Here is a 65338-nt window from a genome sequence, read left to right as displayed (position 1 = left end):
TCTGTTGCTGACAGTGACTTTGTGTTTCTTCGCGTGCTTCATGTTCTCCACAATACGCTCGCTTTCCACCTCCGACACCTGCCGATACAGCATAGCCCACGGGAGTGGCTTTCCCATTTGTTAAAGCGGCTGTGTCAGATACATTGTTAGCAATCAAGCAAACAAAATACAATAATTACGTAGTTTTAGCGTCCGTACGGTAGGGAGAGGATTTCGTCTAGCTACTCACTATGGGCTTACGAGTGCTGCGCGTAGAGACGGTGGCTGGTCTTGACGTTTCCTACCGCAGATTTTGATTGGATGCGTGTCGGCCAATCTCCGGAGGTTTGTAATTGGCCACTGGTTGGCTAAAATTTAGTTTGTTTGATTACCTGACATTTGGTGGATTGATTGATCTTCTAGTGGATTTGTCAATTCAGCTATGGATTAGTATAGTGTGTTATTTACTGGGCTCACAGATCTGTGGATTAATACTATCTCTGTGGATTGACCTCATAGTACTGTGGACATTTTACGCGTCCTCCTGTGTACTGTGTGTTTCCACTTTGTATGGTATGTTTTTAATTGGAAATTGTACAGTCCATGTTTTAATGGCCGTGTATTATACATGTGAGTTCCCGCAAATGATACCGACAATTTCCATAATTATTTATTTTATTTTTGGAGCTGCAGATTGAAACCTACGCATGGAGGTGGCGAGCTCTCATTTCCACCTGCACGTCTCCAACAGTAGTAGGAACCAGTATGCAGAGACGTGGAGGGGGGGGCACAATCGACAATTCCGACCCGTAAACGACAGAAAGGTCCTGGCAGGAGTGAAGCCGCGCGTCTGCGAGCTATCGAAAAGCTCGGAGAAGATGTAGTGACGCAGATAAGAACGGATTGAGATTCCTGGGAAACAAAATACGGTGGGAGGGAGTGGGAACAGTCTGAAGGTGTAGTTTCGAACCTCCTGCAACAAAACTTATCTGAGCGTGAAATAAAGCCAATAATTCCTGTTGGCGGCAGCCAAATTGCACGACTTCGAAAGACAATAAAATCTGGAGTTGAAGTTCTGCACACTCGTCGACCACCTAAGAAACCGTCGCATGCATTTGATCCGGAGGTTTGGATTGAAAGCTCACTGTTTGACATGGATTTTAGAGGACGGCTTTCCTTGCCCTCATCGTCGCCCACGTCAGTATTTTACTGAGCCTAAGGTGACCTGGAAGCTGCTACACGAACGCTATTGTGATGAAGTAACGCGAGCTGACCCAGATATACGTACCATGAGCTATGAGAGGAGTTACTCAGTACGTTCATTTTTTTATCCTGGTGAACGCTTGACGCGCACTAAGGAGGACGTGTGTGATTGCTGTGTTCGTCTGGACATCATCTTGCAACAGACAGACATAACAGAGGATGAGAAAAACAGCGTCATTTTGGAGAAACGTACCCATCTTGATGAAGCTATTGCACAGAGGCGTTTTGTTTCGACGTTTGTAAAAGGATTTGCTGTATTGCATGCCCCGGACCAAAATTTGCCTACGACGATCATTCCTGACACTGTCGACGCGGACGACAGCGATTTAAGTGATGGCCGAGTATCTAGGGATGAACTACCGCAATTAAACCAACACCCGCGTGTACAGATACAAGCCGAAGACTATGGAAGTGGAATTTCTACGCCTCACTATGGTAGCTCTCGTCCTTCAGCGGACTACTTCAATAGTAACTTAATTATCCAGAATTTTGTCGTCGCTGACATTACCAGCAACCGCAATCATGTTTACTTTTATGATGAACGTGCCCAAGGCAAGAATGCAGATGCCCTCTGTAGTTTGAGACTGCTTACCACTTATCAACGCTGCAAACTAATGCAATAAATGGCTTGCCCCAGTCTGAAATTTGCCTCAGCATACTCGACAACTGCGTTGGCCAAAATAAGTCGAAGGTTGTCATGGTGTTTTTTGCTATGCTGTCTGTGGTATTCCCATACCAGAAAGTGGTATTGTGTTTTTTTTACTTCCTGGACATTCACACAACATTGCAGACAGAGTGATTTCCTGGTGCCGCCGGGCTGTGCGCAAAACCAATTTGTACACACCGTCTGATCTTGTCAGTGAAGATAACAAGGTTAAGAGTGTGGAAGGTGTTTTTCTAGACCACACCGACCCTATGCGCCCGTTTTACACAGGATGGGGCATTTGCCGGCGTAATATTTTACTGATCCTCCTGCAGGTTACACATCAAACTACTTGTTTGAAATTGACGAATGAATATGTACTGCACGCAAGACAGTCAACACACCTGATGAAGATTCTGCTACCTTCTCAATGGTTAAGCAGAGCACCCTTACCTCGATTCGAAAAGCGTTTTTGGCTGAGCTATTCGGCCCGGGTATTACAACTATCTGGGAAGCATCCACTAAACGCGTACAGCTTCCACGTCACGAGACACAGGTGCTGTCTGATAAAAAGATCAAATCCCTCTCCGCTAAGTATTTCTCAATACCCAAGCAACACCTTCACTACTATCCTTAGGTGCCGGAGTCCATAATAAATGCCGCAGTGCACCAAGAGGACGAAGCATCCCCACATCCGCTCCTACATCGGCCAAGCGAGCACCTGGCCGTCCATAGAAAAAGAAGCCCCAGATGAAGGCGAGCCAACCGTTGATCCTCCAGCTCTTTTCCAAACCAATCAAGCCGACAGGAGGTTAGAAATTGGTACATTTATGATCAGTATGACAAACATCCATGTTGGATACCGGTTGTTTTGGGAGTACCGGGGCCCACCGGGACCCCGGGTTCCCGCCTATGCGTTCATGTTTTAGCCATGTTTGTAATTTATAAATTTTATTACCGTTTTTAAGCAAGAACAAATTTTGACTGAGCTTGAAAAGGAGATTTGTCAACAGTAATATTTCGATTAGAGTTTAGCTTAAGAGGAACCTTCTAGCTGCCACAAGTGCTCAACCAAATCGTTGCGCAATTTATAATGCTGTTCGGTGCTTTGAATTGTTTTGGTCCGAGAGGACATAGCCAGCAAAATCATTCCCATTTTCACAAGATGCAGTAACCTGCGATGATCCTTCGTAGTCGTTTGGTAAGTTGTCAGCGCTCATCTTCAACGATCATATTGGTGAGTATGATACATGCTGTTACGATTTTAGTTAAATCGTCCGGACTCCAGAATCGTGCTGGTCCTTTTATTATTGCCCACCTCGATTGCAACACTCCAAAGCCGCGCTCGACATCTTTTCTGGCAGCTTCCTGCAATCTAGCGAAGTGTTTTTCCTTTTTATCTCTAAGGACAGCAATGGTCTGCACAAGTACAGCCCACGCTGAGTCAAGTATTAGCCACTAGACGCCGTTCGGAAAACGATATGCTTGCAAGCATATCACGTACCATCTACCAGGTAGTATCCCATGTCGTATGAGTCTTGCGTTTGCAAGATCCGAAAAGAGGTTGGAACGGTCTAGCACGCTGATGTCATTATGCGATCCAGGCATGCCAAAAAATGCGTGCCAGAACCACAGATCACGAGACACCACAGCTTCCAGCACGATGGTAGACTTCTCCTCTTTCCCAGTGTACTGTCCTGCCCATGCCGTCGGACAGCTCTTCCATTCCCAGTGCATACAATCAAGGCTCCCCAACATGCCAACGAAACCGCATTCTCCATGCATTTCTAGTAGCCGCGATATACCTTCACTGGTTGGCGCTCGCAAATATTCGTCTCCATACACAGCAATTACAGCAGAGCAAAAGCGCAGCAAACTTTTGATGGCTGTACTTTCACCGATCTTGATATACTCATCCACAGCGTCTGCGGGCATGCCATACGCGAGCTGACGAATGGCAGCAGTGCACTTTTGTAGCGCTGACAGACCGAGTTTTCCCTTGCATCAGGTCTTTGCTGGAAATAGTCATCGTTCTCTGCCACTGCACGGACGAGGCGAAGATAAAGAGACCGGCGCATCCTAAAGCGACGCCGAAATGTGCGTGCACTGTACACGGGGCTGTCCGAAAAGTAGTCCCGAACGAGGCGCTCGTGGGCTTCAGCTTCCCCACGATCGACGTTTGGAAGGCGACCAGCCGACGAACCGCGCCGAGACGAAGGCGAAAACGCTTGAGCAGTACACGTAGTGTAGGCAGCAAGAAGACGTGCAATTTCATCGTCGCCGTCGCCGTCAAACTGATGGAAAAGCTTCAGCGCGGTGCTGTCGGTTTCCATCTCCTAAATCGTTGGATGCGATTTAGTTTTAGTCACCAGCACCGGTGGAGCGCTGTACTGGCTTTGGCACCGTTGTGGTGTCGAAAGCTCAAATCTGCGACTACAGTAATCGCTCTCCATTCCGGTAGAGCGATTGTTGTACTTTGCGTTTAATTTTACTCACCACCGGTGGAGATGCTCTTAGTATGTAAACAGCTTACAAATTTATTTTATTTTTACAGACAAGGTGGACAAATCCAGAGCACATGTATTAATACTGTATTATGAAAAGGCTCGTGTTAGAGTCAATAACCAGTTTGCATAGCCGGTCCATTGATCACCAACCAAGATGACCAATCACCACTAACCGGTTAGTTTTTCGTTAGTGGTTCGTAATTTAATCCTGCTAAGTACGTATTAAAAACCTTAGGTACGAAATAAAAATATTAAGTACGATCTGATTTCTCTACGAATGAGCTGATTGTAGAGATTTTAGTGTGACGTTGTACGAATGTTGACTGAGTGTGGAGGCGACTTAGCGAAAATTTGTGTCTGCCATCGCTCATGAAATCCAAAGCAGCCGTGGCCACAAAGCGCAACTATGGGTATTCTGCAATCTATTGTTATTTTATCCTGTCAAGTATGCCTGTCGTCGGCGGCTTTCGTCTCAACGTGGGATCGGGTTACGCAGATTCAGAGTGCCATGACTTAGCGTTTCGCGATTCCGGATCAACAAAGTAAAACGGCAATGTATTTTGTGCAGTTATGAATCGTTCATGGTTACCCCAGGGTTTCTGCAGAACACTCCCTTGCTAGACAGAAAAAAATAGCGAAAGCGTAGATACTCGACTTGTTCGCTGGAAACCTTGGGAACTGGGATACCCCGCACAGCACACTCAAAGAACAAGAGAGTTAAGGGACCGCAACTATTTATATCTTCTTGTCGTGGGGCGCGTTGATGGATCGGATCAAGGGTCTCAGTGTATCCTCCAAAATACTTGTCCAAAATTTTGCTGATTTCCTTGTAGTTTGTCATCGTCTGCGCCGGGTCAAACATCGTTGCTTTCCTCTTCTCGTAATCCAGGACAGCACCAGCCCAGTGCGATTCCAGATACATAGGAATGAGAACTAACCGGTTGGTAGTCTGACATGGCGAGTTGGCAATAACTTGTTGCTTCATGACTTCATTATGCACTCTCGCATACAATGGATTCACCCCTCCAATACGACTTCTTCCGCTTTTGTCTTGGTCTTGATCGATAAGATGGCTCATAACAATTTTGAAGCACGAGTCATCCAGCCACTCAGATCTCCGAAAAAATGCTAGTTCATGTACTTGCACTTGTCCGAACCGTGTACTGACCAACTTTGTTACACTGATCGATTCTAGACGTGCTGCGCAAGCTTTCAAATCAACGGTGGTGCAGTTGTTTAGCGGGCCAGGTAGCGAAATTCGAGTGAACTTTGAAACTCTGATCCATTCTGCAAGATCATGACCAGCAACCAGCTTCGGATATTCATCATGCCACATGAGCATCGCTTTCAGATCTTCCTCCGCAAAAGTACTCATCTTCGAAATAGATACCCCTATTCTGCCCGCATGATGATCGCTTGGCAACGACTTTCGGTAGATCTTGAATCCTGCCATACACTTAGCAACATATTCTTCGGGAAGACAATCGTGACTTTGCGGTGAGTCTTCTGCTTTCTCGCGAGGAGCACGATCGAAGTCGCCTTTCCAAGCCGGGTGGGGTCTTCTGGCGTGATGCTGTTCAGGACTGGTAAAGCATCTGCCACGTTGCCGTTGTGCTCTAGCGTCTTCCGAACAAGCGATAAGTCCTTTACAGGGACGAGTCTTCCTTGAACTAGTTCGTTTGCCTCGGCGCTTGCCTCACGCATACGAAGTCGTTTAGCTTCACGTACTTGTTTTCGACGCACCTTTGGCCTTCCCCTTGCTTTTCACTGCCTTGCTGACGATAAATTTTCCTGTAAGTACTTCACTGCTGGAGCTATCTCTGCTGCTCGCATCATCGCTTTCATCCGTTGCTGTTGTACGCCGCTTCCGAAGGACCAATTGGTTGGGAAATTTTACCAACTGGTTGTCATCTTTCACCAACTCGTTGGGGTCTTTCACTAACTGATTGGGATTGGAATCAGACTCGCTCAAAGGTGAGTTGTGTTTCTCCAACTGGCTGGGGTCTTTTACTAACTGGTTGGGGTCCGTATTAGACTCGCCCCTCGAACCCGAATCCGAGTTAGTCCTCGCACAGAGATCTTCTTTGGGTTTCGCTGCTGCCTTGGTGGCGAGGTCGCGCTTCTTCTTTGCTTTGACGGGACCTTTATTGGTCAGGTGGTGCTTCTTCTTCGCTTTGACGACGGCTTTGGTGGCGAGGTTGCGATTCATGTCAGCAATTAACTCAGCCCCTTCCACATCGACTGGCTTGGCGACACACGGAATGGCTTCAATACTACCATCTCCAACAATTTCACCGGCATCCGAACCATCAACACTATCCAACTCCAATACACGATCGCTGTTTTCTGGTGCTTGTGTCGCCCTTCGTGTTGATGGACAATTAGAATCGTCCGAGTTCTTGAAGTCCGACCCATTTTCACTATTAGAAACATCCGAATAAGTGAAGTCTGGTCTATTTTCACCAGCTTGACAATTCAACTTCGCAGGTGAATTTTGATCAGATCCCGAAATGTTCGGTACATAGCCCTGCTTAACATATTCTCCAAACTCTCGCAACGCTTCAGCCATCTTTAGGTAAGTGGGCGTTCCTTGGGAGCACATCGCCTCCACGACACTGCCAGCAATATCCATGCCAGTCTTCCACTTCGTAGACCCATTCAAAACTGCATGTTCCACAGACCTCATATGCGAAGTTTGTAATCGAAGTGCAGCACAAGAAATATCACCGCCTGACTCGTCTTCTTCGGGCCGGTTTGCTTCGGACTGTAACAACCATCGTGTATGAATATAGTTCACAGGGATCACCTTCTTTTTGTCCATCGATGACCGTACAAACATTGCGTGATGGCACGGAAGCAACATAGTTCGCATGAAAAAGCAGGAGCATGTATATGTCTGCATGCAAAACACAAAGTATCATGAGACAACATCTACTAACCAAAAATATGCTACCACGCTGACTTACCGAAACATCAACAGTATATTCACAATCGCTTGTGAGCGACTTCAGACAGGCGATTGAATGTTGCAGCCACTTACCTTCGTACGAAACACTGCCACTCTTGAACAGCTCGTATTCCTTTCTAACCAACTCAAACGCGTGTGGGCTCACCAATGCTGACAACCGAAGCAGCATCTCATCTGCGCCATGATAATGTCGTGAGCCTAGAACATTAAAACGCGACGCATACTCCAATTCCGCTGTAGACTGAAGAAAAAACAGCGTTTCCACGCATTCGTCCAGCTCCATCTCTGGTCGCAGAATCTCTTTTAGCGCCCCCCATGCTGACTCAAGTCTGCATCATAGCAACAAGCGAGCGATTAGTCTAATAGCAAAAGCATCACGGCGAATGTACAACATTCTTACTGGTTGTTAGTATGATTGCCAAGATGAGCGACATCACCACGCTCGTATATGCTCCACATTTCTTTACAGGAATGCCAGTTTCGAACGAAATATTGGAGCAGAGGGTGCTTCGGCTCAGGTAGCTCTGGTAGCTCTCCTACTTCATCGAATCCGTCCAAAATGTAGTACATGTACCTGAAGCCGCGATCATACTCCTCTTTAGCTCGATCCTTCACCATCATGTCGAGCGAGTCTTCGACACGATCCACATCCACGCCATGGCGGCCGCCGTAGATAGCGCTCGACATCTCAGCACGAAGACATTTCTTCAGATGAAAATGGCAAATCAATACACGAGCTAACGGGAATTCATTTTGTAGAAGCGTGATCTCTCCGAAGTCCTTGTCGACCATGAAAGCGCGAATCTGGTCCCACGAAGGATTATTTTCCTTGAATGCATTGATAGCATCCTTCATGCACGCATGACTCTCGTTTTCGACCAATGCATGTTGAACATATTGACCCTATCATGAAAGAACCACGACGCAAGATGTGTTAATCACTAACCAAAGCATAGCAATTGTTATAGTCACTAATGAATCCCCAACTACACCAACTGATCACTAACCATTTGGCAAAGTCACGAATTGATCACCAACTAATCGGGACAGAATGCAGTACTTACGTGGCCAAAAGTATCTTCGATCATGAAGCTAAAGAGCTTGTACTTCGCAGCGTTGGTTCCGTGGGTCGAATCCAGCAGCACCACTTCCGGAAAAGCGTCAAAGAATCGTCCCATTTGCCGTGTCTGCATTGTAATTGTCTACGTTGTCTTCCTATCATCAACGAAGATGGAGACAGTGTTCCCCCGAACAGAGCAAAATTTCCGCAGCACCGCCTCAAGCCTGTCTTCAACCGTGGTAGCGCCACGACGTTTTGCCTTTAACCTGCGGACCAAATTGTGCACGTCCCGGAGCGTCACTCGTTTGCCTGTCCAACTCATGTCATTAGAACCACTGACAGCAAGATAAAGATATGCACTTCGCTAATCAAACCTGTTGTTTCCTGAAGATACTTGAGAATCTTTTTGGGCTTGGAGCCCGCTTTGACAAGCTCGTCGACGAAGTCCAGAATGCCGGGTTCTGTTACACGCCGAGTTGCCGGGTAGTTTTGGTAGACCTCACGCCGAAGTCTGTGGTTGTGTGTTCTGATGTGTGTGCTCACATGCACCCGCCACGTGCCAGTTGTTGGGCAAAGCGTGACGGTCGCGGAAAGGTTGACGATACAATTTGTGCTGTGGTGGATGTGCCCAGTCCGCTGTCCCTCCCCGCGAGCATTCTTCTCCCATCCATGCGTGCATACCAGCTTCTTATAGTAATCGCCAAACGCGTCCGGGATCAACTCCCTTTCCTTCCACCTTTTCTTCTTCTTGATCTTTTCGTTCCTCGCCGACGCCTTCATGCACGATCGAATTCGATAGAGCTGGGCAGTACGTGCTTCATACTCTCTCAGGTTCGCGAAAAACTCGTCCCACGTGTCGTGCCACTTTGCAAAACGTGGCGCGATTTCCTGGATCTCCTGCTCGTCGCTGTCGGATGAATCGACAGCAAAAATGGCCCTGCTAGCCCCACCTTCTTGTTCCTTTTCCGATTCTGAGTCGCTCATCATTTCTGCCGGTGTGTATTCAAGTTAGAAACACAATACAGGGGTCAGTGGGTCACAGCAGAGATAGTACCTGTCGGCGCCGCGCAGAAGCGTTCCGGAGTGAGAGGAGGAGGGGGGGCTCAAGGGGGAGGCAGGATTACGAAATGAAAGGTTGAGCAGACGCGCGCAATTTTAGAGAAACGAAAGTAGAGATTTCCGTATTTTACCGGAAAATAAGATACGAAGCCCAAGTGGAGGTAATTTCATCGTGTCCTGTCTCTACATTTTTGGTTAGGGACTGTAGTTACTCCCTTATGAAAAAGAGAGTGGCTACGTGCACAGTAAATAAAGGGCAGAAAATCACAGTAATAAAAAGGGAGCTATCACGCATCACCTAAACGCACCAACTGGAGGCAGCGACAATCATTCTGCGGGATGAGTGGTAGATAAATTTCCCCCTCAGTCGCGAAAAGAGCCCCCGTGCCAACGCCTGTACTGCATCAATCTTCGCGATGCCCCAGCGCGAAGCTCGCAGGACGCACGAGAGGTCCCGCGCCGCTATTACCGGAAGCGAAAGTGAGAGCGAGGCCTCCTACGAGAAGACGCCACGGCGAAAGCGAGGAAAAGCACGGAGTGCTCGCTCAAAGGCGAAGAGGAGGAGGCGATATGTCTCAAGCAGGGACCGCGCACTGTCTTCAGACGATTCTTCAGATTCGGAGCAGCCCAGCCAACGTCGCGATGCAACTCGGAGTCAAGCGGATGTCGATCCAGTCGATGAGGACGCGTACGAGGACAACAACTCAAGCAGCGGGAGAGATTCCGACGAAGATGGCGGAGGAGTAACAGCACGTGATGAGTTGGTTTCGGTCCCCCCGCTCGATAGGCGATCGTTTGACACTTGGGAGTTACTGGAAGCTTATATCAAGGCCTACAGCAAGCGCACCTACCAGGTTGGGCACCCGTTTTAGACTTCTTTCCAACTTCAAACTGTGCAAATTTTCTTATTTTGTTTTACATATCATTTTGTGCATGCAGGTATATTCTGTGCGATTTGCAGCTCCTGCAAGTACACGCAACGCCAAAATCAAAGAATTCAACTCGTATTGTGATGAAATCCTGCCGAACTGAAGTTCTACAATAAAACGTACGTGTGTACGCATTCGGGGTCACCGAGGACGGGGAGAAGTCGTCGCGGCGGGCGTCCTAACCAATATTTAAGGCGCATTGGATGCAAAGCTCAGGTTTAATTATCTAGACATGCTGCATGAAGAGCTCACTTTCACAATACTTGCTATTATTTGTATACTGCAGATTAATGCTTGTGTTCGTCTGTCTGGTGACTGGGCAGTCTGTATCACCAAACAAGTAACGACCCACAATCACGACGTTGATCCAGTCGCTTACCAGACATACCACGAAGTGAGACAAGTTTCAGACGACGAAGTCGTGGATGGCGTGCGCGTGCTTCATCGTGGAGAAGCTAACCGGAAACGTATCCTTGAATACATCGTCGAGAATTCTTCGGTGCAGCCAGAGATGAAGGACGTACACAACCTTCTGGCTAGGCTCAAGCGGGAAAGCTACGATTTCCGACCATGGAAGAACGCATAAATAGCATCCTTGAGGACTTTACGTCCGAAAAGGGAAATTTGGCACGGGTGTACACGAACCAAGCGGTAGATGTTGGGTTTTATTAGTCAATCATGGCATAACTTACTAACATTGTTGTGATGTATTACTAGGGAGTTGTGGAGTGTATTTCACTCCGGTCGAGTCATATGCGGACTATGTTCGAGAGCTTTCCAGAAGTCCTATTGATCGATGCAACGCATGACACGAATAGCTCAAACTACAAGCTATTTAGCTTTATGATTCACGACGCTCTTGACAAGGGTCAACCTGTACAGGTTGGTGTTCGGTGCAAATTCTAGTTTGTGCAACAATTTGTAACCAGTTTGAAACTGTGTACGTTTCTGTGACTGTACAGCATTGTCTCGTTGAAAACGAGGGGAAAGAAACCTTGCGCACTGCGTGTGAGCAGTTTAAAGAAGGCTGCCCCTCTTTTGATTCTGTCGCCGTCATTATCATTGATAAAGATTTCACAGAGCTCGCAGTACTAAAAGAACAGTTTCCAAAAGCGCGAGTTTTGCTCTGCCACTTTCATGTGGTACAGTATCTACAAGAGGAGGTTGCTAAGGAGAGGTTCAACTTTGGGTCGTGGACGAAGAATGAAATGAAAAGACTGATACAACTACTAGTGAGCGCTCCAACGGAGGCTGGTTTCGATAAGGTGTTGGCAGCCATGAAGATGCTGTTACGTTTGGAAGAGAAGCAGCAGTTGTGGTTTTCGTATTTTGACGACAACTGGACAACCTGTAAGGAACGGTGGAGCTCGATATATCGCGGCAACATCCCGCACTTGGGGAGCCAAACCAATAACAGGTGAGCCGTGAGCTGATGTTACTACAAATTAATCACTCACTCGTATGTTAATTTTTTTCGTTTGATTAGGCTAGAATCAAGTTGGCAGAAGCTGAAATCGCTAGTTAATCGCTCTACTACTCTAGATGAATGAGTGGTTGCTATTTTATTTTGGCAGACCGTCAACGAGCGCTCATGGGCGCGGAGCATTAATCGCATTGGTATCGCTGTGAGCTCGGACTATGATGAGGAACTAAATATGCTGTTGAATTTGGTATCCCGACATGCAGTTGAATTAGTCAAGCAGCAGTACGAGTTTGCGATTCTACCAAGTACCAGTACTATCCAGTGGGGCCATACATTATGATGCAGTATGACGATGAAAACAAAACCAATGACATTCTGGAAGAGTACATGATTAGTACTGAAGCGTGGACATGCTCGTGCATCTTTCGAATGACGCATTTGTTACCATGCCGCCACATCATCTATTATCGGAAAGAAACCGACTGCGATCGCTTGTTGCCAAAGAGTATTATTCACCCTCGATGGTTACTCAAGAACTACCGTAAACTGAAGAGCAAAGTGACACTTGTTGAGGACGTTGAGGAAGCTTTCGAGATTCGCGACATCAAGACCCCCTCAACAACTCGTACCAAGAGCCAGAACGAGACGTTTAGAGAGCTGCAAGTCATCGGAAAGCAAATTGCTGAAATTGGTTGTCAGTGGGGTACCACAGCTCACGCTACCTTGACGGCTTCCATGGTCCAGGTCTTAGAAGCGGTGAAGGCTGGCAATTGTCCGTTACTTCGACAGCCCGAATCGGAACATCCCCGAAGTACATCACCAATTTACCAGAGCCCGACAGTGACTCACAAGCCAGTACTGTCTTACATCCTGAGCGTGGTACACATGCTAATAATGATGCACAGTCTGAGACTGGAAACCAATCTGAGATTGATCGCGCCATTAACACTGATGAACTGAGCTTTGAGGGGATCAGCGTTGACGACAATCATGACATGCAACTATCACCGACTGGCGCCGCTCTTCTATCCTTCATGGAAGGCGTCGATGCGGACCACTTGCATCCAACTCAGCTCGCTCAAGACACCTTTTCCACTATTTCCCAGAATGGTGTCCAGTCTCAGACTGTAATCCCATCAGTAAATGTGCACGAGAGTCAGACTGGGCAGACTCATTTTGAGCGCCGTGAAGGCAACGAGGTGTTAAATGAACGCGAGGAGGAAAGCGAGGAATCAGAGGAGGAGACGCGTGCTTCAACCATGCCACTGTGGAGAATTTCGACAACTGTAAGAAAGTCAGGGCGCCCGAAGATTACACAAGCTGCCAGAAGAAAGGAAAACCGCGAAGCAATGCGAGGAACTACTCAACGTGTGAATGCTATTGCTAACGGTGAAACCCCTTCTGTAGCTCTTCTTCTTAAAGCGGTTGCGGTTAAGGCTCCATACAGCAAATACGCTGCTAGCCTACGTGCGTTGACTATTTTGCAGACGAAGAAGCCCAAGGTTACCGTGTGGGAGAAGAGAAACAAGCCCCCAACAGCAGAGGAGCGCATAATGACGGTGCTGCCGCTAAGAGTGCTAGATACGTGTATTACACAGGTCGCGCTGTTTCAGAATCGTTGGTTTAGCGATAATGAAAAGCAAATTCATGAGTATGGTGTCTCTGTTTCTGTGGGGCGAACGGTGTATAACGTTTCGACGCTAAAGTCGATGCGTTGTTGGCACACCGCATTGAACAAAATGGATGGTGTGGATGAAGCCATTAAATGGATCGATTCACTTGACTTAGATGCATGGAAGCCAGATAGTTCGGTCTGGACAAAAGATCTTCTTGTTAAGGAAGCGGTGAAAAAGCGACTCAAAGACGTGGGTATGCTTAGTGAAGACGCTGCGCTGACAACGCTATGTGGTAGGAAGTGGTTGGAATGTGATTGTATTTATCGTACAATAAGGACTATATCAGTACGGAATGAAGCTACGGCACAAGTGTTTGCACTACCAGCCTACGTGGTTAGATTTCCGGTATATGATGTGGAGTCGATCAAGAACAATGATGTGTGGGGGAAAGTGGAGGCTGCTTTGAGGGAGACAACGACACCAACAAAGAGTCTGTACTTCTTCTCTACAATTGTTTTCGGCCAAAACCACTGGTGTGCTGTTTTGGTTAATGTCCGGACAGGTCAAGCGATTATCTATGATCCTCAAGAAACGGCTGATCGCGTCAATCAATTGAAGGTGTACTTAAAGGAGGAGATCCTGTCGCGGCTGCCAGCTTTACCCTCTCCTAAGCGCTTCCGGTTTGAAGCGTTTGAATGGATTCCCCAACTCGACAACTACAACTGCGGCGTTTACATTCTTCTGTTTTTGGAGGCACGTCTTGGTGACGAACGGCCACACGGTGTCGAAGGAAACACCAGACCAGCAATGCAGTTCTTTTGTTACAGATACCTCTGCCACAATCTCCTCGCGATTCATGATTCTGCTGCTGCTGGAGGTGCAACTAGTGATGCCTCAGGATAGTCAGGGTAGAGCTCTGGTAGCATTCATATAATATATAACTCTTTGATATGACTCCAAGATTTGGCTCGAATTGTGTTTCTTCTTGAACTTAGCGAAAAAACGCGTGCTCTCGAAAGGAAGACATTCACTCTCTTTTCACCCACTTTTTCGCTTCAAGTCGGCGTTGTTCTGCTCACAAAACTGATCTGCATATGGCTATTACAAATAAGACTTTCCCATCGTTGCAGTGTTTATATCTCGAGACTGTGTAGATACTGTGCATGAACTTGCACAGTGTGCACATTATTTTCAAAATAATGTGCACATAGTCCCTGTCTTATGAAAAATCCTCTTTCAGATCGCGATGATTTACTCTCCATTTGGCTTTGCCAGATTCGACAGAGATTCAGCATGCATGGCAACGAGCGGCACGGCATTCCTCGGCGAGTATGTCGTGACACCGGAAACCCACTAATCAATTTTCGCTGTGCTAGTCACTCGATCAATTTTCAACGAGATGATTAAGTTACTTTCGGTTGCGGTGCTACTATCCATAGCCGTCGCTGCTGCATCGGCTCAAACACTGGAGAGCGAGATCACAGCAACGTCGACTCCAGTGCCTGCAGTTGTTTCGCGGAACCTCGAAACTGATACGGATTCTCTCGACAGCGACGATGACGAATCCGAAGATGAAAACGAAGATGACGACGAAAGTGACGAGGTAGACGTAGGCGAAGACGACTTATCTGAATCTCTTGCGTGGGGTCTGATGGACATGAGCGTGTCGGCCAACATCAGCACCTTGCAGTCCATTTTCACTAACTGGGTTGGCTCAGCACACGGTGCTGGGGTGGACACGGCGTGTTATCGAGAAACCCATATTGCAAAGGTGTGTCCTCTCGGTTTCGAGTACAAGCTCGGCACGTGTTGGGCCGAGTGTCCTCTAGAATATCCCGTCGAGTGCGGAATGCAATGCATTCGACAAAACGATGACTGCACGCTTGAAATGCTGTCCAAGTTCTCTTCAGTAGCTCAGGCAGCGCTTTCGGTTGCCACTTTCGGGGCATATGAAGCATTCTCAAAAATGGCAAAAGGAGTCCAGACTGCGTTCCGATGCGGTAAGGAGATTGCCAACTTGGTCAAGGCCCTATCGAAGTACGCGCGAACGGTTCTCGTTAGCGACCCGCAGACCACGACAGAAGAACTGACGACAATACTTTACCAGACCGATAATGTGGTCTTCGACTTACCGATCACTATCATGTCGTGTCTCGGGTTGAAAGTCTCGGCGGAACTCAAGTTTACGGATCGCGTTACGAATACTATCGAGCTGTTCGTGAAAGAGGTTGTGACTCACCGAGAAGCCATCACCTCCGGTTGGCATATATTTACGAGTTTCATGAAGAACATTTCTCTGGATGACGCTTTCGACAGTCTTGACGAAACGACCATTACTTCACTGCAGTCAGCGTTGGCCTCCGATTCGACTTGTGGAGACGACATGAAGCACCTTACGGATCGAGTGTGGATGACCGTGGCGTATCTACGCAAACAGAACCCAAGGGTCTCTGAAGACGAGATCCGAGTGATCTTAAGCAAGTCAAACCTCATGCACCACGAGATCCCTCTCGCTACGAATAATTGTATGAAGCAATTCATTGAGGAATCCGACGAGGCCACAGCATACACCACGCGTGACACTTTACGCAAGACCTTCGGGGGCATTGTTGACGACCTTATTAGTTCCGGAACGAGCGATAACGGCACATATCTCTCTGCAGAAGAATACTCTTACACTATCAGCAACAAGGTTCTGATGCTCGCAGCAGTTTGGGATCCGTCCAATGTCGCTACCGCAGTTTCGGAATTCTTTCAAAGTATCTGCGGTCCTACGGAGTTTATTGGTGAAGTGGACGATGGCTCTGCGTCTGATGCGCTGGGTCTGCGAACAGTGGGCAAAGCCTTTAATAACAGTGCTGGAACTTGGACCAAAAAGGGCGATGGCTCCGTCACTGTCGTCTTTCATAGCGAAGACACAGAAGATGTGAAGGTGAACGTCATGTCGGGTGGTAATCAGATCGACAAGGTTAAAGTTAAAGCGGGCACCAATGTGACTTGGGTCTCCAATACAACGGTGCTAGGAGGCAAGACGCTGTACTTGGATCGATGGCGCGATGGATTCTTGGGAATTCCAGGCACAGGAGGTGGATCTCTGTTACTTTGGATCCCCCGATCGGATCAAGGTGGAAAGTTAATGCTCACTTCAAAGCTCAACGTTAGTTAGTTGGTTAGGTAGAAGAATGTAAGATTCGATGATATAAATTGTAGAATCAAACCCAAGTGGAAATCAAAAGTAACAATTCTAGAAATGGTCACCAAAAGTAATTAAGAAACTACTGTAGTAACAGGTTTCTGCTATATTTGCTGCACTTTCGAGTCACGATGGCAGCGAGTACAACCAGCCTTCGTGCTGGTCGCATGTCACTGGCCTTAACTTCGACGATTCCGTGCAACGACGTCCCCTTCTTGTCTCCACAAAGAATCCCTCCTGCAGTTCTACAAGAGGATCCGTGTTCATGGTACAAGCCGCCAGCTCGACGACTACAAGACGCACTTCAAGAATGCGCAGATATCGATCAAGAGCTGAAAGTTCTAGAGACTTCAGGCCACAGTCGCGTTGGGTCCTTTGCAAAACCTTTCGCTATGAAGCCAAAAACCGCGACGAAGCTACAAAATAGCAGAGGGAATGAGGAGCTCAAAGATCTAGGTGACGACGACGAAGATACTTCGTCCGACCCATTCATCGATCAGTTCTACGACGAACAAGGACGGACATTGTCCGAACAATTATTATGTGGTCGAATGCGAGTTTTGGCACTGGTAAAGTTGATCCACGGACAACATAGTATTAGTAAAGCTCATGCTGAACTTGAATTGGGCGAGACTTACGCTAGAATGAATCTCTGGAAGCAGGCCGAGCTGCATGCTTCGTGTACTGCTAGTCTTCTCCGCGAAATCGAGATCTCGTCACAAAAGGAGAAAGGAGCAACTGGAAGACAGAAAGAAAGGGGAAACTTGCTACGACTAGCTCTGGAGTTCTGCTACGAAGCTCAATGTGACGAAACAGCTCGAGGTCGCGTATCTGCTGACGACTTACAGACGCTATTGAGCAAACACGGAGACGCTGGTAGTCGCAATCAACTTCTAGCTGCCGTTTTCGAACGCGATATGTTGGAGAAGGCGTTTGCGTCGAATCAAACTCTTCATTGGCAGAAGCTGCTGCTGCGACTCGAAGAGATCAGCGAGGAAATGCATCAACATCTCACGTTTGTGTCTGCACGATTGCCTCCTGGTGTAGCGCAGATGCTGATTGCTTTATTCGTATCTCTCGACACAGCAGAAGACGGTATCGTGCCATTCCACACGTTTCTCGATCGTCTGCAGACAGCAAATACGGACTTGAGTAACCGGAAATCCTCTGCTGTGTCGTATATCCGAGGTCTCTGTGCTACGCTACAACGTGTACTCAATCGAGTGTGCTACCACTCGCTCACATGGACAGAGATCCTAACGCTCGGAGCGCACAGCAATCTTCAACTTCCTCTAAACGACGATGACTCGAAATTCGACGACAGTCCACCAGCGCTTCTAGGACGAGTCAAACTGCTCTTAAGTCGCGTGTATCTTCGACGAGGGCAGCTCGAAGAAGCCGTGCGATATGTCGAAGCGGCAGTAATTGCACGAGAGAAACTCGACGCTGACTGCAGCGATCTGGTGCAATTCTATCTCGTAGCCGCTGAAGCGCAAGCGAGACGTGGACGACAACTCCGCGTTCTCGGACAACAAGCACGTCGCGATCGTGCCGAAACGTGGCTTCAGTCGACCGAAGGCTCACGGCATCTGCGCTCTCGAGCACTAGAAGAGGTCGAGCTTGCGAGTGGCACTGGACATCCTTTATTGTCGAGAAAAGAAGCGGAGGCTCGTGCAAGAACGGTGTTGATCCGAGAGCTTACGCTCTCTCCCCCACCGTCAACACTCAGTGCGAATCGTATGGGGGGTGACTGTGAAGTTTCGGCTCGTTCGCTGATGGATGAAGCGCTGGAAAGCTGCAACAGGGCATGGGAACTTCAGGAACGTCACTTTGGTCGGGACCACGTCACCACTGCAGCGGTACACGTGAGTCTTGCGCAGGTCCATCTTCTTCGAAGTATCAATGAGGATCGAGCGAGTGCTGACGAAGCGAAAGAAGCGGCTCGTGAAGCGCAGCACTGCTTCATTGCAGCTATCGACATCTACGAGAACGCGTGCAGCGGAACTGTCCCCGCTTCAGCGTTTCTCCGTCTCGAACTGGCCAAATTGTACCAACAAGATCAACTGAAGCTCGATAAAGCTTGCTCCGAGTATGAACTTGTAGGTCGATTCTTCGCGACCTTTTCCTCTGAGTTCGCAGGCTGTGAAAGTACCAAACGGGAGTGTACTGCCCTGGCGTTGGATGCCTTCCGTCAATGGATCACACTTAGTCGAAGTGGGCGCACGACTTCATTGGACGACCAGCGACTTGTGCTCGAGGAAATGCTCAACGTTAGTGTCAATGGATACGGCGAATTCTCGATCGAGGCGTGTCAAAGTGCCGCGGAACTGGCAAGAATGCTGCATCGAATAGCAACGTCGAGAGAGGGGCGACTAGAACCCCAAAGCGAGATCCAGGATAAACTGCGCGCTGCTACGAAGCTGCTAAGGTCTGCTACGTACATCGCAGAGAGTTTGTTAGGGGCCAATGATCGACGATCACGGAAGTATCGCAAAGACGCCAATGAAATCGAGTCGACGATGCGATCTACGCGTGCAGGGGAGCAAGAAGACGGCGGAGGACACGAATGGCTCACGATCTAGACATGGAAAGAAAAGACGTTCGTGTTTACAGCATTACCTCCTCATCATAGTTCATACCTTGTCTTGTGTGCTGAGTGAGAGCAATAGTGCTGTGCCACGCTTCGTCCAGAGATCAGGAGTCTTGCCAGGTCCCACCTTGAGATCCACAGCAATCATGAACGACGGACGCTCGCGTGTTCCTGTACGCAGTGGGTACATATATAACGGACAGCTGTACAAGCCCTTGGCAGACTTCTTCTTGGCTTCCACGGGACGGAAGTGTAGGATTGGCATCCCACAATGCAACTCCATCGGGTGAGGTTCGGTAAGGCAATCGTGATCAAAGTCCCAACGCGCACCTTCCAGTATCAGTCCTTTGATATAAGCACCATCTTTGGGGCCTGTGGGTAGCGCATTCTCGCCTTGGTTCAAAACGATGAATTCCCAGTTTAACGAGTCGATCGCCAGCCCGTTCTTACGAGCTGCAGTCTGTAGAAGTGCCGTGAGGAATCCAGTCGGGTAAGTGAAGCCTGTGAGCCAGAAGACAGCAGGCTGCGCTTGGTTGGCCCATCGATCCATTTGTTCACAGCGGAGTTTCAAGTCTTTAGTCCAAGGACCCAACGGCTTGAGTGACGGGTAACAGAAGCTCCAGGCTTTGGGCACAGCGCCGATCAGCACCGCATTGTACACAGCTTCGAGTTCTGGAGTGATAACGACAGATCCTTGAATTCCTTTCTCCAATGCACGCGCTGACGAGTTGATAGTTGCCAGCAGCTTGTTGTATCGCTCCAGTTCCTGCATCAGAACAGTCTTAAGCGCATCTGGATCACTCCGCGCACTAAGACCTGCCTTGATGTTGACAAGATCGAACACATCCGGTACAGTCTCTCTCAGTGTCTGTAAGAGTCCCAACACGGTGTCGTCGTTGCCACTGCCTCCTTCAGCAACGTCTAGTGCTTGTATTGAGAGAATTGTAGCCAACAGTTCTCGTCCATCATCGATCTGAGACGCGATCTGGGCGTTGGGATGCTGCCCAAAGGCAGCAGGAGGATCATCCAGTGGCAGCTGTCGAATGTACTCTGTGTGTGAGGATAAGTCGCCATCATCTGGAACGAAATAATACTCCGAGTCAGACAGCGGCATGTTGTCCACCGTGAGCGCGGTCTCCGAGAAGAACTGCGAGATATACACGAGCATCAGTCGACGGTCCCAGTCGTCTGTCACGCGGCCACCGTAATTCGCTTGGGCGATAAGATACTTGAGTGCATCCCACGGCGTATCTTCGTATTCATCCAGATAAATGGCCAGCACGTCCTCGCTGATCGCAAAGTCGGACTCGTTGAAGTCGTACGGGATATTCCAGCCCAGATTGTTGAATTTCCGACGCTCGAGCAGCAGCGAGTGGAACCAGCACAAGCAGAACAGCAGTCGCTTGTACTTCTTCACCTGTCGACATCGTGTGAACTTCTCAGGTGAGATGGTGTTGTACAAGCGTATCAAGTTGGCCTTCAGGCCACGCGGTGGTTCTGTCGTCATCTTGATGCCACGCTGCAAGATCGCGATGGGGAATTTCGGGTTCGGACTGCTTGTAAGCCACAACCGGAACTGCGGGTTAATGGGACCAGCAGGCGTTGGGGCGGCAGCACAGAAGTTGTCAATCAGCTTCTCTAACGTCGGCGCCCAGCTGAGCATCAAGTGGCAATTCGCGAGGAAGACCCAGTTGCCGGCGTCAAATCCGCGTGCCAGCATGGCCTCAGCTACACTGGCCTGACCTTGTCCAAGAGCGCAGTTCTCCACCGTCTTATGCAGAGATTCAGCTAACGCAATGAGCGAGTTGGTTGGGTCCACGCCAGGAGACAGCACGAAGATGAGTGGCGTCTTGTAGTTGGACGTGTCGTAGATCGCCTTGAGGTCGAACGGAGGTGGGTCCACGAACTGAGCTCCGAGATGTGTAGCCGTGAACCGAGCAGCCTGGATACTGAGACGATCAGGACGGACGCAACGCAGCAGTAACATTCTCTGTAACTCGTTGCACTTGCCCTCCCAGTCTCCAGGAAGCGCCTCGATTTCCGGCGTGCTGCTCTGATACCATGCCTTCCATCCTTTCAGCGTCTGCTCGAAAGAGCTGATGATGCCGTGGAAAGCGGACAACTTGTTTAGCTCCACAATACTCGCCCACGAGCCATCAGACAGGAACTCATTCGCGACATTAGGCACCTTTTCTTCTTGGGCCAGAACGTTTCCACCTTTAAGTAAGAAGTCGTACTCGTCGTGAGGGAGTTTGTTGACGCTCTGGAGAACACGAGCACACATCTGCAACGAGAACAGGAGCTTGTGGCGCTCGAACAGTCCACGACAAGCGTAGGCATACACTGCGTACGTGTGGTAGTCGTTGATGGCGTTAATTCGCTCCGTGAGCTCCTCGCTGAGCGCTCCTTGATTCTTGAGACTTCGACTCTTGATGATGGAGTCCTGGAAGAGTGCTACGTACGCATCCAATGAGAACTGGTACATGGGGTCGACGCTAGTCATGTCGTTCAGCACGAAATAAAGCGTCGATGAGCGCAGAGCCACTCGCGCATATCCCATTCGAGCCGCGTCAATCTTCTTCTCCGTCTCTTCGCTGATAACCAGCTGCATAGAAACCTCTTCGGATGTTGTCTTTGACGCATTCAGCGTCGTCACAAGCTGCTCATCGTCTAGTAGAGATCCCTTCGCAGCCGATAGAAGACGCAAGATTTCGTTCTCAAGGTCGATGAGTTTTTTTTTCGCTGCCGCCACACGCATGACGAGATCCGATTTCTGCTCCTCCAGCGCTGGTTCTTCGAGCTGAACCGCAATACCCAGTAACTGAGCCTCCAGTCCCTGCTCCTTTACGACAAAGTTCACAATCGTCGTCTTCGTGGACACTTCTGGAGTGTAGTGAGGGTTTTGCAGCTTCGTCGTGAGATAGAAGCGGAATTCTCGGTTGTAGTCCAGCTCCTTGTCTCCTAATCGAAGTACCTCGCGGTTTCCGACCTTGATAATACTCTTGGTGAGTACCGGCTCCAAACTAGGGTCTAGCTCCTCCAGAATGTCCTGCATTAACACGGGGGAGCCGAAGCGAATTCCATTCTCCAATTTTCGTAACAGATCCTTCATCATGGGGTCCACAACTTCAAGACGCGTCCCCTCCATCGCCTTGATCCACTTGTTAGCCTGACATTGAGGATCAATCATTAGTGGCCATCGCTTGCCTCTCGTCGTGATCACGCCATTCTCAGTAGAGAGCGGGTCACGCGGTAGACCGTGAGCATTCCAGCTCCGCACATCCGTCGGGTCTGCTAAGAAGTCGATGAACGTGAACTTCGGCGACAGCGGAAGAGCTTGCTGAGTCACACGGTTCATCCACGTATCCACGAGCGAACCACGGTAGAAGGTATCAAAAGGGCCAGCGTACGATATGAAAGCAGCGGCAACAAGTGCATCTCCCACGACGTTCTGAAGACTTGCGTTCTTGTCAGCAATGGAGGCTTCCCAGCGTTCTCGTTCTCCGGCAAGTCCTTTGACCAGTTGTTCAGCACGGGAGAGCTTCAATTCCAGCAGCTCAGCCTCTTCACGTAGTGCGTTTTTCTCCGACACGCTGGTATCGTACTGGTTCTTCAAAGCCTCGACTTTCTCCGTGACCTCCCGAAGCTTTTCCTTCGCAAGTTGCAGATCCTTCTGCTTAATGGCAAGCGCTTGTTGTGATTTCCGCAGCACCTCTTTCTTAGGCGCCACGACACGGAAGACGCCAGAGTAGCATTCCATCGCTAGAACCCATGAGCATAACGCTCCAGCGGCTGAAGACACCTTCCTCACCACATCGGAATTAAACGTTGGTTTGGACGTGTACTTCTTGAGAGCTGTCACCGTCTTGTCACGGATTGAATCCTTGTCGAACGTCTTGATCTGCTGCAGGAAGCTCACATCGTTCATCTTGGTCTTGGCTGAAGCCCACGTGGGCGGCAAGCCGAAGAGGATCATCACTGCACACATGACCATGGACACCGCTTCGGGCGGTTGCGTGTACACTTTCACCTCTGCAATAGCCTTTTTGTCCAGGTTTTCCACTTCTTGCATAGCGCGTTGTAGTGCAGGAAGAGCCTCGTCCAAGTCTTTTTGAGCGTCGTCGGCGATCTTCTTGGTTTCCGTCTCCTCCTTGCCGATGCGTTCGCTGTCAGCTTCCACCTGCTTCCGCTGCTCGTCAGCCACACGACGCTCGGATACGATAACCACCAGCAAGTCACTGCAGTCCTTATTCTTCTGAGCCACCACGATCTTACGTTGCTCGAGTTGTTTAGACATCTCTTCCACTTGCAGTCGGGATTCTTCCAGCTTCGCCAGACCGTTCTTGAGCTTGTCACGTGTGTCACGGATCGTTGCTGCCTTCTCGGATAGAAGCTCCACATATCCCGTGACGAGCGACAAGTAGTTGGTAGGTGTCACGTAGTTGTGGCACTTCATACGAGCCAGTACTTGGGAAGATGCCAGCATCACGCTGCTGTGTACGACAGCGAACACAGCGGCGATCTTGGGACGCTGGGCTTCTAGAGCAACGTTCTTCTCTTCGAGAAACTTCATTCCGACCTCCTGGAGAGCATCCAGAGGCCACTCATTGAGCCAGTCGATGTTGGTGTTGTTCACAAGGGACGGGAACTGACGACAGCGATTGCAGAAGCCTTTCCCGATGGGACTGAAGGCTAGCACAACATGGAGATTGCGACGCACCTCGCTGATGAAGAAGTTCCAGAGAGATTCCTTGGTTTCTCGTATTCCCTGAGCACGTGCTCGCAGTCGAACACCATCCAAGATACCGGCTTGTTCGTCCTTTTCGAAGAGTCCAGGGATCTCACCACTACTCAGGATATTGTTGAGATCCTCGACAAACGACTCGCTTTTGATTTGCGTGTCGCTGAACAGGAAGACCGTCTTCTGTTGCTGCAGTCCCACTTGAGTGTACAACTTCTTGATGTCCTCATGGAGCTCGAAGCTGCGGTAGTTTTTGCCTACTTCGATCTGGAACACCTTGAAGCCGCCCATAAACGCGGCAAGCTTCGTCAATGACTGTCGACCGCTGCCTCCAACACCAACAAGAAGGAGATTGCCATGCATCGTCATTAGCTGGCGATGGATACGTAGAATGTGCATGAGTGCGTCGCTGAACATGACGAGATTCATGGGCACAAACCCTGGCTCAGCGTTGTGGTTCTCCAGCTGTTCTTCCACAAAACTCTTCAGCATCTTCATGTCCATAACTTCCGCGTACCGTGCGCTGCCTTCATCAGATCCTGGGGTAGTGGAGAAGATATACGTGAACAGAGGTCCATTTTCCTTGAGTTGTTCTGGCGCTGAAGACAGCAATCGGCCCCAGTCGGTCTGGAAGTGAACGCCAAGCAAGTCATCGAGCTTCCTCTTGAAAGACTGTCGATCTTCGTTACTAGTAAGACGGTCAGAGAACACCCGGAGGCTTTCGTGCATCCACAGCCGCAGCATACCGTCCCGGCTTGCTACTGTGTGCTTGTCTGAGAGCAGAAGGCCTTGGATCACTCGAGCCATATCGCGCAAGTTGAAGAGGTAGTGGCAGTTCGCTGGAGTTGGTAAAAACTGCTCCAGCACATTCTGATACAGTTGGATAGTCGCGGCGACCAGAGGAACTCCTAGAGGCTTGATTTCGTCATCGAACTCGGCCAGTTTGGGCACGAGCATGGTCTCGAATATACGCTTCAGCTGAGCTTGTTCAGGGATCGTCATGTTGATGAGATTGAATCGACTTTGAAAGCGAGAGCTGATGACCGATCGCCCACCACCTGGAGGTCCCATCGCGGTCACGAACTGCATGTCGATAAAGTACTTGAGTGTCTGTTTCTTGCGGTCATACCAGCAGCTGTAGTCGACCCATTGTCGCAGCAGTTCCAGTGGGGGCTGAGATCCAAACAAGTCCTTCGTTGGCATGTTCATGTCGTCGATAAATGTAACCAGCTTCCTGCCGCCCACGGGGCCAAACCGATTCAGCGAGCGTTTCTCCATGACGTTCTCGATCATATCCTGTGTTGTTGCAGACGACGTAGCTGACGAAAAGTTCATCACGAGCACGTTGTATGCGTCGCTGAGCGCCTCAATTTCTCGCTCAATGATAGTTGTCTTCCCCACGCCAGTCTCGCCGACCAGCAGAGTGTGGATACCAGCCGTGAGCATAGTCTGAAGCAAGTAACCATACCGCAACGTGTCGATCGTGGGCACCATGATCTTGTGGAACGGTGTGTTTGGAGCGATGCGAAAGTTCGGAGGCAGCTTCTCGTCCCAAAGCTTAAATTCACGACTCGACGGCTCCACAAAGAAGTCGTAGGCAGTTTTGAGAGGAGGATACACAGAGTCAATATCACGCAAGAAGAAGTCGAACTTCTTGCGTCCTTCCTCGTTTGCAGCGGCCATCACACTCCACGTCATGCAGAACAGGAACCACTTCTCAACTGTGACAGCGAATTTATCTCCACACGCAGCCAAATCCACGCCATTATCAGCAGTAGCGAGTGCGTTATACAGGTTACAAAACGACTTTACGCTGTTGAAAGTCGTCACTGGGATGAGTTCTGTCACCTCGGAAGTTTTAAAGCGCAACACCTTCTCCATATACTTATCAAACAAGACTTGCAGCACGTCGCGTTCTTCTTGAATATTAATGGTCGTCGCCAGCCACGTCTCGATAAACGGACGCCAACCCAAGTCTTCAACATCCATGTACACCATACCGGCACGACTTACAGTAGCAGGGGAAGCCACCGCTAGATCCTGGACCTCAAACATGAGAGCCATCGACGGGCTCATACTGATTCGATCGCCGTTGATCAGCGTAAGCACTTTGTTGTCATCCATGACACTGTTCATGCTCTCAATCCACAGCGTATCAACTGGTCCATCGAGCATAATCCACTTCTCTTCCGCTTTCTCATCCGCTGCCAAGTTTCGGAAGATTGCGGACAAAATACCGTCGATCCACTCAAACGTTGCGAGATCGTACACGCCGTAAATCTCGTTCAACGAAATAGACTTGGGATTCAGCACCTGTACGCGGACAGGCATATAGCCAAACACGCCGTCTTTCGCTAGCGATGTCTTGGCGGCCATCAGAGTTTTCCAGATCGTCGTTTTTCCTGCCATGGTCTGACCCACGATCATGTTACAATGGCGAGTCACCTGAGACTCGTACAGCTGGATCGTCTTGAACACGATCACCGGATGCACTTGTAGATTCGTCTCTAGCAATGCCTGCTCGATGTTACCCTGTAGTTTGCCGTAATCTGTTACAGGGAGTTCAATGGACGGGAAGAGATCTCCCAGTAACAAGCGGAAAAGCAATGCGTCTTCCCGAATAAACTTGGGCATGTTCATGTCACGAAGCGCACGCAATAAAATGTTTTCCTCCTGCAGATTTGGATCCTCGCGCTTCAAAGTGCCTGCCATGTTCAGCACAGCCTTCAAGCTACGTAGGCCAAAGTCATAGTGATCCTGCTTGCTCAATTGCTGGATCATCAGTCCATACAACGTCGTCGTCTTCTTCGCCAGAACTTTAGCATCACGGAATCCTTCAGCTTGGAGCATCACTTCAGCAATCAGCGCTAGATCAGGCACCATCATGGCGCATGGTCGCATCAGAGCCTTGAGATTGTCCGGGAGCTCAGTACGTCCAGCATAACCCGGGTTCATCGTGATGAAGATGCCCATGTTAAAGTTGACCCGCATCATTGAGCCAAGGAACATCACCTGCGTACTCCTGGCTGTGAGAGCCTGCATGATGGTCAAGACTTGCTGAGCCACGACAGACAGCACCTCGATCTCGATACGGTTGAACTCATCGAAGCACCCCCAGCCGCCAGACTGGACGAGACCAGCAAACATACGACCAACCGACTTGTAGTCCAACCCATCACTGCAGTTAAAGACAATCACGTACTTCGCCAGGTTCTTGCCCAAGTCCTTCACCGTCTCTGTTTTCCCCGTTCCGGCAGGACCCAGCGGGTTGCCACCTCTGTTTAGATGTAGCGCTGTGGTCATGGTGAGAACGCATCGGTCTGTCAGCGGAGTGATCACTAGACGTCCGTTGTTGCCCTGGTACTCGTACGAGTACTGCAACGATGTGACCGTCTGCTTGACCTCGCAAATGCCCGATTCGCCTAAATCCTTGTTAAAGTAGAAGCGTAGCTGCATCAGCCAGTCGAAATCATTCACACTCTTGCAGTTCTGCTTGACCAGGCGATCGATAACGTCTCGCGAGTGGATCTCAATTGTGATAACAGCTACGACTTTACGACGATCGGTCGCTGAGAGCTGGCCACGCACCATGTCTGCGAGCTTGTTCAGATAAGAAACCCACTTCTTCTTGAGTTGTCTCAAGGCCTTCTTCTCTCCTTTCGCCACCTCATTCAGTGCCTTGATGCATTCATTTGTCCAAGCGGTTTGGCCACACGTGATCAGTAGTTGGCCAGGAAAATCCTTAATCCACTTCTCCTTCTTGCCCTTGTAACCAACGATACATTGCGCAAAAATCTTCTCCAACGTATTGATCATTGCAGCCTCAATCCGCAGTAACCACCCTTCCACTGCGCCAGCGACCACCACGTTCGACGCAAACATCACTTGCTCTCCACACGGCGAGTTCATTCCTAGAGCTTCGAAGGTTGTATTTCCACGTGCACCAGGTGGGATCAGGTTCAAAGTCTTGATGGCCTCAAAGCACTTCTTAATGTGTTTCTGCACTTGATCCGGGTCCTTCTGGTGGCCTAGAATCTCAAGCAGATCATCGTTTGAGAGGAAGTAGAACCGCGGGAAGAGCATTCGCTTCGTCTCCAAATATTGATCCAGACACTTTTGAATCTGGTCCAGCTTCTCTTGCATTGTCACTAGCGTTTCCAATACTCCTGCTTCCTGTGTAGCTTGCAGCGCGTTCTTTGTCTTGGCCATCCCTTCTGTTACCTTGCAATACGCACTGTTAACCTCATCAAATAGTTGACTTTCCAACGGCAACTGCTTGCGGATATCCTCGGATGCCATGAAGATGCTCTCCAGATAAATCCAACAGCGCTGCACACCAAGAAGCGTCTCAATGACGTCGGATAAATGCGAAAGAGATTTCTCCCAATACAAAATCCGCGTATCGAACGACCCGAAGAACGGCGAAGCCTTCATAGTTGATAGTTGCACTTGATCATCCTCGAGAGCCGTGAATAAATCGTCTGCAGATCGGATTTTATAGTACACGCTCTTGTATTCAGTGATGTCGACGTCGATCGTAGCCCAGCGCTTCTCGATAGCATCAAGCGTTTGCTCAATCGACAGCTCTTTGCCAGCATTACTCGACAATGTGCTGATGAACTCAGCATGCAAGTGAAATCCAAGAGAGAACACGCGCTCTAGTGTGAAGCTCGTAGATTCTGTGTCGAACGTCTTCCCCATCTCCTCCTTCAGTTGCGCCCAATGACGCGCTCGAAGTGCTGGGCTCTTGAGGTCTTGGATTAAGGGTAGAGTCTGTCTGAACTGTTCAATCTTGGTCTTCATCGAGCTCCACACAGCCCAGTTCTTCATATCTTTTCCGTACTTGACCACCTTCTTGAAGAACTGAGCAGCAGTCGACTCCATCGTCCCCACTTCGATCTCATAGAACACTTTGTTCTTCCACGAAGCCCACACAATTTCCCACTCGTCAGTAAGAGCCCAGATCTGCTGGAGTAGCTCCAGCTCCTTCTCGGTTTGAACAAATCCGTCGTTCTTGGACTCTTCGATGCCGAAGATCTCAAGCCCTTTCTTCAGAGCGCTCTGGCGGGAGCGCGTTGCCACCATCTTCTTCTCGAATTCGGCAAGAATCTGATGAGCAGCTTTAGACTGCTGTTCGCCAGAATACGGCAGTGTCGCCTCTGCTTCAGTGCGTAATTCTGACATGATGTTGTTCAAATCGGCCACAGAATCCTGCAGACTTTGCTTCATGCTCACTTTGCACTTTTGCAGCATCGTGTTGGCGTCCACCAGCATCGCCTCGTACGTTTCCCAGTTGGATTTCAGGTTGGCGAGGTCACGCTGCTCCTCGTCTGTAGTCTGCACGTCGAATTCCGCCAGCAAATCATACTTGTGTTGCAAAGGCTCGAAGCGAGCCACGACTCCAGGCATACCTTCCTTGATGTCTTGTAGGAGATGGATACTTTCACTCAGATGATCCAAATTCAGTGGCTTGATCTGGAGTTTCTGGGTGTTGTCCTTCATCATGTTCATAAGCTCTTTCAACTCGCTGTGTGCCGTCTGGTTCAGCAGACCCGTAAGCTTGCCGATCCACTGCACCGTGTGCTCCACTAGACTGGCCTTGAGAAAGTTGGTGTCAATCTGGATGAAGTTGATGGTGTTGGTAAGATCTTCGTTCTGAATACTGACTTGTTGTTCTCGATAACGCTCAATATCTGCGCGGAACTGCTGCAGCGGCCGGTTTGCCTTCGCATAACGACGAATGAACGCTTGCTTGTCTTGGTTCCACACGAGCTTGTACTTGTCCCAGTAGCCCAAGTACTTCTGCAACTCGGTTGCACTAGACGACATGCCATTCATGATGTGCACGAGTACTTTGAGAATCTCCTCGTCATTGAAAATGGACTGATAGAAGTTGTTTACAACCGGCGGGGCTTCCACCTTTTCCGGTGGATCCACAGCTGAAAGTGCCTCATCCCGATTACCGATAGGCTCTCCACTTGCCGTGACAGGAGCACGCACCTCCTCTCCACCCTTGGAATTAGTTTTCCCGCCGGCAGGAGCCCCATTGGCGGTCAGGTTGTCAGCATTGGCCTGGCTGTTGCCGTGGCGTTGAGGGAGTGACGCCACCAAACGAGGAACGACAGAAATGACGTTGAAAATCTCCTTGGCCACAGTGTTTACCATTTGCGTGAGGTCAGCCATAAACGGCTTGAACTCCACCTTGTTGTCTTCGAGAACAACGTGGATCCGGAAGAGAGGCCGCGGGTCAGTCTTGGCATCACCATTGATAGCTTTCGAGAGCTCTTGAAGAGACTTCTTTACAGACTGACGAAGCGCATCCTCCAGCATTTTATCCGAGCGCTCCACAAATCGATTCCACTCTCTCTGAACTTCGGGAGGTCCCGATGCAAAGTGTTCGTAGGTCGCAGTCATCGTAGAGCTAATCGTCTGGTATGCCTCTCGCAACTGCTTTTCGATTGTCTTTCGATGAATCACCTGCTTCGCTTCGAACACGCCGTCGTCGTAGATAGTGTTACGCTCGATGAAGATGTGCATCAAGCCGCTGATCATCTTGCAATTCTTCATCACAATATCCTTGTTCTCTTGGAATTCCTGAACAATCTTGTACGTCGTTTCACAGTGTTTGCGGCAGTCTGCAACATACCACTCGACAATTCCTTTGGACACCCACGTGAGCTTTTGAAGTCCTGGTTGAATGCGGCGATCAAGCTTGCGAATGATATCTTCAAACAGTCGCCGCTCAGTCGACGATAGGTCTAGCAAAATGCGATTGTAGTCGCGAACTACCAGCATCACGTGTTCACGCAGCACTCGCAGTTGTTCTTTCTGGTTGCAGATATCGTGCGCCATGTACGGGATTTGGATTTCGCCATTGAAATACTGCCAATAGTGAACCTCCGCGAACAAGTTGAGCAACGGACGGTCGAAGTTGCAGTGAAGAAACCCTTTCTTGGCCCGTCCAATTAGCGTCTTCTCCGTATTTTGCAGTGCGTTGGAGTCCTTGTTGTGGGAGTTCAAGTTCACGCTAGCAGGCGCGGCGTCAGTATCCGCCCCCGTCTTCGTCATCAACGGGTTCTCCAGTCGAGAATTAATATTCGAGTTGCCCAATGTGTTCAAATCTTCAATCCAGTCGTGATACTTGCGCTGGATGTACTCATTGATCACCAAGCGTAGGCCGTCATAGGCGTTCTGTGATTCGTCACATTCCGCTGCATTGGAAGGGTCGACTAGTTCTTGCAGACGCACAAGGTCGTCAGTTGCACGCAGCAGCAGGCTTCGTGCCCAAAGCGCTGCACCTGCAAATTGAGGCTCTGTGGGCGACAATAGCGGCGCGTTCTTGTTCTTCTCAAACAGGTTTCGAATGGACGCGATATTCGTCTTGAACATGCCAAAAATGTCGATCGTACGCTTCTCCACGCAGCGTTTTATCGCCTCTCGCTGAGCGATCTTTTGGAAAGAGCCAATCATGTCGACACCAGCAGCGACTGTTGATACGCTCTCGAAGGCTCCGTTAATAACGTTCTGCGTCATCGCCTCGAGATCTTTCATTCCATTCTTGAATGAATTGAAGTCGCTGTGCCAACTGGTGTTCTTGACATCAAGAATATCATAATCCAGTTGACGCAGTCGATCGACGTGACCTTCAAACTGAGCCTCGATTCCCCGTAAACTCTTCACAATGTCCATGCCACGATTGCCTCCAAATGTAGGAAGATCTTCGCGCTTCCCATCTTTGCCCTTACGCGCAAACTGGATTTGACCTTCACACACTTCCAGCAACTCTCTGCAGCGCTGCACAAACGCGTCTATCTGCGCGAAAATACCTGTTTCGTCAAAATTCCATCGACGATCAGGAGATGGCGCCGTAGTATTAACAGCATGAGAGGCTTTGCGGTAGATCTGCTTCCACGATACCCCGCACTGAATGCTCTGCTCGAGATGGTGAATGCTGGCCTCAACATTGCCATCGAACACGTCTGGCAGCGAAATCTTCTTACAGCAGACGATAATAATCTCGTTGCTCACCTTACGTAGCAAGCTCGTGATCCGGTCCTCCGTGTTGTAGTGACGCGAGTACATCCATATAAGTCGGATGAAGTTAAGCAGCTTCGGTAATAGCAACGGGATCTCATCGGGCTCTGCTCGTGCGATGTCTTCACACACAGGACTGAGTTTCTGCAGGAAGCGAAGGTTGTCGTTCGCCTCGGTGGATCCTTGTTTAATGATCTGCGACAGCGTCTCGAATGGCTGCAAGTACGACGACTTGGCAGCTCGTAGAATCTCCACGATCTCCTTGACTCCGTCGCGATTCAATTGGTCGGTAATACCCGAAAGATCCTGCGTCCGATGCTCCCAGAACTTGATCTCCTCGAGCGGACCTGCGCCTTCTGCGTCGTGTGCGTTGTCCTGGTTGTTAATTACTTCTTTAATCTGCCGTGTCCAGTGGATCACAGTGGACTCTAACTGCTGCACGAGATCTTTGTCCTTGTGGTTGAACTTGTCCGAGTTCACTGGAGGCAGATAGAGCACAGTCTTGCCACAGCCGCGACTCACGGTCTCTGTGAGACTCGACATGAAGCGGAAGAACTGACCTGTGAACTCTTTCTGCACACTCTCGGGCCACGATTTGTTGGCCTGCAGTCTCTGCAGATAATAGCCGTTCATGAGATGCAACAGCGACGAGATGGCGTCCTTCTCGACCGTCCCGTACTGCAGCGCGTCCTTGATGTTGGCGGGTGTCACGAGCGTCTGTCCATTCTTGACAAAGTACATGACGCTGCTGAAATATCGCGGGGCCGTCGTCATGACCACGAGTAACTCGTTCTGTATGGTCACAAACAGCGCTGGGACCCCTGTGCCCTCTGCAAACTCCTTGACTGTCGCCAGGTCCGCGGACGTCCACGCCTTGGGCTGGTACCCAGGCAGCGTAATCCGCTCGCGGATCCACTGTGCGATGAGCTCTACGTCCTCGAACGAGCTCATGGCTGACGCGATCTACTTGTGTATTGTAGCTGGATCCGAGGGTCGCGAGTCGCGACGGCTCAAAGGCCGCAAGATGCAGAAGACCGATTTAGCAGACGACTGATGATAGTCACATCTCGTCATGGAACATGGCATGCGCATTGTGCGTGCGAAGCTACATGTAGTGATGCTGATACAAGTTGTATATCGCTACGGTGTGCCGTGTATTCCGCGCGCGCGCATGATACTGTATTATTAGCAAGTTGCTGATCAACCCCTTATAAAACCCAAATACCGGTAATAGGTACTGTAGCTGTACCCAAAAAATTACAGAATGGAACTTACAAAATACTACATCTATGTGGTACACACCGTCTCATTTTGGAACTCACTACAGTGCCGACCCCCTGCTTATCGCGTACTCTTTCCTCGCCACCTCCGTAGTGATGGCCAAGGCTTCGCCGAGCGAGAAGCAGCAGGAGGAGCGGCTGATCCAGGAGCTGCGTGACTTTCAGCGCTCCAATCCGTCCAACAAGCGATGCTTCGACTGCAATGAGATGGTAGTCACTGATGCTAGAGCGAAACTTGACGACACGTGCTAATGCTGAAAATCATGTGTAGATGCCCCAGTACGTCTGCCTGGACTTCAACACGTTCGTCTGTACTGCTTGTAGCGGCATCCAGTGAGTCCACATGCCTCTGCAACTTAAATTCATTCGTGCCTTCCACTCATTTCTGCTGTCGGCAGCCGCGAGTTCGCGCACCGCGTCAAGTCCATTTCCATGTCCAAGTTCACCGAGAGCGAGGTAAAAAACATGATCAACCTCGGCGGCAACGAGGCAGCGCAGAAATATTGGCGAAGCAAGCACGACCCGAGTTTCCGTCCGAACGGAGGCACTGATGGCGAGCGCACACGGAACTTTATTCGTTTGACATACATCGATCGCAAGTATGGCGGGCGCTAGCTCTCGGCTGGATCTTAAAATTGAAGAGTGGACTGACATTTTGTGGCGCTTTAGGTGGGTGTTTGAGTCTCCGCGTCACTCCAAGGATGAAGAACGGGAACGAACGTCGTCGGTGAGTTTAATTCTGGATGTGTCAGGGTAGTGCTGCTCCTTACGTTACGAGCGTGTTCTCCTCGCAGAAAAGCAACAAGAAGAAGGAGAAAAAGGCTGATAGCGACGATGATTTCTTCTCTTCCAGCTCGAAATCAGCCAAAACAACAACGGACAGTGGATTTGCAGACTTTTCCAACTTTGAGGGCAGCAGTAGAACCGCCGCAGCAGCAGCGCATTCTTTCGGGGATTTCAGCGACTTCAATGCCCCAGCTCCTTCGAAGAAGAAGGATGGCGAACTTGCAGACTTTGGAGACTTCTCAGGATCCAGCAGTACAGCGCAGAAGGCAGCACCGAAGGCCGTGCCACGGCCGCCAGCTCCGAAGTTTGATTCGTTTAAGATTGCACCACCTCCCGGGACGCACTTCTCTGCTGCCAGTGTTAGTTCGCCACCCGCTTCGAATGATCTCATGGGTCTCAGTCCACCGAAGAAAGCGGACGACGACTTGTTCGGTTTCGACCGTCCAGCCCCGGCGTCCGGAACTCCGAGTCATCCGGCTCCAGCAGCTTCATCTCCATTTAATGCCTTCGATGCCCCGACACCGACCAGCCGAGCTGGTAGCCGTGCAAGCTCAGCAGCTTCTCTCGACCCTTTCAGTGACATGACAGCTGCAGCTCCTTCAGCGCCAGCCAAGCAGAACGCTTCGCCGTTTGACGCGTTTGGCTCTCCTAGCGCGGCGCACCCGTACGCTTTTGCCGTGCCATCGCCTGCATCTACCTCAGGCAGCAACGTATTCGACGCGTTTGGGGATTTCTCGGGCTCTACTAGCTCGTCTAGAACAAACTCAGCCAATCCTGTGCTGGATTCTTTTGCCAGTCAACCAGAGAAACCTGCAGCTGCGTCTGCCGCTAATCCATTTGCAGCGTTTGATGGTATGCAGTCGAGCAGTGTCGCTACACCCGTATCTAGCAGTGGAGCTCCTACACCCGGCTTCGGTTTTCCGAGTGGCACCAACGTAAACCAACAGCAAGCTGTGATAAACGATCCGTTTGGGTTTACAAGTGGGACCAACAACAATACCGCCGCATTTCCAGGAGCTCCGCAGCAGCCTGCTCACAGTGCGTCCAATCAAGGATTCGGTGGCTTTCCTGGGGGCTTTCCGCAACATCAACAGCCTCCGAACGCCTTTCATGGTCAAATGCAGCAGCAGCCAATGCAACCATTCCACCACGGACAACCGCCACAAAACCAGCAACAGCATTGGCCCGGCCAGCAGCAGGGATTCCCCGCACAACAGCAACCGTACCCTGGGCAATTTCATTCTCGTCCGGTAGGGGGTGCTCCCCCTGCGCCGATTCCAGTAAAGGTACGTCATATTGTGCTACGTGGATGATGAGTTCCTACCTAACTGTTTCTCATTTTGGTTTGTAGACCCCGGTATCAACAGCTTCGATTAACGACCCTTTTGCCTCGCTCAACCTCGGCAACCTCGGATTCGGTAGTTCTAACACCACTGCGACGCGCACAGGATCAGGAGGAGCGACCGGATCGGCACCGTTCGCACCGCCTAACAGGACTGGCTCAAGTAACTCGTTCGGAAATGCTCCTGCAGCCCCTACATCGGGATCGTTCTCTTACGCACAGTAAGTTATACTACTATTGCTTCAGCGATCCAACTTGTAGACATAGAAACTAACTCTTGAGTGTCTTTAGACCTCAAGTTCGAGCGACGTCGTCGTTCACGCAACCTCCGCAGAATACTTCCGGATTTGCTGATCCCAACGCGTGAGTGTCTGCCGTTGCTTCAACGTATGGGTATTGCTCGTCCTGTACTGACCATCTCATTGTTGCAACGCAGGTTTGGCGACTTCGCCAGCGCTCCAGCTCCCCCACAGACATCGGCTTCTCCAGCTAACCCGTTTGACTTGTTTTGAACGATCATATGCCACCCAGCGAACGTAGCTTAAGGTAGCGATGTAATGGAGGCACAATAGAGTTGAAGATACCGAAAAATGCCAAAAGAAGCATCACGACTTCGTGAGTCCTCCCTACTGAAGGTCAAACTCCACTGGCTGGTACTACGTAGTAATTGCCAAATATCATCATCACAAGGAAAGAAAAATTGGAGGATTTCGTGATAGTCGCAGACAAAAGGGAGCGTATCTTGCTGCACGCTCTATACAGTAGCTCATGCAGCAAGTAACTGCATCAACCTCTTCGCATTGCGCAACACAAAATCCGCCCGGACAGAAGAAAGCAGCAAAACTCGCTGCGATCAACCCAGTGACGGCAAAGGAGCACGATCGGTTCTATTCAGTACCGGTTACGAACTCTCTCCTAGCAGTGGTTCTTACCCCAGTAGCAAAGCTGAAAGCCAAGGAAGTTTAGTCCTCCTCGATCTCAATGTTGGTCTTCTCGGACACGTAGATACCGTCAAGGAACTTACGGATATCCTTGCGACGCACCAGACAGGCCTGCGTGATGTTGGCAGCGTCCTGCGACACCTTCTGGAGGTCAATGCCGCTCAGCTCAATCTGGTCCTTAACGTCGCCCGTACGCACGTACGAGACGCCCTCGGACAGAGCAACGCGACGCACGCGCTTCTCACCCAGGAAGTTACGGATCTCCACAACGTTGTTCTCGAACGTCACGTTGATGGGGAAGTGAGCGTACACGAAACGCATCTTGTACAGGTAGCCGACACGCACACCCGTGATCATGTTCTCGATCAGCGAGCAGACGGTGCGCACGCAGGCAAGCTGCTTACGGTTGCCGAACCACAGGTCCACGCGGAGCTGCTCCTTGTTGACACGACGCATGTCGAGCGTCAGGTGACGGAAGTCGCGGTTCAGCGTGCCACGCTTGCCGGACACGGTGACCTTGCGGCCGTCAAGGACGACCTTGACATCATCGGGGATGGTAACGAAGCGGGTGGCCAAAAGCTGACGGGGCATCTTGCTGGAGTCTTGGGGGGAATGCTAGTTCGCAAGTGGTTGGGTCGCTTTTGTAATGCGGCGTGCGACCTTGGCAATTGACTGGACGTAGGAAAGTGTCAATATTTTAGATTTGGCATTTGTAAGCCACGGAGTTTTAGCCAATGGAAGAAAGGAAATCTGTGCCACAATAATGACACACCAGTTACAGTTGCGACGAGCTATTTGACGCACGAAGGGTGGGGTGCTGGCAACATGTTCGAGCGCAGTCCGGAGGTGCAGGAGACGCTGGGTGAGAGCGACAGTCACTACTTTCTAACGCAGAAGAGGTGTAGAGGCTTACATTTTGTGAGGTGCTTGTACGAGCAGATAAGGCCAAGGGAGCCGTCAAGCACATGCTGGTGGGTGCCAGTATGGCCGGCGCCACTGGAGCCACCATTGGAGCGGTGCTGGCTGCTTTACGCAATGAGAGCATAAATTTCTACGCCGCATCCATGGGATCCAACTTTTTCTTGCTGTCTTCAACATATATTGGTGATAAAAAGATGCCGGCAGATGGATGAGTATCTTGTGCTAATGACCGCGTTTTACGCAGCGTTTGAGGAGGTAATTGCGGACAAGAGAGGTGACAAAAGAGATTGGATCACAGGTGCCGGAGCTGGTACAATTACTGGCGGATTCTACGCTGGTTTGGTCGGTGAGTCTTTGAGCTAGAATGATGTACTTTATTGCTCCATTGCGAGGCTTGGCGTGACTGGTCTGTTGCTGTGTGACTGGACACCGTTCAGGTGGTCGGCTTCGAGGTCTTCAGGGTGCTGCTGCTGGTGCAGCAGTAGGCGCTGCAGTAATTTTTGGCCGTGAAGAGTTCCACAGGTGGCGTCTGTCCAAGGGCGTGCAGCGCTATGAAGCCAAGTATGGTGAAGCTCCTGCCGTGTATCATCCAACGACAGCAGTGCTGGTGGAAAGTCAGGGCCCCCCACGCGAGTTGGTATTCCCGTCCTTGTTGCCGGCTAGTGCGAAGATTTCGGAAGAGGAAGTCGAGCGTCGTATAGTTGCTCGAATGGACGAACTTCGCAAGGAGACGCAAGAAGAGGCTGCCGCAGCCGCGAACGATGATAAGAATGGCCAAAAGCTCACGGAATCTGAGTGATGTTACTATCACTTTTAGACAAACAATATATCGAACCTTTTGCTTACTGTTAGTGTGCAAAATTGAGGCCCAGAGCTAAGGCTGATTTTGGAGGTCTCGTATCGAAGATACTTTTTCAAAACGCATTCATGAAGCCGCTATTGTGAATCTTTTTGGCCGTTAGGAATAAGTAGGGCCGCCGATTTTAGCATGGCCATAACAATAATGATCATACTGTAAATATCATAAATAAATGTATTGATGACTGCCCAGAGCATGTCATTATTTATTCTCGTCCATTATCAAATGCCATTATTTATTTAGGCTGAAATTGCTATCTCGTGTCTATCCCCGATACAGACTCACACTGTACTTTCTTCGAAGTATCTTGTCATTTCATTTGACGCCCGTATACCACACTGTTTACCACAGCAGTTATGACAGCGTGGGGATCGTCGGTAATTGTTGGCCAGTTCGTCAAGACGAACAGTGCATTCCTAACAAATGTAGCTGGCCATTCGTCACCAGATTTATAATTTTACTGAAGAGATAATGCAGCGAAAAAGTGCGATATCTATAAATGTGTTATCTTCACTTTATCTTTGCAGCAAATCTGGGTAGCGATAAGGTGAAGAAGACATGAATGAATATCATCACTTATCCGACCTTACTTAAGTGTTGTATGCGCCTAAAGTAGCCTATTACAGCATTTACATTAATTTGGACCAATCACAATAGCACAATTACCTAATTTTAACCGTTATATTTACTTAGGCTGGGATGCGAGAATCCGCAGGACTTCCAACCCGGTGTTATAGGCAAGAAGGAATGTTTTATGGTGTGACCAACATATATTATATAAGAACATCGACTGGAACAGCGGCGCAATGCCATCGCGTGAAGACACGATATGCCTAACTTTGCTGCTTTCGTCTGTACTACCTAGACCCTTACGAGCACCCCAGACAGTGCGTGCGAAGATCAAGTGGGATCGCGAGCTTAATCTGCTACTTGCCGAGATTCAGTTTCAAGCGTGTTATCGGATGTCTGCTATTGCGTTCAAGGGGCTAGAGCAAATTATTGCGCCAGAGCTATTAATTTCGCTGCATGCATCGGTGAGACGGGGGTTATTCGCCGCTGATAATTCCTTGCAATTGACGCTACGCTTTTTAGCAGGAGGTTTCGTGCATGATATTAGGCGACTTGCTGGTATAAGCACGAGAGTCACAGCAGCTGCAACCACAGTAGACTCTCGCCGGGATCTAGCTAGCTCTACAAGTACGTTTTCGTAGCCGACTTTGTTGTCGAGGTTAGAAGTCTTGGAGCGAACTTTCACGTGGTAGATTCTGCAAGCACTGCGCAGCTCTTTCGCTGTGAATCCCGTCAAGATAGAACTAATTTCCTCGTCGTTGTCCCCATGTAGCGGTTCTCCAATCCGCTTGACGATGGTGGTGACGGGTTCTGTCGTCGCCATGGCGGCGGTTGCGGAAAGGTGGCTCGTGTCGGCGGTGTGTGCTGCTGCTGTCAACTGCGGAATAGACGATTGGACTTGAGATGAGCAGGATTTAGGTATCCCAAAACCGTGCCACACAACGTCCCAGTGGGACGAGAAGTGGTGTCAACCTTACAGGTCATCCCAATATCATGCAAACTAGATCGCTGATTGGTCCATCCCTCTTTTGGGACGATATAAGACTGAGCCTAAAGGGGGGTGGGCCATCTATTCCTAAATTAAGTGATGAACGTATCACTTGTATATTTGCAAAACATCCGACAAGGATGGGACTAGAAGAGCTCAAGGCTGGAAACACAAAACGCGCAAAAGCAACCGCCATTGCGGCGTTCAAGGCTTTTGTTAAGACTGAGTCTGTAGATTTTGAATATGATAGGAGCTGTATTGAGAAAGACGATAGTGGGAAGTGCATTGTGTCTATCTAAGATATGTTTGGTTTTTATCTTGCCTTTAATGAAGGGCAAACAACTTGTCCGTAATACAGCCATGCAGTACTATAGGCAGACAAAAGGTGACTTTTAGAGCTCTTCCCTACACATCGACACATTGTCGAAGCAAAGTTGCTTAGTATGGGGAAGACGCTATACAACTTTTGTCCGAAAAGTGATGACAAGGTCGTAAGTAAGACGCCACCTTGCTCTTGAAACGATTTACGTAAGTTGATGCTTTATTTGCTTAAGAATGCATATACTTCAAGCGATTATCAAGACGCAGCGCTACTGTGTTTGTTGCGGTACTTGTTCGGACGCGCGTCCGACTTGTCGTTTGTGCAGAAGCAGAACATCACCATCGACACCGCCAGCATCCTCTTTGTGCGCTTCATCCGGCCCAAGACGTCCGAGGAGTAAGGTCTCTCGCCCGTTCCTGATCTCGACTTCGTGACTTGCCCGGTGTACGCCATCGCGCTGGCGCTCGTGACGCAGGGGTCTCCACGCGTTGATCTGCTTGACAACGTGGCAACGCTGCCTGTCCAATCTGCCGTTATCTTGTTTCCAGCCACGCCGCTTCTGGAGGTGCTTGACTACCCTGACGAGTATGCTGCACTTGGAGCTGCGGCTAGCGCCGCGTCGTCAAGTGCTGCTGCTGAAAAGACACCGACCATCTACTCGCACGTCAATCGAGTGCTTGACAGGACCGCTGCAATCGCTGGCGTTGAAGTGACTCTCTCTTCCCACTCGTTTCGCCGGGGCGGAGCACAGCACGGCAATGGGTGTGACGGCCTCACGCATCGCTGGATCTTCGACCGTGGCGCCTGGAACATGATCACAACGAGCAAGGGTTTTAACCCTTTAACTCCTAGTATTTTCTTGCGGGCCAACAGGACCTCTACGATATCCAATCGTTTCGCCTGATTTTAAATTTTGAAGGCAGCCCGAGCCAATCACAGCCCAGAGCTTAACGCGTCACACCCTCTACATTTTTCTTTCCTCGCATTTTCGAGTGTGGTACGTGCTACGAAGGGTCCGATGAAGCCCGTACCGGAAGACGTGTGCTGCTGGTGCGGCACAGCACCTTGTGGATGGCAGCTCTTCGAACAAGAACTCTGGCTAGCTGCAGGGAGATTACAACAGAAGCTGAGACGGTGCAAGCATCGCAACCGAGTTCTCTGGCGGACACTGAGTAGACTCTATCTCTACAAAATGCAAGGAAATTTCCGCGGACCGGTGCCTCATTGTGTGACCAAGAAGCTGGAGGAGTATTGGCCAGACTCGCCAAAGCAGGTACGAAAAGTGTGCATTGTGTTATGGTTCAGGAAGCTTTAGTCTCTCAACTGGCGTAATTGTTTTGTTGTTCTTCTTTCGTGTGAAGACCACAGAATCATCTATAGATACTTTACAAAGTGCCTCTAGTATTTCTCGGAGTTGAGGTGAGTGCTTTAAAACGTCGCGGTTGTGGAAAGCAGTAAAACACTCCACGTGAAAGCCTACCTTGCACTGTGTGCACCCGTATCGAGCCTTCTTTTTATGTTTCGCAGGCTACAGACCAGTTTTCCACTGCTGTGCTCAGTTGAGTTGGGAGCTATCATGTGCAGGGAGGTATCCATGCCGACAACCTCTTCAAGTGTCCGGTGGCTCGCTTTTCGCCTCCACCTCACGTCTTCGCTTGTTCTGCTTCTCATTACTAGTAAGAATTACGGCAATTCGACGCTTGAATTCCCGAGTCGATAATCCTTCTGCAGCTGATGGTCTAGTTGTCTTAATCAAAGCGTACGCATTCAATATAGCAATATCCATCATCCACGTGAACACGCTCATCGATAGGCGTTTTTCTCGCCGCCGAGTTGGGTTTGTACTGCGCAATTGATCAACCCGATCAACTGCACTCATGCACAGATTATACGCGGCAACAAGTGTAGGTGCCATGAAGTTTTGGCGGTGTAGCATTCGATCTTCTGTCCAGCGCTGAATTGGATACGTGCCATGACAGCAGAAGACTGCTTCAGGATAGGAAGCATTTAGGGTTGTGCTGCTTTCAAGTCGTTGCTGTAAAAAATGACAACCTTTCGATCCTTGAATATAATCTAGCCGGCTTTCTCCGCTCGAACGAGATTCACCACGTACGCCGTTCGCTTCTCCTTCGCTATGCGGCGCTGGGCTTTCAGGTGCGCTTTTTGCTTTTCTTCCCACCCCGGCTCAGGATCTACTGCGGCAACTAACTCCCAACCACCTCGTGCTCCTTTATTGACTCGTTGGACAGCAGCTGCAACGGCTGGCTTATTCGACTTATCGACCAAGTTGATCCGAACAGTTCCCAGCAAATGCGTTTCCCCGTCGGTGAACTTTTGCAAAGCGTGGGCAAATGTGTGACGAGTGTAGACATTATCGAAAACGATAAGTCGACGTCCTATTGGTGATCGCAACGCTTGACTTTGGTGCCCCGCCATCGCAACCCACATTGCTGTAGCTAAGTCAGCCTCGATCGATACATCTTCAGCATTTAGTGTATTCCGTAGCGGAGTACGCAGTGTTGGGAACAAGTTAGTATAGCGTTCGGCAGGAGTAGATGGCATGCGGTTACCCGACGAATTATCCCAAACCGAATGCACGTATAACGAACTCCAACCGACGACAGCATAAAACCGAACGCCGTATTTGTCGGCTTCGATGGCAAAAATGACTTTGCTCGAGTTCGTGCCTTTGTTCGCACGGTCATTTCGTCGAGACTACTAACTCCAACTGGCACTGCAAATTCAGCAAACCGCTTTTGAAAGTGATCCATCATATTGCGGCATCTCCATAGAGGATCTCGCTCTTTGTCGAATCCAGGTACTGTAGGGGGATGAAACGTAAGTGCGCCACGAGTTTGTTGAAATCGGTTTCTTGACATCGTCTCAATAAAAGCGGGCTGTCCAAGAAAGCGACGATCAGACCTAAATTCTGCTATTTCATTCATAGGGCAGATGCTCATCCCAATTTCAAGACCTAAGTAAGCGTTAAACGCACATTCACTGACCTTGAGGTGGCCATCTGCAAGTAGCACGCCAGACGTCCACTTCCGCACCCGATCTTTGAATGCAGCAGTGAAAAAGAGAGAGAGCACCCCATACACGCCCTTAGCGTCGTATACGTTAGTGACTTGATCTCCAATCGCCACATATAGGCAACTCTGTGCTCGAAGGGAGCTCATGTAACTTTCAGCTATGTCGGAAGCCGCAGCAGTGGTTGTCATCTCTCCAGTGGTCGCAGCCGCTGCTACAATTCCTTTAGGCAGAAGCAGCGCTGGTAGTTGCGTCGCTTGTTGCAACAAGATCCCCGTTCGTCGTGGCATTTTCGTCGCTGTCCTCTACTTCCCAGTCCCCAATCAATTCCTCGGTCTCAGAGGCCATGGTCTGTTAGAAGCTTGTCACGTTCGAATGTGAAGGGAGGGAGGGGGGAATCCTTTAACAGCTTTATATCACTGACTTGATTGCTTAACGTTCGGCTGGGATGTGCTGTCATAGGGGTCTGACGAGACCTCTACCACCGTCAGAGGATGTACCCGTTGAAATTTGGTAGTATTATTGACCAATCAACGATCTCAATTTGATGTCGTACAGGTCTCACCAGACCTTTACCATCCCTGGGAGCTAAAGGGTTAATTACGTCTTCAACACAAGTCGCGAAGATCACAAAGTTAGTAAGGCTCTCAGTGGGTACAGCACCAATGCTAAGGTACTTTTGAGGGACCTAAAGGCCTTCGATGCACAGACGCGGGTGAAAATCGAAGCAGTTCAGGCGTACCTGTTCACTACATTCTTCAAGCTGGACCAAGTCAAGTACAACGTGAGTCTACGTGTCCTTGATGTGTCAACGGCTTACCTTCTTCTCCACTATCCGCAGTTGAAGGAGGTCCATCCCGAGGGGCCAGCAGTGAAGCGCTGGGAGGCCAGTGTGCTGCTGGCAGGGTCGTCTCTGGTGGACCTGCTAGCTTGGTTGACTCATCTCGCTGGTGCTTCCTGCAATACGAAGCGGTCCGCTACTACACATGGCATGGAAACCGCACCACCCAAGCAGCTAAGCCAGATTTCAGACGATTCTAAGCCGCCTATAAACTTGACACAACACGCTCTCTTTTGAAATTTCAAATCGCGCTTTGGCATCCTTGCACATCCAAACACATTAATTACCGTTAAGTACCGTAACTGTCAAATAAAGTCTGTTGCCTTTTTTGTTTGATGTGCCAAATTATTGGCACAGGTCCGATAAGGTCGGAGGTCGGAAATTTAATAGTATGCAAGTTACGAAACGTTTCTTTTATTCAATTTATTGTATTCCTCACAATTATCTCATTACAGCATTTATGGCAGCTCCTTGGCCCTCATAAATAAACATGCCATAATCGGCGGCCCTGGTATTCCGAATAAGAGTGGTTGTTGTGCCCCCAATGGGGAATCCCCAATGCTGGGGTCTAAAAGCTGCAGCACATATCAATGTGCTGCAAGATGCACTGTAAATTTTGTCGAAGCCTGGAGACATGAGACAAGACGAGCTACGTGCCATACATTGGGATACGTATGTTCAAAGGGTTTTTTGCTGTTGAAGGTGCTCTGCATGTCCAACGGTCTCCCTTCTCGTGTATGACACGTACTGTCGAATGATAGGTGAGATAAGAGAAATAATCCATTCTTGTATTTGCTCAGTATTGGAAACTACTGCTTTGCTGTTACTTGTATTCTTTGGTGTCCTCGAGGCAACTACGCTGTAGCAGCGCTGCGGAAACTACAGAGCGAGCTTATCCTAGGTTATGAGCCCAAAGCTTGCTCGTAGGCATCAAGATGAGTAGCAATACAAGCGGTATGATGTCAACGAGTGGAGGCACGAGCACTGGAGCGGATACAAGCTCAACTATGGTAATTACAAGTGTGCTAAGCACGATGACACAGGCACAATCTGCGGTTACATCTGTGGGGCATCCTGTAGTGGCACAGGGAATGAAGTTAGGGCTGACTGGAGCGCATCTGGGGCAGCCTGGCTTGCAGCAACCGGTGGTTTCTGGGATACCGAGAGCTCGGCCTCTTGGCAGCAGCAAACCACCAAAATTTGATGACAGTTTAGAAGTGTACCAGATGAGACGAAAATTATATCTGGAGCAAAGTGGTAACTGGAGAGGCGATACGTCCTGAGTCCGATCCGGTGTTGCACCGCCATTTCGATGATCGAAATAGGCTGGTTATGGAGACCATCATCAGAGGCGTCAAGGGACCTGATGCGCAGAAAGTGTGCATATTTGGAACGGCGAAAGAGATGTGGGATACACTGATAGCAGAGAAGACCCAACGTGACTTCTCGTATACTGTGTACTTGAAACATACGTTGTGCACGCACGCATACACGCCAGTTCAGAAGATAGCGGGCTACATACAAGAGATGAATGCACTGCACCAGCGGTTGCAACACATGGGCCCCAGCTTCATGGTCGATGTATCAGCTATTGCTGATGGGCGTTTGTGCAGCTCATCGTGTGAGAATGTAACTCAATTTGACTTTGCATATCGGCAAGGAACCCCACCATCCTTGCAGCAAGTCAAGAATGCGCTGTTGGCTCGTGACCAGATAAGATGGCGGCGGACACTGCCGTGAACATTGGAGCAGCAACTGCGAGTGCTTCGGCGATGAATGCACATATGAAGCGGACGGAATCCAGGTCAGACCCGAAACCAAGGTCCTGGAGGTGAAACTCGCGGGGCTGTACACACAGCTGGAGCTGGTAAACGACATGCAGTTCGTTGCTATCACTGTAAAAAGATCGACCACTTGAGAAAGGACTGCTGGTAATACAAAGCAGAGCAAAGCGCAGGTAAAGAAAGGCAAGTCTAGTGACAAAGAAAATAAGAAGGACGGGGCTGCTGGTATTGTGTCGGAGTCTAGTAACGGACAGGCTAGTGGCGCTATGAGCAACATTCGGTTCATTGCAAAAGCTGACTGGTCTGGAAATACCAGTAGCAGTAGTAGCTCCGAGGGAGAGCCATTATTTATTGGAATGGCCGTGAAGGCCGGAAGGCGTGGGCCCAGCGGAGACTGGATGTTGGACTCGGGAACATCATGTCCTGTGTGCGTAGAGAAGGAGCCGTTCACCAACTTTAAGAAGCCAAAACATCGTTTCGGGTGTGGGACGGAGGAATCACACGCGATATTATGTGTGGCTCTGCGATGATTAAGGCGATGAACTCTCTGAATCAAAGTTGGTGATCGATAAAGTTGAGTATTCGTCTTTTGGTCCAGTAAATTTGCTGAGTCTTGGCCTAATGCTGATTAAAGGCTGGGAATTGTCAGCGGGCCCTCCGAAGATGCTACCGAAGAAGGCGAATCTAACACGTGATTGAAAACAATTGGAGTTTATCTATCATGGAGCGCACTTCTGGCTCAACACTGGCAACTTCGATGTCACTTGTCCAGTGGTGATGGCAGCTGTGAATGCGGATGCCAGTCCACTGATAAAGCTGCACGAGCGTCTAGCTCACCTGAACGAGGCCGCACTCAAGTTCATGGTGAAGAACAACGTCGTGCAAGGGATGAGCATTCCTGCCGAGCAGTTAAAGACAAAGTTGAATTGTCATAGCTGCATGAAGGCAAAGCAAAGCGCATGTTGTAATGGGCCCCTCCACTACACAAGTAGGTAGATTTCTTTACATAAGTAGGTGCATCAGCACACGACTAGCGTGTGCTGAAATGCTGTCATGCCATTGGCTGATATATGGGGAGCCAGACCCATTATTATCCAATTGGACTATGACGTGTATTTGAGTGGCCAGGGCTGTGGCCTTGGTCCGTAAATAAAGTCAGAGTTAATTTTTCCTTAAACCTAAGACTCAGTCGTTCTATTGCGAGCTTCCTCAACACTATAGTGTAAGCAAGTAACGGAGTAAATACCTGGCCCGTTACACCTGGTAGCACTTCGTAGTCCTTCCATCGACCAAGTTCGACATGAGCCAAGACCTCGACCACGCTGCTTTCCTTTATCTCACTCGGATCGAGTGGGAAGCTCTCCACCGCCTCGCGGCGGTGTCCGGAGAAGCCGTCGTCACGTCGCTGCTGCGCTCAGCGACACCCAACGAGCAGCGCGTTGCGGCACAAAAATTCATGGAACGTGAGCTCGCCGATGCAAATCGGCGAGTGTCAACTTCCTCGCGTATCTCCACGAATGACGTCGTGAAGCTAGAGACGTCCACCTACTCCGGTGCCGGAGAAGATCGACTTCCGCTGAGTCGCTGGTTTCGAGAGATCGACATCGCCATCGCCTCGAGGTTGATCGAGGCGCCTTCCGCTTGGTCCATTTCCTCCTCTCGCGGCTGTCTGGGAAAGCCAAGGAATGGGCTCTCGGCAAGTTGGTTGTCGATCCCAACGTCTTCCCCACTCTGGATACCCTCCAGAGTGACCTTTGGCTCGCGTTCGAGCCGCCGCAAGATGAATCCCGAATTCGGGCAGACTTCTTCGCCCTTCGGCAAGGCACGATGACTATGCGCGATTACGCCCAGAAGACACGACACCTCGCGTCGTGTATCGTGTCTAAGCCCATCGATATGGCCTCTCAGGTTCATGTGTTCGTGTTCGGTATGCGCGAATGCATGGCGCGCTACTGCCTTACCAGATCGGACACCTCTACACTCGAAGAGGCATTTGCCCTCGCCCTACGCGAGGACTATGTGGTCGCGGCGTCATACGCTCACGCGCTACCTGCTTCAGCTCGGGATTCTGCGCCCGAGCCCATGGACATCGACGCTATCGATGCGACGAGCAATCGCCAGCGTCATGTAGCGCGTCCGAGCAGTGCTCGGAACAGTCGTTCTCTCTCCTGCTTCCGCTGCCGGAAAGTCGGTCACCGCGCGGCGGAGTGCCGCGCGCCAGCTCCAGTGCTTGCGCATTTCAATGCCGAGCCCGTGAGTTTTGACCAGCCAAAAAACGGTCAGAGTCAGTACGTGCGGGGCGCCCTACTGGCTGGAATGGAGGTCCGAGTCCCCTGGTGGCAACCCAACCTCTTAGCCCTTCTGTGCTGCATGCACACTTTCATGCCACCACCACGCCGAGCGATTCAAGATTGATCATTGTCAGTCTTCAATCGCCGGTGCCCGGCGACCACTGCGAGCGCTCCTTGATTCAGGAGCGACCAACAACTTCTTCCGCGCGTCGTGCTTGTCGGTACTCCCGTCGGACATCACTGTCCGCAAAGGTAGAGGAGAGGTCGCTGTCAAGTTGGCCGATGGGAAATCAAGCCGCGTCGCGCGGCGCGAGATTACACTTCCATACACGTATGACGGTTTCCGAAGCAACGACGACTTCCTCGTCATTGAGATGAATTACGCGTTTGACTGCATCCTGGGTATGCCGTGGTTGACGCGCTATCAACCAGAGATTGACTGGTTGGCCCGGTCGGTCAAGCGTCGCAGTGATTATGATGTGAGCGAGGTGTTCACGCACCTCCTGGTCGCCCAGAAGGATTGGCCTCACGTTGTGCACAGAGTGAGCGATGGCCCTCTCTGCCCGGCTTGCGCAGTGCTGTTAACGGACGAATCCCCGCGGCGACGCGGGGATGAAGACCAACTGGCGGTCGAGCAGGGGCTCCCGTCAATTGAGCCGGTGGTCGAGCAGGGGCTTCCGCTAGAAGGGGGGGGTGACATCTCGTCCAGCGAGAGCGACTCATCATCCTCGAGTTCGCACTCGAGGCGGCGTCGGCTGAAACCTCGCCGAGAGCCCGTACCAAGTGACAGCTCACCGACGGAGTCGGTCTGCGTGCTTGAGTCTGTGGAAGGTACCTCCGGTCGCCGACGAACACTCGAGCTTGCAAACCACCTCGAGAGGCGGGGTCGATCACTCGACTTCCATGTCTCTCCTGGAAGAACTTCCTCCGCGGCCTCAAGGACGGTGAAATCGAACAGGTCTGCCTGATCACCGACGCCGATTCGGCGTCGCTTGAAGTGAATGCAGTCCGTGACGACGACGCTCCCTTGCGCCCAAAGAGCGCTGAGCCGAAGTCGGCCCGCGAGGAGCGCTTCACAGCGCAATCTTGGGAAGCACTACGCGAATCCGGCAATCCAGTCTACGAGTCCGCCCTCGAATATGAAGATTTTATTTCGGATAAGATCCCAGCTGAGTTGCCAGCTGACCGAGGAGTTCGCCACGAGATCGATCTCGTACCCGGCTCGAAGTATTGTGTGACGCGGCAGTGGCCGCTCCCGCGAGATCAGGTCCAAGCTATCGATGACTTCTTCGAGAGCCGCCGCAAGGCGGGTCATGAGCGTGAGAGCACATCGCCGCACTCCGGCCCGACCTTCTGTGTGAAGAAAGCCACGGGTGGATGGCGCATCGTCCATGCCTTCAACAAGCTGAACGACGCTACCATCCCTGCCCAGACGCCGATTCCTCGGAAGGACATGGTGCTCGAGCACCATGTCGGGTAGTGAGGTCTTCAGCGCCATCGACTTGACTGATGGGTTCTACCAAATCCTCATGAGGCTGAGCGATATACCGCTCACAGCGGTAAGCACTTCCAGTGGTATGCTCCGGGAGTGGCTTGTTATGCCACAAGGCTTGAAGAATGCTCCCGCCACGTTCAATCGCATGGTATCCCATGTGCTGCACCCGCTCCGCGATTTCGCACCGAGCTACTTCGACGACATCTTCGTACACAGTCGCGCTGAGGGAGGCCTCAGCGCGCTTGAAGTCCACTTGAAGCATCTGAGGCAACTCTTTAAAGTGATGCGCGAAAACAAGCTGTGTGCCAACTTTAAGAAGTGCATATTCTGCGCGCCGGAGATTCCGGTGCTTGGCTGCTTTGTGAGCAAGAACGGCGTCCGCGCCGACCCCGAGAAAGTGTCGTCGATATGTGCGTGGCCTACGCCACAGAACCCCGCTGAATTGCGTCAGTGGCTGGGTCTCGCAAATTATCTCCACAAGTACACGAAGAATTACGCCGGATTGATCCAGCCGCTCTCTTCGTTGTTGAAAAAAGATGTGTCGTGGTCGTGGACTTCCGCACATCAAGCAGCCTTCGACTCGGTGAATAAGAGTCTCGCCAAGGACCTAATCCTCGCGCTCCCGGATGACTCGAAGCCTTTTCACGTCGTCTGCGACGCGAGCGATTTCGCCATCGGCTGTGCGCTGATGCAATTCGATGAAGAAGGTCGAGAGCGTGTCGTAAGCTACCAGTCCAGGCAAATGAAGCCGGCGGAGCGCAACTACCCTGTTCACGACAAGGAGCTCCTTGTGATGCGCTACGCTCGGATCAAGTTCAGAGTGTACTTGTTGGGTGAGGATACCTTCGCGGTGTACACCGACCATGCATCGCTGAGGACAGCGATGAAGAGTCCTCATCTCTCCCAGCGGATGGCCCGCTGGCTTTCGTTCTTCTCTGAGTACAACTTCGTTATCCATTACAAACCCGGCAAGAACAACATTCTCGCCGACGCTTTGTCTCGGCGTCCCGACTACGACCCACGCGGTGTATTGGGTCGCCAAGCTTCGCTGGATGAAGACGACGAAGACGAGTGTGCCACGTGCGAGGCGTCAGGTGTCATCCTAACGAGCGTCTCCCCGGTAATGCCACTTCGCCACGAGATCCGAGCTGCTTGAGACCATGACTCGATGAGCTCCATAATCCTGGAGCATCTCCGCTCTCCCAGCGCCGATACACTGGGAGCCCTTTCCCGCTCTGTACGAAACAAAATCCACCGATATCGTCTCGAGGACGAGCTGCTGACGTACAGCATCGACAACTTCGATACCCCACGTGTCGTTGTCCCTAACGACCCCGATCTGCGCCCATGCATTATACATGAGTTTCATGATGCCCCGCTGGGTGCTCAGCTCGGTCGCGAGAAGACGTTTGCCGCTGTGTCACGCGATTTTTATTGGCCCCACCTGTACAAATGGGTACGTAAGTGGGTGCGCACCTGCAAGATCTGCCAGCGCGTGAAACCCGCCTCGTCTTCGCAAGCTCCCCTGCGTCCTCTATCGGTGGCCATTGAGGCCTGGCGCTCGGTGTCGATGGACTTCATCTTCGAACTCCCACCCGACGCTAAAGGACGCTCAGGTGTCTCGGTGTTCGTAGACCGCTTCAGCAAGATGGTCCACCTGATTCCGGTGTCGGATTCGATCACCGCGGCAGATACCGCGGTGGACTTCATCGATGCGGTCTTCTGCCATCATGGTCTTCCTGAATCCATCGTCTCCGACCGCGACCCGCGCTTCACGTCGGCCTTCTGGTCGAAGCTCTTCGAGCTACTGGGCTCGAAGCTGTTGATGTCCACAGCAGCCCATCCGGAAACGGACGGCCAGACGGAGCGCGTAAATCGCGTCCTCGAAGACGTCCTTCGAAGCTACGCGACGTCGTTCTCCAGCTGGAGCTCGTTTCTGCCTCTGGCCGAATTCGAGCTGAACAACGTGGTACACGCGTCGACTGGACTGACGCCCCTCTTCCTTAACAACGCGCGACACCCGCGTGTCCCTGCTCTTCTCGCCGTGGGCCATCCCACAGCGCCGTGTGTCTCCACTCTGGGTGGGGAAGAAGCTGCCGACAAGCCGTCTACTCCAGCTCCGATGTCTCCGGCGGCAACACCGGTACTGAGTCAACCGGTACACACACCGGTTGCTAATGATATCTCGAGTGTATCCCCAGTTCCCACGTCGGTCAACGCAGTGACACGTTCCGCATCGAGCCCACTTGCGCCGGCTAACTACCCGCCGAAGCATGCGGCACGACCAATCGACTCCGCAGTCGTCTCCGACTTTGTACTACAGCGCCAAGCGGTCACCCGCTATGTTCGAGACGCACTGCAGGACGCAGTGGACAAGCAGAAGGAGAACGCTGATAATACTGACCGCAAGAACACGGCCACGTTAACGACAGGCGAGCGAGTGCTCCTGTCGACAGGAGGTATCAGAAACTCTGAGGTTACCAACCTCGGCGCGAACAAACCCGCGCCGCGCTTTATTGGGCCGTTTACGGTGATCAAGACCATTGGTGACGCTTACACACTGGACATTCCTTCGACACTACGGCTACATCCGACGTTCTACGTCGGACATTTAAAGAAATACCATCTGCCCGAGATCCCGGACGCTGATTCGTCCTCGAGTGACGCGGCAACTTTCCAGCGAGATGGTCCTCCTCCTTTGATCTACTCTTCGGGCGCTCAGTGTTGGATCGTTGAGCGAATCGTCGACCACGACTTTCGCCAGTGTCATGGTACCCGTGACGGTCACACTGAAGAGTTTCCACAGGATCGCGCCCTGCGGGACAAGGAACAACACTATCGCATGCGCTGGCTGGGACTCTCCCCAGGTGAGGATACTTAAGAGCCGCGCAGTCGCTTGCAGAAAGACGTTCCCGACATCGTGAACGAATACGAGAAGACACTCACGTTCCGAAGCGTGAGTGAGCCGGGTGTTGATACCCGCGGTGCAGAAGGCGACCAGCCTCCGCGGGTACATGGAGGCGCTCGCCGTGATGATTAAGAAGAAAACTGGAGTCGACGCCGGGATCAAACCGGTGACCAGCTACACGAGAACTCGGCACTGTACCGCTGAGCCACTCGGTGAGTAAGCCGAGTGAGTGAGTGAGTGCGTGAGTGACGCGAGGTTCCACGACGACGAGTGAAACCCCAGCTCGCAGGTCACCTATATTCCGACGTCGTAGTCGCCTGGGTCTACAGGATACTTTTCCGTACGCAGTGCAGTCGCACATCGTCGCTCAGTCAACTGAGTGAAATGGTTGTCGTCCCCGTATTCGCGGTCTCAAATACCTCGTGCGCTGTCTTCGTGATCCTCGTGTCTGCTAGAACATCGTGGACGTTCCACGATGAGCGTATCCCCAAGCACGAGGAAGTCTCCAGTCGGCGCTCAGTCTTTGCGTCTGTGGTGGTCATCGTGCCAGCGTTTCCTTGCAAAAACACTTGCTCGTGCACTTGTCGCGGAGTTTGGTCTCCTTGGGGATCGAACTCACGCGTACTGCGCGTGAGCATGCTCCATTACCCGCTCGGACACGACGTCGCAGAGATTTTGATGCGCTTCAGGACAATTTTAAAGATCCAAGCTTCACTCCACCAGAACCTCACCTGGCGCCTCGAAGCCCACGTGTGTCGACACCAGCGCCAGCGACGGTGGCCTCCGAGCTGTTGTCTGAGATGGCTTCTCGCTCTGCACGCTCGCTGCCGAGCGTGGTGTCTCTTGTTGATACGCCAGTGGCTTGATGTCGTGAGTGTCGCCGATGTCGCCGCTGTCTCCGCCGTTCCAGCCGTCTTCTCCAATGTTCTTCATCAGTGCTTATGTTGCGTAAGTGCAACTTTAAGAGGGGGGGGTAATGTAATGGGCCCCTCCATTACATAAGTAGGTAGATTTCCTTACATAAGTAGGTGCATCAGCACACGACTAGCGTGTGCTGAAATGCTGTCATGCCATTGGCTGATATATGGGGAGCCAGACCCATTATTAGCCAATTGGACTATGACGTGTATTTGAGTGACCAGGGCTGTGGCCTTGGTCCGTAGTAAATAAAGTCAGAGTTAATTTTTACTTAAACCTAAGACTCAGTCGTTCTATTGCGAGCTTCCTCAACACTATAGTGTAAGCAAGTAACGGAGTAAATACCTGGCCCGTTACACATGTCGTACAAGGACGTCACCAATAAAAGAGCCACTGATAATTTTGAGCGTCTGACATCCGACGTTTGTGGCATGGGCAAGTACCTACCTGGAGCTGGTGCGGTACGCTACTTCCAGCTCATACACGACGAAAGATCAAGATATAAGTGGTGTTTTCCTATAAAATGAAAACAACGAAGCTGCGTCTAGCACTAAGCGACTGATATCAGAGCTTTTAGCTCAGGACAAATGATTCAGAAATTTACGAGCGATGGTGGAGAAGAATACATCAACTATGAGTTGAAGTTGTTTCTCGAGATGAACGGAATCAAGTTCATCCCCAAACATCCGTACACGCCCGAAGAGAACGCTTTGGTGGAAACGTTGAGCAGCGTGCTCGTGAATAAGATGCGTGCGGTTATGCACGCTGCTTGCCTGATGTGTTACGACCGGAAGTACTTCAGTATGTGGTGGAGGCTGACAATCTAAGTCCTACAAAAGCTCTTAATGGGGTGACACCTACGGAGAAACTTTCAGGCAAAAGCCCGATGTCACACCGCTGAAAGAATGCGGCTGCGTAGGATATGTGTTCGTTATGAAGGCGATTCGGATGGACAAGCCTGCGGCAAAGGCCGAACCGGTACTGTTTCTCGGATTTCCAAAACGTGGTCACGGTTATCGACTACTGCATCTGCGAACGGGGAAAATGGTAGAAGCCCGTGATGTTCGATTCCGCTAGGACGTGACAGTCGAGCGTACGTACGTCAACGCGTTATTGAAGGATTGGCAGTACTATTATCCGCAAATTACCTACGTTCCACTGCCTGTGGAGTATGTGACAGCGTAGTCGGTGAGAGAGCAAGCTGGGAATGCTGTACGAGATGCAGTAAATCGTGTAGCCAGTGATAGGCAAATGCAGAGTGAACAAAGCACGACTGAGCAGAGCGAGCCTAGAAGTGGCGCGGCGGATTCGGTGGGAGAAGAGGACAATGTACACCAAGAGAGGCTTACTTCGGTGGGAGCTGCAGATTTGTCGAGCACGTAAGAGTCTGGAAGGGATGATGCTGACGAAGACGCAATGCCAATACCAACTGCAGATCAGCTCCGAGTGGGTGCCGGGCTGGTGACGGCCGATACTTCTCCTACAGGGCCGCAACCGAGACGTAACTCAAAGCGTCCACGTGGACTGCGTCGATCAAAACGGAAGCGTGAATCAAATCGACGCCTGCGCGACTACATTATGGCTACTATGACTTCTTTACATGAACTTTCGGCCATCCGGAATATACAGCAGTTGCATTGGCTTCTCCACAGCGAGACAAATTGTGGACAGCCATGAAGCTGAAAATTGAAGCGCATACAATCAATGTCACATGGAGATTGGTGGACAGACCTAAGTACCCATGCAATTTTTTTTTATTTTTTATTTACTGACTTGTGTATGGGTACTGAGAACAAAGCTTGATGAGAAGGGCGAGTGGATCGATACAAAGCTTGTTTAGCTGTAAAAGGATGCTGACAGAAGTATGGAGTGGATTATCTCAAAACGTACTCTCCTGTCGTGCGCAGCGAGACTGTGCGCCCCCTGCTCATTCTATCTCACTTGTTGAAGTTGGATTGCTATCATGTGGACTTCATCACAGCATTCTTGAACGGTGTGTTAGTTGGTGTCCGTATTATTTTCATGGAGCAGCCGGACTACCAGCGGATGAAGAGATACACCAAGAAAAGTCGCAAAATCGCAGAATTTGTGAAGAAGTAGAAGCTACAAGTCCAATATATGTCGACCGAATGCAACATCGCTGACATCTTCACAAAAGCGTTGGGGCCCAACCCGGTTCCAGAGTCTCCGGAAAGCGCTGAACGTTGAAGACGTCACAGCAATTCATGTCAATACTGAGTGCGGTGGGAGTAACAGAAGCTGTAACACGCAGCACTGTGCTGCAAGATGCGCTGTAGATTTAGTCGAAGCCTGGAGACATGAGAGAAGACGAGCTACATGCCATGCATTGGGATACGTATGCTCAAAGGTTTTTTTGCTGTTGAAGGTGCTCTGCATGTCCAACGGTCTCCCTCCTCGTGTATGACACGTACTGTCGAATGATAGGTGAGATAAGAGAAATAATCCATTCTTGTATTTGCTCAGTATTGGAAACTACTGCTTTGCTGTTACTTGTATTCTTTGGTGTCCTCGAGGCAACTACGCTGTAACTGCGCTGCGGAAACTACAGAGCGAGCTTATCCTAGGGTCCACTTTACAGCGGTATTTCGAGATCTTACATCTACATGTATAAATACTTTTTAAAGTACCGGTAGTGGGACTTTCATGTGAATCTCAATCTCCGTTTAAAAAAAGATTGTGGATGTGCAAGTAAAACGACCTAAGCACAAGAGCTCGCTGAAGTGTCCTACCAAACCACGCGTAAAAACATTTTTTGCAAAAGAAAAAGTTTTTAGAAAATCGCGTTTTGAAATATCATAGTCAAACCGCACTTTTTAAAAAATGCATATTTTTTTACTGTTTCAAACCTTTTTGTAAGCTACATATTTAGTCGGCAGGACTTTTTTCCAGCCCACCTACATTTTGTCACAAGTCGCAGACGGCGATTAACTGCTGGTGCGCATGCCGTGAGCATGTCTACACCGCCCAGTTCCGATGACCATGCGGCAGATATCGTAAATCTCATGGACATCCCTGTAGCGTCGCCCGCCCCGATTTTACGCCTTAAAACACTCGCGCATATCCGTCGCGCTGCTACGGAACGCAAGCGCTCCAAAAAGACCAGAGCGCTCGAGGAACGTTTGTCGTATGGCAAGGACGAGCTGAAGCGACTGCAGAAGCTGAAGCGACGACGGTCAAACAACGGACTGCCGGTCTCCACGACGTCGTTTCCCGATCTGATGGATAATTTGCCGCAGCTACAGGAGATGGATGAAGAATTCCACGTAAACAAAAATCTCCGCGTACCGTGCGAATGCCGGTCCTGCAAGCATCTGAAACGCTGGAGCTTCACTCTGCAGCCCTATCGCTGCACAAGTAGCTTATGTAAGATAGCATTTGAGTCGTTCACGGACATGTACGAGCACCAGCTGGAGGTGCACGGAGGCCTCGACCCGAGATCGAATCGTGTAGTGAACGACACATTTCGTCAGCAGCGAGGTATTTTGGCCTACCCACCCCCTACAGTATATGCGGCGCAGCAATTAATGATTCCTAGTCGTCCGCCTACCCCGTGGAAGTCGATGGAGGAGCTGGATAAAGAGGCCAAGGTCGTGCGTAAGAAGCTGATGGACTACAATCAGAATTTTTACGAAACCCCCTTCAAGCTGTTCGACATGGGGTACAAGCTGGTAAAGAGGAACGGGTGGAAGGAGGTGCAATGGCAGTATCAAATTGCGATGGAGCACTTTTACTCCGCGTTCAAGTTCCCGGCTTCGAGTCGCCGATTCCGTGACTGTTGTCCATCGGTTGAACGAGGCAGAAATTGGCTGGTAAGCGGCATGGAGAGGGGTTGTTAATTTTGCGATAGAATGGTGTTTTATCTCACTTTATTCCGGTTTCTGTTGCGAATGTAGACAGCGACAGAACGGGAAGACGCTCGAGTGCTTTACCCGTTTAGTCTTGGGGACAAGATCGACGTCGAGCCTGAATTTGTGCTGATCGACACGAAACGTGACCAGGAATTGCAAGAAAAGCTCATCGAGATAAGTGGTGACTCTGGTGACGAAGATTTGCCCACTAGAGGCAAACGTGGCCGGAAAAAGAAGCTCACCAAAACGAGTAATAGTATCAAGATGAAGGCACCCGAAGATGATGACGACGGCCACAAACTGACAGCTTCTGGAGGCTGTGAAGTCACTTCTACCAGTGACAGTAAAAACTTTGATTTTGACTGCGATAGCGACGTAACTGTCAAGTCGGAAACCGATAGCGAGCACGAGTTGAAGGGCTCTCTACCTGCCGACGCAAGTGATAGTGACAGCAGCAGTGACAGCAATAGTGAAGAGGAGCTCCAAGTCAAAACCTCTAGAAATGGCATCGACGAAACTGTCAGTGACAGTGACTGTAGTAGTGACGACGAGGTCGACCCGAGAGCTTCTAAGAGTGGCAACGACAGCCTTGTCAGCGACAGCAGCAGTGGTGATGAAGTCGAGTTAAAAGCCAGCCCTAGTGCTGTCACTGTTAGCGACAGCGAGAGCAACAGTGATAGTGACAAGGATGAGGATTTAATTCCCTACAAGACCAAGTCTGTTCCGGAAGTGATCTTATCTTCGGAAGACAGCAGCGATAGCGACAGCGATGTGGACGCTAAACTCCCCAAAGACGAATCCAGCCAATTCGTCAGCGACACGGAAAGCGACAGCGACGAAGAACGGAAAGCTCCCACCTCGCAAGACGACATATTTAACCAGCTAGAATAGAGTGCATCCAGAGTGGACACTGAAGTCCTCTTCTACATTTATAAATCATGTACGCCACATCAACTTTCATCACACGTCGCAGTTTGTTTAAGCCGGCAATGACCACCGATCCAGTAGCGCTGCTGCCGACGGATGTCGAGTCCCGCGAGCGAATCCCCGGCAGTCCATTAGTCCCTGGCGGTGTATCGTGGTCCGAAGATGGACGTCTCGCTGTCGTGTCCGACTCAAGCGTTCTTGTCGCCACGTTCCGCAGTCGTGAACTCGAGATGTTCCAGCCTGGGGGCCCGGCTGTATCCAAAGACTTTGTGTTCCTACCAGAACACCCAGTTAACGAGCACGTTCCAGTTGCAATCCCGCCAGTCATCGAGTCTCTTGACTCTGGACTTCCGCGAGCCAGCACCACGTACTTTTTACTCAACGAGGGCGATCGTCACCAGCACAACCCCAAGGAGCTGTCACTGTCCAAGAACACGGGCGCAGCGTTCATCGCTGCTGTGTGGGGACCGCGGGGCTCCGGTCCAAGTAGTTCTTGCGCCTTATTAGCGATCACAGCGTCCTCCAGACTGAGTCTACACTTCCCACCGAGTTTCCACATGAACTGGAATGAGGTCGCTGTGTTTTCCGAGGATCTCTTCAAGTTCTTCGAGAGCAAGAGCTTCCGGTTGGGACCCTCACATGATGAACGACTTAATACACCGCCTCCAAGTACAGCAATGGCTGCACCGCGCGGAGATAAATCCGGCAAGAAGAACAAGAAGAGGAAGATGGACCCAGCAGACGGATATCTCGCGATGAACTCAGTGGCAGAATACACGCACCGATGCGCCATGATGTCGACCTTAACGGTGGCTTGGTCGCCATTCATGGTGACGGCGGATAAACAGAGTACGACGTCGCTTATTGCGTTCTCTGGACGCAAAGTTAGCACCATTTGGGCGTACGCGTACCCTTCCTTTGTAGCAGGACAGCACGTCGAGCCTTTTCTTTCGTCTGCACCCGCTGCGTGGATTGATACGGAGAAGTATGGGTGGGTGTCCACGAGCACGTGGCAGCAGATGCATCGACATGGGACGGCGTACGCAACACGGGGAGACCTTGGCTTGGCGCTAGGTACGTCGGAGGGCAATGTACTGATTGCGACGGTCCCTGTGAGAGTAAGTGCAACTGATGATTCGCCTCAAGAGTTAGCTGTGGATCGCGTTATTGTGTCGCCACATTCTCAACCAGTTTTCGGACTGTGTATGGGAAGTCGGTGGACGTTTTCCAACAGCCCAACAAATGGTCTGATCGTTGCGTCTGGCTCGACGATCTCAGTGTGGAACCTCAAGAAGAAGAAACAAGCGCAGCCCAATGCCAAGTGGAAGGCACACGATGGTAACGTGACTGGACTGGACACGAACTACTTCGGAGACACGATCATCTCAGCTGCTGTGGATGGAACGATCAAAGTCTGGGAGAAGACAACGGGTAAGTTATTGCACTCCAGTGACGCCACTCCGACAGATGATGGAAACTCTGAAGACACCGTGATCTCTACATCGACTACAAGTAAATACCCTGTGTTTGGGCTGGCGATGTCGCCCAGCTCTGCCCAGTTGGCGTGCGTGTTCATTATCCCTCCTGCGTCCCGACCCAATCGAAAGTCACAGGCCGACGTCTCTTACAGTCGAGTATCAAGCTCTCTTGAGTACATTCCGTCGCCGTGGGTGAAAACCCCAGACCAGCTTGTGGACGTCGTGTGCAGGATTCTAGACGAGAGTCAGTCGGTGAGTAGCTTCATGGATGTGGTGTGGTTCTGCTATAACGACAATGCAGCGGTCATGTCACTCAACGGATCCACAGACTTGGCAATTCCTGCCTTGTTGAACAAGATAAACGGCGAGCCAAGCGACAGTGAAGTACTCGCACGTCAGCCGATATATCTACATCTCTGTGAAGAGCTGGAGAAGCGCTACTACGAGTCCACACAGGCTTCGAGCTCCACAGCAAACGGCGGCAGGCCTCCCATTCCACTGTATCTACAGGCGTCGCTGTTGCTGCGCAGTGCAATAACACCGGCAGAGCACCAAATAGCCGCTCAAAATGCAGCGCTGGCAAAGATTCGACGCACCTTGAGTGTATACTGGGCGGAGCGCTGCTTAACGGCGCTTGTGGCGGCATCTAAGAAGGCAGAAAAGTCACTTCGAGACTATCTTGAAAGCTCCACGTCTGAGAAGACCAGCGCACTGGTGATGGCCGATTTCCTCAGTGTTCAAGACCCCTTAGCCCAACGTAGTGAAGCACTTGTTACGCACATCTACGACCAACTAGATTCGCCGGTTCACGTTGCCACATGGATCGCACACGTGAAGACAAAGGCGAACGCAAGTACTGAGGACCAGCCAGCTGAAGAGCCTGCTGTGGCCGGTGCAGTGTATACGCCGCCATCACGAGAAACGTGCTTCATTTGCGAGAAGAGTGTTCCATTCGGAGAACTTGAGATTGTCTGCGGGTCTGGCCATACTCTGGAGAGATGCTTCCTCTCATTCTGCTGCATTTCGGCCATGGACGTGTGGAAGTGTATGGGCTGTGGGGTGTCAGCGTCTGAAATCGACTTGTCCAGTGGCACATCCCCATTTTATTTATTGGACTTGGAGGAACGTGACGACAAGGAAATCGCTACTCCCGCTGCTTCGAGGATGAAGATCATTTGTCGTCTGTGTGGCAGCTACTGTAGCTTCTCGAAATATTGAAATGTAGGATGTCAATGCTGTTCAGTAGTGAATAAAGCTGGGGTTTCGTGTGTATTCACTGTCAATGTACGGGTCTGTTGTCTACCCGTTCTCCTTTTCATTCGTGTCTCTACTACCTCTCACGTGTTCCAGTTTACGAGCACTTTTCCGTGTTGCTACGACCGAAGTTCTGCGTCCAGTAATGCTTGTACGTGGAGCTCTCGCTGTACGCGTAACCACAGCCGAACATGGTGAACTTTTTGCGCAAAATATTGTCACGGTGGCGAGGAGAGTTCATCCACGCCGTCATCACTTCCTGCACCGTCGTGTGTCCAGCAGCGACGTTTTCACCGGAGGCGGTGCGGTTGTAGCCTGCACGCTGGATCCGCTGCGACATCTTAGAACCATCGGAGCCGGTGTGGCTCATGTAATCCTTGGCAGCCATGTCATTCGAGTGGCCCTGGGCGGCGTTCTGCAGCTTTGTGTTCATGCACAGCGGAGATATTCCTTTGGCAGTACGTTCCCGGTTCACAGCATTGAGTAGCTCAGTCTGGAATCCGTTGGGCGGGTATGCTGCCTGCAGGTATCGGTGGTTGACGCCGTGGGTGATGTTTTCGAGGTCCTCAAAAATGCCCTGACCGATGATCGGGGCAGGTGTCTCGAGGTCCTCAAAGATGGCATCACCAATAATCGGCGTCGGGATAGAAACATTAGCGACCAACTTGACTCCAACTGCTGTCGAGTAGCCGAGCAGCGTCGCAACCAGAACGAGGATGAGTGCAAAGTTTGACATGTCTTCAGATAGAGGAGTCGGTGAAAGGCGACAAAATGAAGAATGGGCCAGCCTTGAGTTCCGAATCGGGAAAGTACGTTAAGAAGTCTGTCCTAGAGTAAATGTACGAACGCTCCATTCTATAGTACGCTGTAAAATCCATAGTAGACCTGCAAAGCTTGGTGAGCGTTAGGTAGCATAGGGGGACTGCCCATTGGAACGACGAATGTCCGAATGGAATCGTCGATCGCTGTTGTTTCCGGTGTGGTCTCAGCAATGAGTGGGTCCTTTCGGGGTCAAATAAACACTCCTGCCCTAGTGAGCTCTCGGGTATTAATGGTGGTATGAAATACATGTAGCTGCATCCGTATTCAGGATCCAAAAGAATAATTGCTTTCAAATTTTCCACATTTAACGCGTTTTTAATCAAAGAATAATTACTATAATACATGTAGCTATAAGGTTTGATAAACACAATTTCTCTCGACCACCGACTATGTACATGTATTGGCATCGCTGCAGCGTCGATAAAGTGATGACAAGGAGGAAACTTTGGCTCGAAAAAAATCCTGTCTGTCAATACAATATCAAAAAATATAAATTATGTTATTGACAAAACGAAACAGACAGGATTTTTTTCGAGTATCCGGATAGGTTTCTTTCATTTTCAGTGAGATTACCAATGTTCAGTTGTCCGACAACATGTCGCCTCAATCGGAATTCTGTGCCGGTACGTGGAGGAGACCTGAAACTCGCTCTGTGAACTTGTTAAGCATAATCGAAGTTTGAGCAGATAAAGCGTTTACCAGCACTCGAGCAGCCTGTTACGCCCCCAGTGGTTGAAGGCGTCGATCACGAAATATTGGAAGCTGGTCTCTACCACGCAGAGACGAGGCGAGCATTGATGAAATTAAATTTGCGTATCATGCGGTGAAAAAGTAAAATAATAATGATGCTCAACATGTATTACATGTATTGGAAAAAGAGCTGATCAATTCACACTTTAAATTGCTGTGTACCAATTTATTTGTGCACGAGTGTATACATCTCTTCGTTATTCTTATCCCGTCTAAATTTACTCTCTCCCATACTTCGAAGTTCCTCATAGTGCGTAGCTGTGATATTCACCGCAGTTTTACATCCGAACGAGCGGATTTATTGGCGACGGCACACGCGGCAAATATGCAGCTAGTGCTTTCACCCGACCCGTACGACAGCGCTCGATTTGACGTCGAGTATCAAGCAGATCATTTTGACAGTCCCAAGGCTTGTAGAGGTCTTGAAATTCCCATCCGAACCGCTCTCGATAAGCTTTGGCACGACGAAAAGCATGCGTCAGATATGAAGGAGATCACGGTCGCCGTAATCTCCTTCGGCATCTTCGTCGCTGCGATGTTTCTGCACATTCCAAACTACCAACATGTACCGTATTTGAGATCTCCTACTTCAGAGTGATCTCCTAATTCAGACTGCCCTCCAACCAATCACATATCGAGAATGGAACACTAGATCTCCTAATTCAGAGTACAAAAAACATACTTTCCACCAACACGTTTGCGTGCCAGCCGGCTGATATTTCGTGGAACAAGCCATTAAAAGACAAAATGCGGAAAAATTGGGTGGAGAACATGTTGAAACAACTACGCGCTTCAACTTCGACGCTTCCGTTTAAGATAAAAGCACCTACACGGCAGCAATTAATAGGTTGGACGAAGAATTCGTGGAATGCGTTGTCTCGCAAAACGGTTAGAAGCGGATTTGAGAAAGCAAAAATGGTATCCATTGAGCCTACTGAAAACTTAGAGGCTGGAACGGAGCTTTCCGACAGTGAACCTGATTGGGAGCTGCTACGACGGCTGCTGGAAGAAGTGCCCGTAGTGCGCCATGCTGTGGATACGCGTCACGGCATAGAAAACTTCGTAGCTCCCGAAGAAGAACTTGATAACTAAATTGTTTTGTTTAAATAAAACGTGATAGAGATGCGTCGGTACGTGTACAGATCTTGTGTATTTTGCAACAATACAACTTCAAAAATATTGGGTCTGAAGTAGGAGATCTCAAATACGGTACAACCAAAACAATGCTATGTCTCCAGGATCCGGACGATCGGAAAGAGTTCCAGTTAAGTTCAGAGACATCGAGACCGTGTCCGACACTTTCGACTGGTTCAACGATTCTTTTGTTCCGCACGTTTTCGTCACGAAAGACTACAATGGAAAAACACTTCCAGAAGATGAATGGGGTCGCATTGGCTCGCTAAATAAAGTCCTTGGTGGAGTTACCTTCAAATTGACGAGCATGGAGCCGGACGCATGCAGTGTACCCGATTTTCTTGAAAATTTATACCCGAATTGCTACGACGAATCAACTACAAGGACCGAAGAGTTACTCATTACATTTGATACTAATTCCGCGGAAGCAAAAGGCGAATGGAGATTGGCTTACGTTGGCTACGCAGCAATTGTTGATCACGATCATAACGATAAACGGTGAGTTGCCAGCTTACGCGATCACGAAGCTCCAGCTTGATTTCAACCCTGGTGGATACATCGAGCCCAGCTCTTCGACAACGTCAACGTTGCTTGATCAGTTCCCGGACGCAACTACAATTGCACTGGACGTTCTTGTACTGCTGTGGCTCTTCCCCTGGACGTTAATATCAGCTTTGCTTTCCGTGGTGGCGCGTCATAGAACTATGGATCGAGAATCATTAAGTCGGCATCTTAATGAGCTGCTTAGACATGCAGGGATGGCGATTAACTTTTGGGCATTTCCAGACGGTTGGTTTGCCATCGACGCACTGAGGGGGCCTATTGTGTACGCGTATTACATCACCGTTTTCATTGCACAGGCTTCTATGACCAACTCTGTCTTCCGAACTAAACTTTTAGCATTACGAGAGGCTGGTCAAAGCGGAGATGACGTCAAGGCAACGCTCTCCTCGGTTACCGAATCTTTCGAGCATATCGCAAGTCTTACGGTATTGATTCGCCTACTCGTTACGGCTGCAGTATTCGTGCTGGGACTACGCGGTCTAAATACCTTTAGGGATCACGTCGGGTTGAGTATTCTTACACGTACGATCGCTAGTGCAGTGCGGTCTTTCCGAACCTTCTCGGTCATTTTTGCAGTCATCTTTGTGGCATTCGCTTCGACTGGAACAGTTTTATTCGGGAACAGCGTCGACGAATTCTCGTCGTTGCTTCAGTCAACCAAGACCTGCGTCAACATGCTTTTTAACAATTTCGATGTCAGGACTATCGACCAGATTGACTATTCTGTCGCGTACTACTGGAGCTACATGTCTTTGATGACCTTTGTGCTCCTGAACATCGTCTTGGCGATTGTGGTTGACGCGTACAAGAAGAAAAAAGACAAGAAGGATAAAAGCAAGTGCTGGCTGTTTCGTCGAGTGCTCGATCATGGTAATCATCCTCCTTGGTCTCTGACGATTTTGGTCCCGCTCAAAAATAATCGTTTGGTCACGTGGTCTAATCAAACTTGACCTCGGCGATGGATAACACTTGGTGTTCTTGTCAGCTCTGCGACTGCTACCTCCGTTAGTGCAGGCCCCCTCAGACTTATGCAATTGAGATCTAATAGTACTACGCAACCGCCAGAGATTTGTATCGTAAATTATTTACTGTTTGAATAAGTGCAACTAACCCGGTAAGTATGCTGATAGCAAGTACAACTGTGCCGGTAGCGATTAGTATCGTTGGTGCTTTCACTAGTTCTGCCGGCAGACATCGCTGGCGGCTCGACTAACATCTTGATAACAAGTATGTGCCTAATACTGTCATGGAAAAGTATA

General features: G+C 50.3%; 10 protein-coding genes across 10 annotated transcripts; 7 read left to right on the top strand and 3 right to left on the bottom strand.

Annotated features, from left to right (window-relative positions):
- Window positions 1–744: 744 nt before the first annotated feature.
- On the top strand, window positions 745–1444 carry PITG_03183 (uncharacterized protein; the record flags this gene model as incomplete). The annotated part of the gene is made up of 5 exons (XM_002906223.1): window positions 745–754; window positions 817–827; window positions 929–1064; window positions 1120–1362; window positions 1428–1444. The coding sequence occupies 5 exons, from the start codon at window positions 745–747 to the stop codon at window positions 1442–1444; spliced, it is 417 nt and encodes a 138-aa protein (XP_002906269.1).
- Window positions 1445–15104: 13660 nt separating this feature from the next.
- PITG_03182 (uncharacterized protein) lies at window positions 15105–16613 on the top strand (the record flags this gene model as incomplete). The annotated part of the gene is made up of 2 exons (XM_002906222.1): window positions 15105–16175; window positions 16227–16613. The coding sequence occupies 2 exons, from the start codon at window positions 15105–15107 to the stop codon at window positions 16611–16613; spliced, it is 1458 nt and encodes a 485-aa protein (XP_002906268.1).
- A 194-nt stretch (window positions 16614–16807) lies between these two features.
- PITG_03181 (uncharacterized protein) lies at window positions 16808–19222 on the top strand (the record flags this gene model as incomplete). The annotated part of the gene is made up of 2 exons (XM_002906221.1): window positions 16808–17000; window positions 17097–19222. The coding sequence occupies 2 exons, from the start codon at window positions 16808–16810 to the stop codon at window positions 19220–19222; spliced, it is 2319 nt and encodes a 772-aa protein (XP_002906267.1).
- A 51-nt stretch (window positions 19223–19273) lies between these two features.
- On the bottom strand, window positions 19274–32956 carry PITG_03180 (dynein heavy chain; the record flags this gene model as incomplete). The annotated part of the gene is made up of 1 exon (XM_002906220.1): window positions 19274–32956. One exon carries the CDS (start codon window positions 32954–32956, stop codon window positions 19274–19276), a length of 13683 nt encoding a protein of 4560 aa, XP_002906266.1.
- A 425-nt stretch (window positions 32957–33381) lies between these two features.
- PITG_03179 (uncharacterized protein) lies at window positions 33382–35925 on the top strand (the record flags this gene model as incomplete). Its single annotated transcript, XM_002906219.1, has 8 exons — window positions 33382–33495; window positions 33557–33588; window positions 33684–33884; window positions 33955–34012; window positions 34080–35357; window positions 35423–35634; window positions 35705–35776; window positions 35850–35925. 8 exons carry the CDS (start codon window positions 33382–33384, stop codon window positions 35923–35925), a joined length of 2043 nt encoding a protein of 680 aa, XP_002906265.1.
- Window positions 35926–36279: 354 nt separating this feature from the next.
- Window positions 36280–37033, bottom strand: PITG_03178 (60S ribosomal protein L9; the record flags this gene model as incomplete). The annotated part of the gene is made up of 1 exon (XM_002906218.1): window positions 36280–37033. The coding sequence occupies one exon, from the start codon at window positions 36943–36945 to the stop codon at window positions 36376–36378; it is 570 nt and encodes a 189-aa protein (XP_002906264.1).
- Window positions 37034–37179: 146 nt separating this feature from the next.
- Window positions 37180–38074, top strand: PITG_03177 (uncharacterized protein; the record flags this gene model as incomplete). The annotated part of the gene is made up of 4 exons (XM_002906217.1): window positions 37180–37216; window positions 37294–37458; window positions 37520–37621; window positions 37713–38074. The coding sequence occupies 4 exons, from the start codon at window positions 37180–37182 to the stop codon at window positions 38072–38074; spliced, it is 666 nt and encodes a 221-aa protein (XP_002906263.1).
- Window positions 38075–58139: 20065 nt separating this feature from the next.
- Window positions 58140–60773, top strand: PITG_03176 (uncharacterized protein; the record flags this gene model as incomplete). Its single annotated transcript, XM_002906216.1, has 2 exons — window positions 58140–59512; window positions 59591–60773. 2 exons carry the CDS (start codon window positions 58140–58142, stop codon window positions 60771–60773), a joined length of 2556 nt encoding a protein of 851 aa, XP_002906262.1.
- Window positions 60774–60906: 133 nt separating this feature from the next.
- Window positions 60907–61545, bottom strand: PITG_03175 (SCP-like extracellular protein; the record flags this gene model as incomplete). Its single annotated transcript, XM_002906215.1, has 1 exon — window positions 60907–61545. The coding sequence occupies one exon, from the start codon at window positions 61543–61545 to the stop codon at window positions 60907–60909; it is 639 nt and encodes a 212-aa protein (XP_002906261.1).
- A 2064-nt stretch (window positions 61546–63609) lies between these two features.
- Window positions 63610–64973, top strand: PITG_03174 (uncharacterized protein; the record flags this gene model as incomplete). The annotated part of the gene is made up of 4 exons (XM_002906214.1): window positions 63610–63801; window positions 63944–64360; window positions 64454–64843; window positions 64899–64973. The coding sequence occupies 4 exons, from the start codon at window positions 63610–63612 to the stop codon at window positions 64971–64973; spliced, it is 1074 nt and encodes a 357-aa protein (XP_002906260.1).
- Window positions 64974–65338: the final 365 nt, after the last annotated feature.

Source organism: Phytophthora infestans, genomic scaffold, assembly GCF_000142945.1.
Source record: "Phytophthora infestans T30-4 supercont1.4 genomic scaffold, whole genome shotgun sequence".
Lineage (NCBI taxonomy): Eukaryota > Oomycota > Peronosporomycetes > Peronosporales > Peronosporaceae > Phytophthora > Phytophthora infestans.
Note: the sequence above shows the minus strand (reverse complement) of the source record. Positions and strands in the feature narration are given on the sequence as shown.